Raw genomic sequence first — 70,513 nt, 5'->3', positions numbered from 1 at the left:
CAGATTTCCATAGCATTTATCTCCTTCCCGGCCTGTGGTCAAATGTTCTGAATGAAGTTTCCAGGGGCCTTCGTCCTCAGCAGCCACCTGTTTTTCCTGGACTGCTGAGAGTCAGCCTCCCTGAGCCCAGGGCCTTTCTGTCTTCCACCTGTCCCCCTGGGGGACCCCCAGGCCAGGGGGCAGTCTGCACACCCTCCCCTGAGCTTCTGTTGTTTCTTCTTTGTCACCGAGCGCCAACGAGTCGTCAGCTGTTGTCTTTTAGCCTCCCTGAAAGAAAGAAAACCTGCAACAGATGTGGGAAAAATGAACTCCCTCACCACTTTGCAGCCATCCCAATGCAGTGATGAGCATCAGCGGACGGACTGCTGCTTTCTCCACCCGAAGAGCCAGGGACTGGCCTTCCTGTCCAGAATCCTCTCTCCTCTCAGGCTGCCCTTCCTCCCCGAGCCGCTTCTAATGTCCACATCCTATAAAGATATCCATCCTATTAGATTAGTCCCATTGAACACCAGTCAGATTAGATTATTGACTTCATTCTGCCTTAATTACCTGTCTAAAGACACTATTGCCAAATATGGTCCTGCTCTGACATGCTGGGGGTGAAGACTTCAACATATGACTTGGGGCAGTGGGGACACAATCCAACCCGGGACAGCAGGCTCCAGGGAAGAAGTCCAGCTGCCAGGGAGTGGGAGTTCAGGCCCATGTCTGCTCTTCGTGGAACTGGGCCCTGGTTGGAGGTGGAGTCAAGCTTCAGAACCAAGAAGCCTGTCTCCAGCATGATTTTGACAAGGCGCTGACTAGTTCTCTTCTCCCCCTGCCCCGAAGGTGCTCCAGCCCCCGGTTCACTTGGCCACACTCACCATGTGTGAAGAGGAGACCACTGCGCTCGTGTGTGACAATGGCTCTGGCCTGTGCAAGGCTGGCTTTGCTGGAGATGATGCCCCCCGGGCTGTCTTCCCCTCCATCGTGGGCCGCCCTCGCCACCAGGTATGTGCTCGTCTGGACCCAAGGCTTTGAGCCTCTAGGAGTAAACGCTGCATGGTGGAGACTACCTGACATCTGTGTGTGCGCGCGCGCGTGTGTGTATGTGTGTGTGTGAGCTTTGTGAGTGCATGTGTTGGGGGTGGGGGGGACTCGCTTCCAGTTAACTAACAGAGCAAGACCCTTCAAATAGAAATATCCAGGACTAAACCCAACATAGCCCAGGCATGCAGGGATGGTATTATGTTTGGTTCCAGTCTTTGGAAGAAACTTGTAAAAAATACCTGCAAGTAAATAAGAACTTTGCCTTTAAGAAATGTACACTCTGTGAACTAACTTGAGATCACAGGCTACAACAGAGGCAAAGTGTTTCACCAGGAGGAGAACAAAGGAGGGAGAGATTAAATATGAGTGGAGGGACCAGGGAAGAGAGGCTTTGCAGAAAAGGGAAAACTGAGGATACGGAGGATCTCCTCATATGCAGAGAAGAGCAGGAGCCAAGATGTGGGGACGTCAGAATGTAAGCAGAGGGTATCTGAGGAGAGCAAGTGTGAGCCCTGTGTGTGTGAAGTGAGGGAAGAAGCGCATGGAGGGCCCTGCTCTCTCGGAAAATGACGTTGTCTTAGGAGAGAGAAGAGAGACGAGCCCACAGGAAACCCTCCCCCTTCTCTCCACGCCACCTCCACATTCATCAGTACCTGCCGTGCCCATGTCTCATTCTGTCCTGTCTCCAGGAAGAAAGATATCTTTCCCATCTGTATCCTTCTTCACAGCCCCTCCAGTGCCTAGATCCCCCTAAGTGGAGCCCTCAGCCAATCTGCTTCTTCCTTGTCTTTTGCATTACAGGGTGTAATGGTGGGAATGGGCCAGAAAGACAGCTACGTCGGGGACGAGGCTCAGAGCAAGCGAGGGATCCTAACTCTCAAGTACCCCATTGAACACGGCATCATCACCAACTGGGATGACATGGAGAAGGTATTGGTGGACTCCCCCCTTTTGGTATAATAATACACCGTCATGACCCTCGGCTCCCACAGGCCTCTGTCCCGTCAAGTGCCTCAAGATGTGTCTCATATCCTTCCTTCCTTCTTCGTCCATCCCCCTGGTCACTCCCTGTGGGGCTGCCAATGGCTCTCGTTGGACGGCTGCAATGGCTTCCTGATTTCTTTGTCTCTAGCCTCGCCATCCAGTGAATTCCCTGCACTGCTGCAAAGCTAGTCTTCCTAAAAACAGACCAGATCGTGTCCCTCATCTTCTCGAGAAGCTTCGGTAGCTCCTCATTAACTGACAGTAGCTTCCTAACTCCCTGTCTGGGGTCTGAGGACGTGTCCTACCTAATGCCCAGCTTCATCCTTTCAAACAGCTTTCGCTCTAGCAGGTGCTCAATGCTGCTGCTGCCTCTATGGGGGCAAATGGCTTCTCTCCCTTTCATTTTTTCCTGTCATGACCTCAGGGAGCTGCATTAATGCCATGTCGTTATGATGATTCTCTAATGAAAGTTCTAAGTAGGACTCTCTAGGGGTTTCTAGAAGTGTGTGTGTGTGTGTGTGTGTGTGCGCGCGCGCGCACGTGCAAGAAAATGCAGGGGTAAGGGGGGGATTTTTAAAAGGTAGTTTGTGGATGAGCACTGGGTGTTGTATGGAAACCAATTTGACAATAAATTTCATATATAAATAAAAAAAAATAAATAAAAGGTAGTTTGTGATCAACAAAATCACGTGTGGGAAATGCTAATAGAGCCTTCCTAATATTCTTTTGATATGTTCTGCTGACATTTGTCTGAGAATCCTTGTTTTTGCAAGGAGTGCCTTTTGAAGTGCCATAGAATGCTTATTGAACATACTGCAACCAGAAAGGAGGATGTTGCTGTGAAATCTGTAATACACTCTACCCTTGTCTAAATCCCAGATTTAGTTATTTGGGGTGTGAAGCTTTTACGCTGTGCAGTGGCTAATAACACAGACCCTGGAGTCCGTGGCAGGGAGGTCTGGCAGTGGGTTCTTCCTTCTGAGCCTCAGTTTCTCCATTTGTGTAGATAAAAATACTTACTTCATTACGGTTGCTTTGGAGACTGAATTAGGTACTCAGTATGATCTCAAGGCATGGAACACTGTACTCAGTAAATGGCATCTATTACTCATAGTATCTAACAGAATCTAATTCAAAAACATAATAGACAAAATATTTTAGTATAAAAATATTTTAGCAGTAATTATTTTAGTAGTAATAATGTGTGACCTCGTTAAAGAAATTCCTAAACATATATTATACACCTCAAAGAAAAATAGAATAGGGGAAAGCTGTCAAATCTTCCCAAATTCATTTATAGGCTCATTGCCTTTCTAATAAAAAACTCACAATTTTTAAAATTGTATATATATATTTTTTAATTTTTTTTAACGTTTATTTATTTTTGAGACAGAGAGAGACAGAGCATGTCGGGGGAGGGTCAGAGAGAGGGAGACACAGAATCTGAAACAGGCTCCAGGCTCTGAGCTGTCGGCACAGAGCCCGACGTGGGGCTCAAACTCACAGACGGCGAGATCGTGACCTGAGCCGAAGTCGGACGCTTAGCCAACTGAGCCACCCCGGCGCCCCTAAAATTGTATATATTTAAGGTGTACAAGCTGATGGCTTGATACACATTTATGTATGTAAGAGCCACCACATTCCAACTAATCAATGTACCTATCACCTCACATAGTGACTTTTTTTTCCTTGTACTGAGAACACTTAGGATTTACACTCTTAGCAAATTTCATATACACAGGACAGTATTGTTACCTATAGTCACCATGCTATACATTAAATCTCCAGAATTTATTCATCCTGCATTAAGGCTTTGTACCCCTTGACCAACATCTCCCTGTCTCCCCACCCCCAGCTCTTGGTAACTACCATCCTACTTTCTGCTGCCATGAGTTTGAGTAAAAAAAAAAAAAAAAAAAAAAAAAAATCACAATTTTTTAATTCTGCAGGGTAATCATAAATAACGTACGTTTGGAGAAATAAATAAGGCAAAATTTATGAGAACACAATGAGTAAGGAAAACTATGAGAAGCTTGCCATGTTCACATATTAAAATATAATATAGTATACAAATTAAAATAGTTTGGTACTAGCACAAAGGTAAAGAGGAAATACATGATAAATGAAACTTTGAACACCAAAGGGAGAACAGGGTTGGTCAACAAATTATTCCAGAACAACTGATGAGTTATTTGGGGGATGGGAAGTCTTTATGGCCCCTACCATACACCATTTCACCAAACACATATAAACTGAATATAAAAGTTAAATATAAAAATTCAAATGGTAAAGAAATACAGCATAATAAGCATGAGCATTTATCAAATTTCTGGCGAAAGAAGTCATAGAGGGAAAAAATGACAAATGTGATTTTCAAAAAATCATGACTTCTAGTATGTGAAAAACATAACCAAATGTAAAAGGCAAACAGTAAGTTGCAAAAAAATTCACAAGAGCAATGAAGATTAATATAAACAGCCAATGTAAATTGATGACTAAAAATACAAAGTCTCCACTGGGCAAATAAATAAAGGACACGAACAGATAATCCACCAAACAGAAATTATAAAAAGTTGCAAATCTGAAAACACTTAAACTCATTTGAAACAAATGTAAATTGTCAAAGTAAAACAATGAGGTATTATGTTTCCCTACCAAATTATTTCCTATAATAAGAGTGAGAACCCTGGATGCAGGTAGGGGGAAAATGGGCTTTCTTATTCTGGAGGAAAGAGTAATTTAGCCTCTTTGTTGGTAAAAAGAAATGAAAAGGTCTTCTGGGGCGCCAGAGTGGCTCAGTTGGTTAAGCATCTGACTCTTGATTTCGGCTCAGGCCATGATCTTATGGTTTGTGAGTTCGAGTCCCGTGTTGGGCTCTGTGCTGCAGAGTCTGCTAGGATTCTCATTCTCTCTCTCTCTCTCTCTCTCTCTCTCTCTCTCTCTCTCTCCCCCTCTCTCTCTCTCTCTCTCTGCCCTTCCCCCATCTCTTTCATAAATACATTTTTTTTAAAAGGTCTTCCAATCACCATGCTAATAGCCTAGTAATTCCACTTTTAAAATTCTTTTCTTTGGAAATGCCCTGAATAGAAAAAGGAAAATACAATATGTACAAGATAGCTATGATAGGATTATTTATAAACAAAAATCAAAGATACCATGAATAGTAATACAATTAAATATATGATAGCATATGATGAAATGTTGTATAAGCATTAAAAATAAATGTTCAATTAATTAAAAAGAAATGTTTACTATGAAAAAAGAAATTATTTATGTTACACTCACCAAACAGTGGCAGGAAACAAGATTGAATGTAAAAACATAAAAATAGTGTAACAATAAATAAATACAAGTATATGAAATAAATAAGTCGTGATAGTAATAAATTTGAAAATGCTCAAAGGTGAAAGATTAGTAAGAAGAAAAAGCCAAAGTGTTAACTATTATTAGATGATGGAAATGTGGGAGGGTTTTACTCCTCTTAGAAATAGTTCTATAATTTTAAAATTATCAGCATCTCTAAGTTTTAAAGTACTTTGTAAAAGGTCTAAAAAGTTAAGTGAAAATGAAGTGCAGGTATTGGGCCTCAACAGCCATGATTCGGATTCCTGGACCCGGGGTCCAGCCTGGGAACCTGCACCGACAGCAGTCACCCCAGCTCATTCTGTGATAAAGCGTCTGGGGCCCACATTTGAAGAAATACTGACATCACTCAATTAAGACTCATTGCCATTCATATCTCTGTTGTGAAACTTACATAGACAGGGCCTTGGCTTCTGCCATGTCTTCTGCCTCAGATGCCCTTCTCAGCCTCTGGAGACCTTCCTTTGCCTGCAGGGCCAACCCAAATCCCCCAGATAATGAACTGCCTCCTCTTTTACTCAAAATGTGGATATATCTTTCTATTTTGTCTTCTTGGGTGTTTTACTCCTCTCTGGGCCTTGAAACCAAGATCAAGGGACCATGTCTGATTTCATATCTGTCCTCACTACAGTTAGCACCATCCTAGCACAAAGCCGGGAGTCCACAAATATATGGGTGCAATGGAAGCAAATGACCCTATGCCCCGCCTCTGAGGAAATCAGAGCCCTATGTCCCTGCCACTCTGCTGAATCCCTCTGAGATGTAGAGTCCTATTTGGTTGTCTTGGATCATTGGACACGGTGAGAAGAAATAGCTTCCTCTAAAGCAGTGATTCTCCACAGGAGCAATTTTGCCTCCTGGGAGACGTTTGGCAATGATTGGAAACATTTTTGCTTGTCATAGCTGGAGAGGTGCTACTGGCATCTAGTGGGTGGAGGCCAGGAATGCCGAACATCCTGTGATGCATAGGTCAGCCTCTCACATCGTGGAATTATCCAACCTGAAATGTCAAAGTGCTGAGGTTGGGAAACCCTGCTCTAAAGCACCAGCCTGGCCAGTAATAGACAGTGACAGCATATCTGTCAGGTTCCCATAGAGAGGTGTGGGCAGGGGGAGGGAACCAGGAAGAGTTGTTGAGGCACCCAAGTACTAGGAACAGAGGAAAGCTCTTACACCCTAAGCCTGAAAGGTGGGTTAGGGGCAGTGTCACTAGAGCTGGAAGAGGAGCCACCCAATAGGAGCCGGGCTCACAGTGAGCCACACCATTGCTTGGAGAAACACCCTGACCTCTCTCCCTCTTCCCACTCTCCAGCCTCTTGCTGATGTCTTCCATCCGCCAAGCATAGCCAGAAGCCAGGAGGCAAGGAATACTGAGAGATGCAATGGGTCTGGCCCCCCAGGGAAGAAAGTCAGGGGGACAGAAGAAGAGTAAAGAGGAGGGAATTTCCTATGGAAATAATCAAGACGCTAAGTATATTGGCCCCAGATCTGAGTCCTGTCTAGGGCCCTGTTGAAAAGGAATGTAAACTCCAAAGGTTAAGCAGAAATTCCCAGGACTGACAGTCTTCTCTTCAGACCCATCCCATGCTGTGGACATTGTGTCATGCTCCCCCAGCATGTACATGCCAGCGGAATTTTATAGGAGACTCCTCAGCTCATTTGACTTTTGTCTCAACCAGATCTGGCACCACTCCTTCTACAATGAGCTGCGGGTAGCACCTGAGGAACACCCCACCCTGCTCACAGAGGCCCCCCTAAATCCCAAGGCCAACAGGGAGAAGATGACCCAGGTAAGAGGCCAAGAAGTCTTAAGCATGACACAAGAAAGCAGCATGGATCCCTTCTCCCTTTCACACATCAGTGCAGCAAAAATTTTTGAGGACATGCTATGTGTGTAGTCTATGTCAGGCCCTATGGGAGGTGGGGTGGCGTAAATAGGCACAGCCCTTGCCCTAAATAAGGTTACAAACCATCCCGTGAGCCAAGAGGTGCTGTGATTTCTGCCAGATCATCCTTCATTCTTCGTTGTCCTTTCAGATCATGTTTGAGACCTTCAATGTCCCTGCCATGTATGTCGCCATTCAAGCTGTGCTCTCTCTCTATGCTTCTGGCCGCACAACAGGTGAGCAGCCTGTAATCTGATCCCTTCCTGACTTGATGTGGGGGGGGGGGGGGGCAGGTGCTGTAGAGAAAGCTGGGCTCCTGCAGAAGTTCCTGCTCAGAAGAATCAAAGGGACAGTCAAAGTCCAGGGAAAACCCTGCTTAGGGATAACAGAAGGGAAGCCCATGTGGAATGCATTCAGGTCTACCCAGTAGAGCTGGCAAGAATTTATATGAACAAAGCATGACAAGTACATCCAGCGAGGGCTGTTTCCCTCACAGCAGTCAGTCCCTGAGCTTACATACACTTTCTAGCAGTATTGGAATGTTTCTGCTCATGCGCCTGTGATGGTGGACATGTATGTGCCCTTGGTATAGAAGGGTGCTCAGGGAAACAGAAGGAACTTCAAGATAGAGCAATTTGTAATGGGGACTCGATAACTTCAATGAACATTGTTCAACATTCATTCATTCAAGTATTCATTGATTCAATGAATGATTGATTGATTGATTGATTCATTCATTCATTCATTCTTCAGACATTTCCCATTACTCCCTACCAGGTGCCAAAGACTGCACCAGGCCATGGGCATACAGTGACAAATGAGACAGCCCTGCCATCCCAGAGCTAATGGTCTAGTGGGGGAGAGGCAAAATGAAAAGATTGTTTCACTGCTGATGACAAGGACAGTGATGGGGAATGTATGATGGTTCTATAATTCACTTATTTGTTTTACCATTTCTCTACTGCTGGACTTTTAGGTTGTCTCAAGTTTTTATTTTTTATTATAAAATATGCTGTGATCAGCATCCTTGTACAAGTGCAAACTACCGGTCTCTGGATGTTTATTTCGTATTGGGCCCTTACTGAGCCATCTTATTAGCTCTGGCCATGTCTCAGTTGATTCTCTTGGGTCTTCTAGGTATACAGCCTCATCATCTGTAAATAATGACAATTCTGTTTCTTTTTGATAATACCTCTTGTTTCTATTTTCTGTCATATTGCATTGGCTAGAACATCCTCGACTGTATTAAATAATAATGATTCAATAATAATATTAGTGTTTCTCCACAGATTATGATATGGATTGAGATTTATTATCGTGTTGAAAAGCTCATTTCCCTCCATGGTTTAATAAGTTTCATCAGTCAAGAATGTTATTTTTTTTTAACTGGATGGTTTTTATGGTCCCTTCCAGATCTAACATTCTCCATGCATGTGCATATGTGTTAGTTTAATGCCAGAAGGATGTGCAAATTATCCAGTCTCCTTAAAGAATGTGCAATTGAGATGCACATTGACAAGTATGCATTACTATGAAAGTGTTTTAAGGAATACAAGAAGGGAAGGTGTTTTACTTGCCTTCCAGAAAGCTACCTTCTCATTTTGGAGAATGAATTGATGTACACAAAAAATATTATTGATCCTTATGGTGGGTGAATTTTCTTAGCTGCTAAAGAAAAGTATGGTAATTGAGGATCATTTGGCAACTGGTCCCAGAAAGATGAAAGACAAGAAGTTTTCATGGGTCCTATCCCTCTGTCCATAGGCATCGTGCTGGATTCGGGGGATGGCGTCACCCACAATGTCCCCATCTATGAGGGCTACGCACTGCCCCATGCCATCATGCGTCTTGACCTGGCTGGCCGTGACCTCACTGACTACCTCATGAAGATTCTCACAGAAAGAGGCTATTCCTTTGTGACCACAGGTATCCAGCCCCTTCCCTGATTCTCACTTGAGCTCAGAATGAAATCTGATCTAGGACCAGGTGTTCTTTGATGAGAAGTCTGTGGCCCCCTGCCCTCAAATTCTCCTGGGATAGATGAGGAGGCCCCTAGGCTGGGGCTGGGCCTCTGGACAAGACCAGGTAGTCAAGGCGGGCTTATTTATGGAGGAAGGTTCCCAACCAAGATGCCCTTGGGAGGGCGACAAACCCTCCTAAGTGCCCTTTCAGAGCATTCCCTGCTTCCCCAGGGACCTGCTACCTCTGTCCACATCCACACCAGGATCAGAGATGGTTTTTACAGTGCTAAATGGTAGCAAAAATCTGATGATGTATTTGTTTCTTAGGGGCATTTGTGGTTTGTCTGAGGACACATGGAATAAATAAGGTCTGAATTTCTAAGGGGAAGTTGTGATGACTCAGTGGCCACCCTGGACAAGAGGAGATCTTAGGCAGGGCCCTTCCTAGATTGTGTAAGATCACAGCAGATTCTCCTACATCTAGCCGGAAATGTGTCCTGTAAGGCCCTCGGGAAGGCCTGTAGCTTTGTCAGGGCAGAGTAAAGATGGCAAGGAGAAAAGCCCATGCGAAGTTTTGCCTGGGAATCAAGATTTTGAACTTGCACTTTAGGAAGAGGAATGAAAAATTAACATTTATCCTAAGAATGAATTCAGAGTAGAGGAGGAGGTTTTCCCGGAGATCAAAATAGGACAAACTAACAGAACAGAGTATCTGCTTTCTGTCATTTCTCCTCTTACTAGCTGAGCGAGAAATTGTGCGAGACATCAAGGAGAAGTTGTGCTATGTCGCCCTGGACTTTGAGAACGAGATGGCCACAGCAGCCTCCTCTTCCTCCCTGGAGAAGAGCTATGAGCTGCCAGATGGGCAGGTCATTACCATTGGCAATGAGCGCTTCCGCTGCCCTGAGACCCTCTTCCAGCCTTCTTTCATAGGTGAGGTGTTGCCCACTGTCCCTGCTAATCGAGAGCAGGGATGGGGGGGCGAGGTAGAGGGGTGGGGGGACGGAGGGAGCAACACCAGGAGCCGTGCACACTTTGTTTATGGTTTATACATAGCCCACATTTTTCCAAGAAGAACCAAAAACACATCAACAATACAACTAGATAAAATCTAATTTTTTTAATGTTTATTTCTTTTTGAGAGAGAGAGAGACAGAGTGCAAGTGGAGGAGGGGCAGAGAGAGAGGGAGACACAGAATCCGAAGCAGGCTCCAGGCCCTGAGCTGTCGGCACAGAGCTCGATGCAGGGTTCAAACTCATGAATCGGGAGATCATGAACTGAGCCAAAGTCGGACGCTCAGCTGACTGAGCCACCCAGGTGCCCCGATAAAATCTGATTTTAAATAAAAGTATAGGAAAATCAAAATAAAGGAAAAGCAGAATACGGAATATAACATAAAACTAAGAATAAGGTTAATACACAAAACACTTCTTGGATGGCCCAACATTTAGGTCACTGGGACCAAAACCCACGGTGGTAAACAGAATGGGTCTGGGGGCAGACCTGGTCTCAAGTCCTGATTCTACCCCTTCAGACCCTGTCACCTTGGATGCGTTACCTTCTTCAAACCTCAGTTTCCTCATCTATAAAGTATAAATAATGATAGTACCTACCAGATAGGGTTACAACAAGGATTAAATAAGAGAATATTTAATACAAGGACAACTACTTTTTTCGAGGAGTGTATAAGAAGAGATGGGCCTGTGAGCAAATGCTGATAGATGGTGTAGGGTTACATACCAACTGCACAAAGTGATAGAAGCCTAGGAAATCAGTGAAGGCTTCTTAGAGAAGGTGAACATTTGAACAGAATCTTGAACAATGAGTATCATTTGATGGTATCTGGGGACGGAAGGAGTGCAGGATGGGAATGGCCTACAAGGAGGATGGAAGGCTACCTATAAAGACATGGAGGTGTGAAAGGTCATGTTCTATTTGGGACATGATGGGAGAAGTAGGGGTGGTGTGTGTGTGTGTGTGTGTGTGTGTGTGTGTGTGTGTTTGCACACAGAGGAAACTGGAAGGAGTTGCCAGACCCCACGAAGAGCATGGTGTTTAATCATACTAGCAATGAAGATCCCTGCAAGTTTTTAGCTGGCAGTGTAGTAGGGTCAGGTTTGTATTTTAGGAAGATTCCTCTAACCTCAGTGTGAAATTCTGTCACATGGGGAAACTACTAGAGGTGGGGGAGACTAGGTAGGTGGGCACAAGCTGGTTGGGCATGCAGGCCTTTCACTGTGGAAAGTCTTGGTGCCAGGCTAAGGTAGCTAGATGTAACCTGTAGATTAGGGGGCTGTCAAAGATGATATGATGGGTATATCCATGCAGTGGAATACTGTTTAGCAATAAAAGAGAATAAAGAACTGACGCAGGCTCTAACATGGATGAACCTTGAAAACATTATATGAAATGTTAACATTAACATAACATTAAGTGAAAGGCGCCAGACACAAAAGGCTATGTATCATATCATTCCATTTATGTGAAATGCCCAAAGCAGGCAAATCTACAGAGACAGAAAATAAATTCGTGGTTATCTAGGGCTGGGCAAGGGGTGACGGGGAAGATGGCAGTGTCTGCTAATGGGGACAGCGTTTCTTTTTGGGGTGTTAAAAATGTTCTGAAATTAGGTTTTGGAAATTAGAGTTTGCACAATCTGTGAGTATACTAAAAGCCACTGAACTCTAAAGGGGTGAAAACTATGATATATGAATTCTAGCTCAATAAGGCTTGAAAAAAGACGACACAGTGGAATGTTCCCTTAGAAATATATCTCGTGTGGGGCTCTTGGGTGGCTCGGTTGGTTAGGCATCTGACTCCTGATTTCAGCTCAGGTCATGTTCTCACACTGTGTGAGTTCAAGCTCCACATCAGGCTCTGTGCTGTCAGAAGCACAGAAGCCTGTGCTTCAGATTCTCTCTCTCTGCCCCTCCTCCTCTAGCATTCTTTCTCTCTCAAGATAAATAAACTTAAAAAAAAAGAAAAAGAAATGTATCTTGGGTGAAAAATGTGACAGGTCAGTCAGAACAGGAAGAACCACTGGCCAGTTAGAGGTCTAATCCTGGGAGGTGATTAAGGGTGTGTACTAAGGTCGCTGCAACAACAGAAGGGTCACTTGAGGAGCTGAAAGTGTGGGTATTTATGACGTGATGGATGTTGACAAGATACTATGACCTGTACTAGGCATGGAGTCTGCCGGGATTCATGAAACCACCTACAATTCCATCATGAAATGTGACATCGATATCCGCAAGGACTTATATGCCAACAATGTCCTCTCCGGGGGCACTACCATGTACCCTGGCATTGCTGACAGGATGCAGAAGGAGATCACAGCCCTGGCCCCCAGCACCATGAAGATCAAGGTGGGTCCTGTCCCAGTTCCCTCCACCCTTTGGGAAAATACAAAGGTCCCAAAGACCTGCCTACTTGGGAGATGCTCCAAGTCTGTCTGCCAGGCCCATAGCTTGGTGGTCTCCTGGGCTCAGCATCGTCCTGGTCTAGGGCAGATTTCATCTCAGGGGATTATGCTCCTTGGGCACTGGTGAGCTGGAGACATGTTTAGCATGGGATCTCAAATGTAATCACGTGATGTCATATGAGAAGGGGGTGAAAGAGCTTGGGATGAGAATATTGCGGGGGTTGAGGATGCAATCAGGAGGAGGGAAATAGAGGGAAAGAAAAGAAGGAAGCACTACTACAGCATCTTTAGACTTTAAAAGGGCTGTGCTGCCCCAGAGGAGGGTCAAAGTTTCGGAGAGAAAGTGTGGCGTGGGTCGGGCTGCTGGCTCACTCACAGACACATCACTTGATTCCTGGGCAGCCTTTGATCTGTTGTCTCCTCTTGGTTCCGGTCCTCCCCATGTGGCCGCTCACCAGGGCGGCTCACCTCACAGGCCTCATCAGAACAGGGGCCCACCTGTCTTCTGCTTCTCCCCAGCCTCTGGTCCCCAACAACCATACAGAGCTTTTAGGGCTTCTAGGAGATTTGCTGCTAGCAGGTTTAGAAAAAGAGTTGGGAATTGAATACAGATAATGAATAGATTAAAAGTTACAAAGTCTCACAGTCAAGGTGGTCTCTGGGAGTAGGCCTGATCTGAGGAAATGTGTTCTAAGAACCTTTTTCACAAAGGAGGGCTGCCCTAGGCCTTCCCCCTTTCTAGCATATGGTGCTCAGCACAGGGAAGCAGAGTAGGTCACCGGGAGCCACTGGAGCCACTGTACTTACTAAGGCCTGCCATACCGGGGCATTGTGCCAGGGCTGGGGCAGGGGCTTTTTACCAGGACCATGTGTCAGGATCCCACACCTCGCCTCGCCCCCAGATTCTGGCTCAACAGATTTGGGGGTCCCATCACCTACATTGATAAACGAACACCAGCGTTTTGATGCATATCCCAATTTGTGAGCCACTGCCCTGAGTGATTCGTAGACATGATCACTGAGAGGGTGACTTAAATAAGACAAGAGGAGGGGAAAGGGCACTTGAAGCAGGAAAAATACGCAGCACAAAGGTTCCCCATGGTGTGTGTATGCAGGGACAAACACCCCCAGCCAAACTGGACAGCAGGATTTGTACAGACGAATTGGGGAGATGAGACAGGCTGCAAGGATGTGGAAGAAGAGATGTGAGACCAAGGACACCAGCCCAGGACAGCCCAGTGTTTTCTCACAACCAGAGTGGCGCAGCAATAAAGTGGCCATGCTGTCCTTGAGGTGTCAGTCCAAAGAGTGACCAAGTGACTTTTGTCTGACTGAATAATAAGATAACTTCTAAAGACTCTTCTTCCTCTCCAATTCCATGATCTCTGCAATTTAGGAAATATGTAGAGAGAGCCTAAGTAGACAAAAAAAAAAAAAAAATCCAGTGTCTGGTTTCTTCTAGCGCTGAATTCTTAGACCCTTTAATAGCAGCCTTTCTGGATCTGCTTTTAGGTGGAGTTCAAAATTGTTTGACAGGACAACCAATTTCTAAAGGCTAAGCTCAGGACTTGCAGGGGCAGGGATGAACCGTGTGTGTATGAACTTGAGAACTTGTCAGATATAAGTGGCTGTTGACAGATGAAACTCAAGACAGGGTGTGAGTGGACCGGCTGGCTCGGGATTGGAAGACTCAGACTGGCTGAGCCGCCCTTGCATCCGAACTCCAGGCAGGAACAGAGCAGCACTTTCCCTGCAGGTGTTTGCACGGGTCATCTATGGCTGAGGCACAAGCAACTGCGAAATCCCAGGGACGTAACACTAAGTGTTTGTTGCTTGTGCATCTGCAGGTCAGCTGGGAGTCGGCCAATCTAAGTCAGGCCCAGCTAGGCAGCCCTGCAGGTCTAGCCAGCTCAGGTCAGGTCCATATCTCATTGTGGGGCCCAGGTGAAGGGCCAGCAGCTTCTCAAGGGAAGCCCTTCCCCTGAAGGTGGCAGAGGCACAAGAGAGCCTGCCCGGCTGCATGCCTGAAGCGCATTTCAAGCTCCCGTTTGTATCACGTCTGCCTAAGTCCCATTGGTCTTAGCAAATACAAGGCCCAGACCAAAGCCACAGGGTGAAGCAACACATCCTTCCCATGGGGGCGGGGTGGGGAGAGGGAGGGACAAAGATCTGAGCAACAGTCTAATCTACCACAAGGTTTACCCTGTTTGTTTCTGACCGTGCAGCTGTCCTTACCTGGGGCAGCCCGCTCTGTAATGAGAGGATTCCCAGACCACCTCGCTCTTCCCTTGGGGACTGACGGTGATTCACCACATTTATTCTTTGCAGATTATTGCTCCCCCAGAGCGGAAGTACTCAGTCTGGATTGGAGGTTCCATCCTGGCTTCTCTCTCCACCTTTCAGCAGATGTGGATCAGCAAGCCTGAGTATGATGAGGCAGGGCCCTCCATTGTCCACAGGAAGTGCTTCTAAAGTCAGAACAGATTCTCTGGGGATCCCCTTAAGACTGCTCTGTTACTAATCATGAAATATTAAAACCTGCAAGCCTTACTTCTCTGCGTGGGGCTTTTTCTCTCCTCCCCCCTGGGCTTTTACATGGTGCTAAGGACTTTTCACACCTTATTTTTAATCCACACAATGATCCTGTGAGATACACATATCCCCATATTATGGATGAGGAAATTGAGGCTCAGAGAAGTCAAGGACTTGCTGAAGACCACAGAACCAAGGTTAAAATCCAAGTGTGTCTAACTCTAAAGCTAGTACTCTCACTCTACTACCTTGTTTCCTTTTCCTTCAACATGAGTAAGAATGAGGGCTAGATGACTCTTGGGGGGGGGGGCGTGTTAAGAAACAAAGGCTTTCAGAGATGTACATCCTTTTACTCAAGGGCAAGACACAGAGAACATGAACACAAAGAGAAACACAAGGATTATAGGGTGTGACATATGAATGGTTCAAACACAACCTTTGAACTTGTGTGGAGGAAGGTCATAGTGGCTTAAGGTCTCTATATAGTCCTTTGTTATTGAGCATTAGGCTGTATCTTGCCCCGAAGGTAACTAAGAAAGGAGCAACATTCTTAGGAAAAATATGTTTTTCTTTCTTTTTCTCCTTTCCTCCTTCCTCTTCTTCTTTTCCCCTTCTCCCTTCTTGCTCTTCCCCTCCCCCCTTTTTCTTCTCCTTCTCTTCCTTCTGCTCCTCCTCCTCCTTCTCTCTCTCTCTCTCATTCTCTTTCTCTTTTGTTACTTGCTCCCCACTCTCTGCCCTCAGTCGATTCTGTTTAATTTCACAAGTATTGACTGAATTTTCAGCATCTGCTATTACTGGGTAAGCCCACATGGAATTTATGTATCCAGCAAAGATGATTCCTGCCCATCAAAGTCTCACTGCATAAAGTGGGAGAAGACATATGCAAGACAATGATTTGAGGTGAAATGGAAGCACCCACAGAGTACTACGAGAAAGTAAGAGATGATAATGATAGCTAACATTGGTTGTGTGCTTACAATACACGAGGCCCTAGGTTAAGAGCTTTATAATGATTTCCTCATTTGATCTTCACCATAACACTATTAGCCGGTACTAGTATCATTCCCATTTTACAGCTAGTTTACAAACTAACTCACCCGCCTAGCTAGTTAATAGCAGAACTAGATCCCCACTTTTGCCTGGCGCACCCTTCACTCTCTCTGCCTACCCAAGTCCCATCCTTGCCACCCCTGAGCAGATCCCACTTGGCTGGGATCCTTCCCAGACACACTTGGAGACAGTGGACCCCAGTGGAGGTGCACAGACCTCATTGTCAGGCACTCTTCCTCCACCATCCCCACACTTGTCCTCTGGGGTGGAGAAGCATGTTTTGCAAAAATTCTTAGTGGACTCATGTTTTAGGACAGGTTTCCCAGAAGCAGACTCTGAAGTAAGGCTACACAGGCAAGCAATTTATTAAGGAAGCGCTCACAGGGGAAACCAGTGAGCAGAATCAGAGAAGCAGAACAAAAATGGAGAGGAAGAGCAGCAGGGGAGCTCTCAAAGTCCCCCAGAGGGTGGCCTCACCCTGATTCCCAGGCAGCTGGGTGTGAAAGCCTGACACAAGTGGGCTTTCACACTAGCCTATCAGTGATGAGTGAAGATGCACTCTGGGGGGGGGGGGGGAGGAGGGGAGGTAAAGTCCCAGGCTTTCCACCTGTGCTGGGAAAGGGCTTCAGTAGTATGAGGGCAGTATTGCAAAGAAAAGCTGCCGGCACTGGCTGTTGGGAGAGAGAGCAAGGGGAGGAGGTCAGAGGGCAGCCATACACACACACACACACACACACACACACACACACAGGGTCCGAGGAAATGTGGAGCACTGACCATCCCTGCTGCAGAGGGGTGCATCAGAATCTCCATGTGGGGAAAGACAGGGAAGCTGACTGGTTGTTCCCCACCCAGTCTTGCCCCACTTCAAGAAGTGCTGTCCTAGAAGTCTTCAGTGGAAGTCAAACTATGGGCTGATAGTGAGGGGGACATGGGTGGGTGACATGGCTTGAGGAGAGATGAAATACATCAGGAAATCAACTAAAGATAAATATAGCAATAATGTCCCAGACACAGAAGGCCAAGCTGAAGGCAGCCATCACTTACCACGTAATGTGTACTGGGTGGTAACTGTGTGGCGGGAGGTAAGTGCTGCTTGTGGATTATCTTTCTTAACCCTCACCCCTGGCTATCTAACCGCTCCCTAAATGCCTCCCTTTATGATTAGGTATATCAGTCAGAGTGCATTCAAGGGAGCAGAGCCACCATGCACATTATAGGAAGAAGGGGTTTATTATAGGAATGAGACTTTACCTGAAGGTGGGAATAGCTGAGGAAGTGAAGTTCTGGAAACAACTGTAGGATGATCAGGAAGGAGACACTAGGGCTTTGAGGACAAGCTGGGATCTCTCTGTGAACTCACCTGTCTGTCACAGTATCTGAAAGGCATCTCCCCAGACGATGGCTAAGGCTCTGCCTTCTGAATCTTATACCTGGGCCTCTTTTGGCCGACTCTAACTCAAAGCCCTGTCAGGAGAGGATTCTAGAAGCATACTTCCTGGCTTAACCAAACTGACTTAGCATCATCTAGCACATTAGAAAATCTTCGATGTAGATGAGACTATAACTGACCAGACATCCAAGCAGCAAAAGAAAGTCAGGGTCACATTGGCATATGTTTACCTTCTTATTTTTTGTGGCTATGTTGTAGCATTTTTGTAATATGGGTCTGTATCTATTTGTCACAATAGCACTTACAAACATTTGAAAACAGTAAATCCTTCAGAGCTGTACTCTAAGGACTAGAAAGAGTGCCTGATAACATAGTAGATGCTTGGCAAAAATTGGGTGAAGAAATGGATGCTGAATGACAAGAGTCCGTGTAGTGTAATCAACCCTTGTTCATACATCCCAGCAGATATGTGACAAACTCTAGGAGCGTAAAGCGGCCTCATTCCTGTAGACAAGTAGGATGTAATTCTGTTCACCAAGACACTGCTGCTTTTTGTGTTCTGGCCATCACCTGAGGGGGGATGGAAACACCCTGTTTGCTCCTTCTAGGAGGGACCGATCACTACCTTTTTGGGTGTCTTCCTTGCTCATGATGATCCCTTTAATTGCCTTCCTTCTTTATGCATGGGGTGGGGCAAAATACTCATGTTCATTCCATGAGAACTTCATTTGGGGCACAGCTGGGCCAATTAGATTCTCTCTCTTGGGAATTTGGAATTAGGACCAAAAAAGATATGAATCCATGATATAATATAATAACGAACACTACAAAATAAAGAGGAATAGAGGGGTCATCACTGATATTGGGACAACTGACAGGCAATTTAGGCCATTTTAGTTTTTTTCTTATAGTGAACACCAAGGAAATTTGAAAGCTTTTTAAAAGCAAGGAACAGATTGAGAGAAAATATTCATAAAGGAGTTTATATCCAGAATGAACAAAGGACAGTAAGTAAAAGACAGATAGCCAATAGAAAAGTGGGCACGGGACTTGACTAGGTCCTCCAAAACAGAAGTTACCGATATAGCCAATAAACATAGGAAAGAGTGTTGCACTTCGTAAATCATCAGGAGAATGCAGGTGAAAACTATATACAGCATATTGGACAAAATGAAAAAGCTGACAATACCAACTGTTGTTAAGAATATAGGATGACCAAAAAAAAAAAAAAAAAAAAAGAATATAGGATGACCACAGCGCTCACCCATGATGGTACGAGTCGATTGGGACAAACACTATAAAAACTATCTACTATTTAGGAATATTTACTAATGCTGAACATACAAATAACCTATCACATAGCAATTCCACTCACAGGTATTACCCAAGAAGACTGCATGCTTAACTTCACCAAAAGACATATTCAAGAATATTCATAGCAACCCTATTCATAATAGCCCAAATCTAGAAACTCATAAATGTCCATCGATAGTAGAATGGAGAAAATACATAGTGGTATAGTGACATATTGGAATACTACACAGAAATGAGAATGAACTACAGCTACATATATAGCATGGATAAATCTCATAGATATTAGGTTGAATAAAAGAAATACTATATGATTCCACTTATCTAAAAAACAGGCAAAACTATTGTCTGCTCTTAGAAGTCAGGCTATGGATTATAGCCTGGGGTGGGTAGTAACTGGCAGGGCAAATGGATTCAGGAGATACTAGCAATGCTCTATTTCTTTATCTGAATCCAAGGAACATTTTCAGTTTGTGAGAAATTCATTAAACTGTACACTTATGATGCATGCGCTTTTCTTTACTACTTATTACACTTTACTATAAAGTCTAAAAAAATTATAACTTTTAGGAACAGGTTAGTTGTCTGTCTGCACCTAAAGTGGCCGACAACATCGTCATTTAACTTTCCCGATATCCCAGATGGCAGTGAGGGCAGGGAAACCTTGGGGGCTCAGAGAGCCTCTCAAACTTGTTTGGATGAATATTTTCCAAGTCTGAGTTTACATAGCTAAAGAAATGTAAGCAATAATTTGACACGGAGGTGCCTGTGAGAGTAGGAGCAGAGGGTGGGACTGACTTTAGCTGTTCCCGTATCTATCAGTGCTCCATTCAGGTTATCCTAAATAAATTTATAATCTATATTTAAAAATAATGTGCTTAATAAATGAACATCACTTCAATCATCTCATATAAACATCAGTATAAGAAAAGGTCCCGTGCTTGCTATGCAAGACAGGTGTCCCAGCCACGAACCCTTCCCCAACTCCTCGCAATCTGATCCCCATTTCCTAAAACCTCCCCCCTCTAAGGTGTTGCCTGAAGGCCGTTTTAACTGTTGGACTCCTGGTTTGGCTCTTGTGGTTTCAACGATGGAAAGTGGAAATACCCTCTGACAACATTTCATAACTTGTTAGTTCTGAGGTCGTTATGACAACGGGGTGGTGGTGGCAGGACAAAGCCAGTCAAGGCCTCACCGGGTGGCAGCAGCTCAGAACTGTCCCTGATCCTCCACAGAGCACAGGTGTCCACCGACGGCAAGACTCCAGGTTTATACACCAGCCAAGTCTCTCTCTACTCTGGCTCTGCTCATCCTTTTACAAATCCCACTCAGATTCCCCACCGCCCCACGCTGGCCTGCAGCTCACCCTCGCCGTGGTTCACACCCACAGAGCCCAATCTACGGTTTAAACGAGTTCCACTCACATCCTGAGCCTCCACCCACTTTATCCTAATGGGATTTTTGGCTGCTGTGCAAATCGACAGAGTGAACGTTTATTTCATTCAAGAGACAAAATACGAGGTGGGATGTAATGAACTAATTTGTTGATTTATTTAGTCATGTGCCAGCATTGTGCTGCGCGTCACCGTGAATGGGAAAAAGTTAACTTGTGTACATCATCAGATTGCGTCATTTTCCTGCTTAAAATAGTCCAATTTCTACCCAAGTTAGAATAAAAAGCAAACACCTGGAAAAGCCTCGTTTAAAATTACAATTACTTTGTCTTTAGTTATGACTTATTTGAAAGTTACACAAAAATACAAAGGTGAGGAGCTTGTTGAGCGTATGTCTCTTTCACAATGTTGCTCTTCCGACAAACAGCGAGACGGCGAGCCTCCCGGCCAACTGCAGTTACTAACGCTCCCGCACCCCCGCACTAGAAGTCTTTTCCACCTAGCGTTGCTTTGCTACAAATTTCGCGAGAACACAGGGCTCCCTTCGGCCCCTCCCCGCGCGGCCAGCTGAACTCCACCCACTTCTTGCCCGGCGATCTCCTGACGTCATAGGCGCGCCGGAGCGCTTGCACAGCGGGGCCGGGGGCGGAAGTGCTATCCGCGGAAGTGATAATTGCGCGAGTCGTGGGTGGGATGACCGCGGGTCAGCTCCTTCGAAGGCTGTTGCGAACACCTTCCAGTTCCATGGCTCAGAGCCGAATCGGTGGCGTGTCCCCCTCCAGGGGCATGCACGCGAAGCGCGGGCCTCGAAAGCTCTCCATCGAAGGAAATATTGGTAAGGGCCGGAAAGTGGCTGCCAAGCCTTTGCCTCCCCCGAGCTGGTGGCCGAAAGGCTGGGAAAGGGAGCTGGGCCAAGACCACCCTGCCCCCGCGATCTGATGTGACGGGGCCTTTCTCTTCCCAAAGAGGCCTCTTTGATTTTTAGGATGTCAGGCCTTAGTACTCTCCCACAGTCACGAAGTCCGTAGATAGCCAGGAGTTCCGCCAGCTTGTTCTGATCGCAATGAATGCGACAAGGAGCAGGGTGTAATTTCTTTTGTTCTCCTAAAATAGGGATGTCGGATTTGGGGGGCGGGGGGTGAAGTGCCATTTAAAATAGGATTTCAGATTTTAGTGTGTGTGTGTGTCCTATGCAATATTTGGGACATGCATTAGAAAAAATTATTATCTATCTACAATTAAAATTTACTGGCGTCCTGTATTTTATCTGGTAGCCCTACCCTGAGAGTTCTTAAAGTTCAGTCATTCAGATACCACTTACAGTAATTTTGCCATGTCTCTCTTCTAGTCCCATATAATTTAACATTTTTCTTAGAAGAAACTCACTTTTTAAACTTAAGACATGTTTTAAAAGTAACTGTTACAAGAGTAGAGACCCGGTATGTTAGATAAAAAGGAACCAAAAAAACCAAATGAAAGCATAACACTTCGGGTTTTTTTTTTTTTTTTTAATGTTTATTTATTATTGAGAGAGAGCATGAGCAGGGGAGGGACAGAGAGAGAGGGAGACATAGAATCCGACGCAGGCTCCAGGCTCTGAGCTGTCAGCACAGAGCCTGACGCGGGGCTCGAATGCACAAACTGTGAGATCATGGCCTGAGCCGAAGTCGGGCGCTTAACTGACTGAGCCACTCAGGCGCCCCTGCTTCAGTTTAACGTTAGTAAGTTCTGACTTGATGCTTTTACCTGCTGAGGTGCTGAATAAGTGTTGAAAATTGAAGACAGCCTAGAAGCCAACTGAGAATTTCTCATTTTATTCATTTGACAAATAACCCTTTGAGCAACTTCCATATGCTAACCCTGTTCATAACCCTGAGGATATAGCACTGAACAGAACAAATAAAAATCTCTGCTCTCACGGAACTCTAGTAGAGGTAAATAATAAACAGTATGAATTAAGTAAACAATATATTAGATAGTAATGAATGTGATGGGAGAAAATTCAGGGGTGAGAGATTGAGGGAGGTTGCAGTTTTAAATAGGTTCGTCAAGACACGCCTCACTGAGAAGGTGACATTGAAGCAACAACCAGAAGAAAGCGATGAAACCATGTGGATAACTGGGAGACTCTTCCAGGCAGAGGGAAGACCAAGTGCAAAGGCCCTAAGGTGGATAGCGTGTTCAGGGAACAAGAAGAAAGCTGTTGTGGCTGGAGTGGAGTAAGCAAGGGGGAGAATGGGAGGAGATGAGGTCCAAAGGTAAGGGGTGGCTGGATTGCATAGGCCTTGTAGTCCGTGTTGGACTTCTGCTTGCCACTGGAAAAGATTTGCTCTGTCATGTGACATGATTTGACTTAAATTATAAGAAGGTGACTTTAGCTGATATGTTGAAAGTAGGGGTCAGGTGGTTATTGCAATGGTGAGTTGCAGTGAGTTCGAGCAGGGTGGTGACCGTGGAGGTGGTAAGAAGCAGTTGGATTCCAGTTACATTTTAAGGCAGGGCAAACTGGATTTAGTAGCAGATGTGGATGGAGTATGAGGTAAAGAGAGGTCCGTGATCACTCCAATCATTTTGGCCTGAGCAACTCGAAAAACGGGAGTTCCAAATTTTCATAAATGGGAGAAGAATGAGAAGAACAGACTGAGCACAGAGGATGGTTTCAAGATTTTACCTTTAGTCGTGTTAGGTTTTTGTATGCTTGGTAGATATCTGAGTGGAGGTGTTGAAGAGGCAGTTTGATATATACGTCTGGAGTTCAGAGTCTCCCTGGACTGGAGGTATAAATGTAGATGGTATTTGAAGCCAGGAGACCTTGTTGTGTTGATGGAGAGGACTAAGCCATGGGGCAGTTAGATGGAAGAAGGAATCAGGCAAAAGAAACTGAGAAGGAATGACCACTGAGGTAGGAGAAAAACCAGAAGAGAATGATATCTTGGAAGCAAAGTGAAGAAGGTGGTTGGGGAGTGGGAATGTTCAACTGTGTAATGCTGTTTAGGTAATGGAGCTTTTTGGTGAACTTGAGAAGAACGGTTTTTAGGGGCAGTGGGGGTGAAAGTCTGATTGGCATAGGTTCAAGGAGAATGGGAGGTGACAATGGATTCAGACAACTACAAGTTTTCCTAGAAAGGGGAGACATGGGGTGGTAGCTGAAATGGGAAGAAGGTTTGAGGGGGTTGTTTCCAGTTTTTTCTTTTTGTAAGAGGTATTGGATCATATTTTTAAGCTGGTGGAAATGGTCTAGTAGAGAGGGCAAAAAAATTCGTGAAGCAGGAGACAGGATATAATTACCGGAGTGATTTTAGTAAGCAAGGAGTGGAATCTCTTGCCGAAGTGGAGAGAGGTTGGCCTAAGCTAGGAGCAGAGTTTATCCCTAGGAACGGTGTGCGTGGCAACATAAGTGAGTACTGACTCAAGTAGGTGTGGTGGGAACTTGGGGAAGGTCTTTTGGTTGTTTCCTCAGTGAACCGGGAAGAAGGGTCAGCTAAGCAGAGTGGGTGTGAGGAGAGAGGAAAGACATGAATTAGTCTAGTGAGCGAGCAAGAGAAATGTAGAGAGTTGCTAGGCAGCATTAAGGACCCACTTGGACTTAGTGGTCATGGGTTTAAAGTGAGATCAGTCACCACATCTGTGTGTGTTTCTGCAGCCAAATCAGAAACATCAAAAAGATTGAGAAGGGAGGGTCCTGATGGTGTTCAAGATGTTCTGCCTTTGGGAAACATGCCTCTTAGGGAAGCTCTGTTCTCAGAGCCCACAGAGGTACCAAAGTACTTCACAAAAGAAGTACTTGGACAGGCCATTAGGTGAAGTTTGATTTTCCTGACCAATTTTCCTGACCTTTGTGTCTTAACCTTTGTAGATGGATATGCTTCTGCCTTGGTTTCTCTTGAACCGAGACTTACCGAATATGTGCTATGAGGGTAGACTCACATGTGATACAATTCCTGTCCTTTAAGAAGCTCATAGCCAGGTGGGAGGAGCAGACTTCTAAACATCATTCCTGTACCATGTGATGAGTGCCATGCTTGCTTGGGCATGGAAACTCAGAATCTCTGGGGTAGGAATTCCCAAGGGGGAGATGAGAAAGGAATGTTCCAGGTACAGGAGGTAACACTTGCCAAGGCAAAGCCTGAAGAAACATGCAGTTTTAATAACAGGGATGTACCTGTGTGGCAGAACAAGAGGGTGGAAGGGTAGACTTGCCAGATGTTGAACAACCTTGTGGACCATGCTAGTAGAGGGACCATGCGGGGGAGGGTGCTGAAGATTTGAGGCCAGTATATGTCACAACCAGATTAATTTTAAAACAGAAATTGGCCAGAATGAACAAATAGGAAGGTCCATAAAACAGGCACTTTCTTTATATGTCTTGTTTGCTGCAGTACCCATAGTGTCTTGTATCATTGCTCTGAGTGAATGAGCAGGAACAGAATTTGTAGCTAGACTGGTTTTGTGGCTGCTGTTGTAGTAGTGGGAGTGTGGGAAGATGCCGGCCTGGACAGAGGGAATGGAAGGACGGAGAAGAATGGAGTCATTTGAGAGAGATTCTTAGAAGTGAGATTGACAGGACTAGGTGGCCACTTCTAGTATAGAAGATGACAGTGAGGCTTTTAGTTTGGACACTGACTGGAAACTGAAGATGGGAATAAAGGAAGAGGAAGTCTGGGGAGGTAAGAGTGATATGTTTAGTTATCAGGTCCCTCTGAGGCATACAGAGATAGATGTTCTGGGGTAGATTAGGACATGTGCCTGAAATCCAGAGGGATGGGACTGAGCTTTCAGGTATGGAAGTTGTTGATGGTGGGGGTAGCTGTTGAAGCCTTGGAAGTGGATGCACTTGCCCAAGGAAAGTGTGACTAATGACCAGTGGACTGGGGGACCCTAATCTGGCTGTTTCTAGTTTTACCTCCCACAACTCTTCCATCACCCCACACAGCCACACAGCCTGGTGACTGTCCTCAGGCGGAATTAGTCACTGCCTCCTCTGTGTGCTCCCATAACATTTTGTACCCACAAATGCTGCAGCACTTGACTTCTGCCGAGACCTTCCCTGGGTTGGCTGCTTAGTGTTTTGCTCATCTTGGCATCACCAGCACTTAACCGCTGCCTGACCCATTGTATTCTTTCAGTGTTGACCACATGTTTGGCTCCTGTGCTTTGACATCCACGTGAAAGGTCGTCACTGGTGCCCACGGAAGGAATACGTCAAACTGCTTTACAATCCTAGTCAGGACTGAGCTTGTTCTCTAATCACAGGTGGCATCCCCAAGTAAATGAGGACCCATCCAGGAAACCTGAATAGAGGAAGGGAAACCCTTGTCCTGACTGAAGTTAGATATGTTTAGAGGGGCTTTTCTAGTAGTCCTGCTGCTCCAAGTCTTGTTGATCTGATCCTGTAAGTGCAGACACCCTGCTCATGTGTCTGGTATGAGCTGTGAAGCCATCTGCCATGTGTGATGGAACGTCAGAAACTTGGTGCCTGAACAATGCCTGAAAATCTCTCACCTCTCCTCCCTCCCACCCCCCATCAACCCTTAGTTTGTTCTCAGTTCTCAACAGTCTCTTATGCTTTCTTAGCCTATCTTCTAAGTGTATTCATGGCTACGGTATATTATTGCCTCCCAAAGCTAGTTATTTTGTAATTACAAACCTCAGTTGAACAAAGGACTACCATATGAAATACTGGCAGTGAGTGATCTCAGACCATTCTCACTTTGCTTTTCAAAGACCCAACCAAAGCAGAAGAAACTTTATCACTTTTACAGTCTAGAGGCTTGTATATAAAGCAGCGGAGAGAGCTTCCCTAATAGCATGTTTCCTGCATTCTAACATCACTAATGCTCATCTTTTGCTTTTATTGCGTGTAAACAACTGGGCAAAGAATCCTAGCGGAAAAGATAAACGTTGTATATTGGAGCCTTTGTTTCTGTGATTCGCCTCGTTCCATCCATCTCCATTCCTAGGACCTGGCTAGGTACTCAGGATGCAAAGGGAACAAGGCCAGTCTGTGTCTTCAAAAAGCAAGTGGAGAGAGTGATGGGTCAACAAATAATTATAATGTAATACCTTGGTACATCAGAGAAGGCAGTAATTAGCTCTGCCTCCAGGTGACGTGGAGCTGGAGAGAGTTCAGGAGGGTTTCACGGAGAAGGAGGGAGTGAAAGGATGAATCCTGTGGTGGGCAAAGTGGGGGAGGAAGGTGTTCCAGACCAGTGAGGGTCTCATGCTGAACAGAGCGGTTTGGATTGTTGGGATTGTTTGCTGGGAGCTGGGAGCAACTTTTTTTTGGTAAACATAGTTTTCCCTAGGAAAAACATTAAAAGGAATGAGGGCAAAAATGTATTATGTTTCTTTTAAGCCTGCTGAGTGATTTTTGTTACGTTTGCCCAGTGTGCTTTTAGGCTCAGAGCCTTTCTGAACCTAGGTACTTTGTTTCATGGGTGGATTATGAACTTTTTGAGGGCAGGATCTCAGCCTAATTCATTTTATAGTACCTACTAGTTAGTAGCGATTCCATAAACATCTCATAAACATCTGGTGAGCGAGTGAGTGAGAGATGAATGTGGCATCGCATGCAGTTCCTGAAGTAAAGGCTTTCAATTTTCTTTGGAAGACTTTTGTGTTTAAGATAGACAGTTTTATATATATTGCCTTTGTTTGCTTTTTGGTAAAAGGTTTCAGAATTGGATTTTTGCCATGTTTTTCATTTTGTTCAGGAGAGGAAAATGCTTGGAGGTGATGGTATGTTTAAGAGGCTCACATGAAATACACCTGTATTAAATTTAAAATAATACATTATTTTGGACATTACACTCTGACTGCTAGGTTTTAGCAGAATGTAGCAATAGCAGGCATCATAGTTTATAGAAAAATTTGTGGAAGAGAAAAAGGAAAAGATGGACATTAGCAAGAGAACTCTTTGGTGCAGCTTGTGGAATGACAGTCTTGGTGCTAATAAAAATCAACATGTTGAACTAATATACTCTAAAGAAAGTACCTTCCCCCCTTTTTCAAGTCATGGCACATATAGTAAAGTTCAGTAATAGCCAAGGCCTGAAGGGAAGGTTTGATTCTGCAATCTGATACCTCCCAAATTTCATGATATTAAAGAGTATATTGAAAGATAACAGTGAACCTGGGATCCAACTATCGTGATAATGATATAATAAGAAGCTGGTGCTCTGCACAGACACCGGACAAAGGGAGGACTTTTTCTTGTTTGCCCAGTGTTGCATAAAGAGGAATGGCTTTTGGTGGACATGAGTGTTCTGCTTGCTAGGAGAAGGCCAATGTAGCAGGAAAGAAGCAGATGTCACCACTCTTATGAAGCCCCTGGAACACATTAAAACATTTGTCTTTTTTTTTTTTTTATTTATTTATTTTTTATTTATATATGAAATTTATTGTCAAATTGGTTTCCATACAACACCCAGTGCTCATCCCAAAAGGTGCCCTCCTCAATACCCATCACCCACCCTCTCCTCCCTCCCACCCCCCATCAACCCTCAGTTTGCTCTCAGTTCTCAACAGTCTCTTATGCTTTGGCCCTCTCCCACTCTAACCTCTTTTTTTTTTTTTTTTCCTTCCCCTCCCCCATGGGTTCCTGTTAAGTTTCTCAGGATCCACATAAGAGTGAAACCATATGGTATCTGTCTTTCTCTGTATGGCTTATTTCACTTAGCATCACACTCTCCAGTTCCATCCACGTTGCTACAAAAGGCCATATTTCATTTTTTCTCATTGCCACGTAGTATTCCATAGTGTATATAAACCACAATTTCTTTATCCATTCATCAGTTGATGGACATTTAGGCTCTTTCCATAATTTGGCTATTGTTGAGAGTGCTGCTATGAACATTGGGGTACAAGTGCCCCTATGCATCAGTACTCCTGTGTCCCTTGGATAAATTCCTAGCAGAGCTATTGCTGGGTCATAGGGTAGGTCTATTTTTAATTTTCTGAGGAACCTCCACACTGCTTTCCAGAGCGGCTGCACCAATTTGCATTCCCACCAACAGTGCAAGAGGGTTCCCGTTTCTCCACATCCTCTCCAGCATCTATAGTCTCCTGATTTGTTCATTTTGGCCACTCTGACTGGCGTGAGGTGATACCTGAGTGTGGTTTTGATTTGTATTTCCCTGATAAGGAGCGACGCTGAACATCTTTTCATGTGCCTATTGGCCATCCGGATGTCTTCTTTAGAGAAGTGTCTATTCATGTTTTCTGCCCATTTCTTCACTGGGTTATTTGCTTTTCGGGTGTGGAGTTTGGTGAGCTCTTTATAGATTTTGGATACTAGCCCTTTGTCCGATATGTCATTTGCAAATAGCTTTTCCCATTCCGTTGGTTGCCTTTTAGTTTTGTTGGTTGTTTCCTTTGCTGTGCAGAAGCTTTTTATCTTCATAAGGTCCCAGTAATTCACTTTTGCTTTTAATTCCCTTGCCTTTGGGGATGTGTCGAGTAAGAGATTGCTACGGCTGAGGTCAGAGAGGTCTTTTCCTGCTTTCTCCTCTAAGGTTTTGATGGTTTCCTGTCTCACATTCAGGTCCTTTATCCATTTTGAGTTTATTTTTGTGAATGGTGTGAGAAAGTGGTCTAGTTTCAACCTTCTGCATGTTGCTGTCCAGTTCTCCCAGCACCATTTGTTAAAGAGACTGTCTTTTTTCCATTAGATGTTCTTTCCTGCTTTGTCAAAGATGAGTTGGCCATACGTTTGTGGGTCTAGTTCTGGGGTTTCTATTCTATTCCATTGGTCTATGTGTCTGTTTTTGTGCCAAAAACATTTGTCTTAAAAAAAAAAAAGCTAACACAACAACCAAAACCCCAGCAGGAAGAAGAAAAACCTGTTATGATTAGGTATTATATCACTAAAAAAAAGTTATGTTGTGTGTGCTTTTAAAATAAATATATAACTGAATTATCTTTTAAAATTATTCCATATTTGTGGCCTATGCCTGGCACAGCTGAGTTCCATTAGAACACGGTTTTAAGAACTACTGCCCTATGGCAAATGACCCCGGCTCTCTGAGCCCTAGAGCAACATGGATGGCACAGCTCTTAGGACCTGCCACCACCATTTACTGTCATTCTTTGCTGAAGCCAGCTTCTGACTACTCAACTGACTTTCCAGAAGCTTTCGAATGGGCACTGGGGTGCAGGGTAGAGCTGTTGCCCTGGTGTAATTATTCCAGTAATTGGAACTGTAGATTTCCCATTACATCAAATTTGTTGCCATTCTGGGTTTTGTGTGCTTAAATGGCCTGAGTCGATTTCTCAGAGTCCTGACTGCCCTTAGATGAACTAATAGTGTCTGATCTCAGAGGTGAAGTTGACATTTTCTAACCCCGAGGGCCCTTCCTGTCCATCTGCAATAGTTTTTTAGATTGTTTTTAACGTTTAAAGCATTTAATTCTAACAGTCACTTAATCCCAGCCATCTCAATTACCTTAATCTTTTCCTGTTAATTAAAATGGCTTTTCACTGATAGGCAGGAACCATGTTCTAGATTTAATCAACAACCTGCAATCTAAATATTGACCATCTATGCCAAATATTTTAAGCTAGAGACTTTTTAGGGCAGGCAGACATCTGATAATATATAAACTCAACCAATTTGTAATTCCTGTCAGTCTCCTAGGTACTTCATGATAAGCCTGTAGGCTTTTATTCAGTAGTCTGGTATGTGGTTTTAGAACCTATATTAAAAAACAAAACAAAACAAAAAAAAACTACCTCTGTTGATTTTGAACAGATTGTAATGGACAGCAACCTCAAATATAAGTATGCATCAGGATCACTTTGGGGCATACTTATAAATGTGGATTCCTGGGTCCCAACCCCAGAGAGTCAGGTCCTGTTAGGAAACCAAAAGTAAGACCCGTGAAGCAATCAAAACAATTGAATGCTAAACATACTTTATTTTTTTTTAATTTTTTTTAATGTTTATTTACTTTTGACAGAGAGAGAGAGCATGAGCATGGGAGGGGCAGAGAGAGAGGGAGACACAGAGTCTGAAGCAGGCTCCGGGCTCTGAACTGTCAGCACAGAGCCTGACGCGGAGCCCAAACTCCTGAGCTGTGAGATCATGACCTGAGCCAAAGTCGGACGCTCAACCGACTGAGCCACCCAGGCGCCCCTAAACATACTTTAAGCAGTTAATAAATATTTCTTATTTGATTCAATTGCCCCATACGGTAGAAATTCCATGTGAACTAGAGACATTCTGAACCCATGGAAGAGGTGGGGCCTTGGCCTTGGTAGGGGAAAGGATTTAGACACAGGCCTGGAAGAGCAGGGGAAGGCATTTATTCACTGAAGTGTGGGAAGAGCAGAGGCTGGGCGGATGTGCAAAGGCACGCATGGGCTGGGTGGAGGTGGAACTGAGAGATGAGCGTGACTGTACAGAACGCACAGGTTCATGATGTTTGTTCTTACCCTGTGTTGTTCAGACAGGAGTTGGAGTGGTGTGTAATCGATGGCACATATTGGATGTGTGGGCTCTTCTGAGACAATCCCTTCACGCCTGATCAGTAACCCTGGGTGGCTGATAGAATTGACTTGAAGGGCACCTCCCTTCCTTCTCTTGGTTCCATTAAATGTTTCACTCAGTCAGAGCATTATGCTGGTTTGTGGTTCCAGTTCCACTCTGTGTGCCCTAGAGGAGCCCCATCTTCTACCTGCAGAAACAGAATTACGATTGCAGTGACAGATTCTTACCCAGAAGGCCAGACCAAGGGTAAAGGATGATTAGCTGATCTAGCTCAGAGGAGTCAGGGTCTGGAAAAGCTTCGTGCAGGAAGTACATCTGAGCAGAATCTTGAAAATTGAGTAGCGGGTTGACCAGGTGAGGGGAGAAGATGCTCCAGGAAATGGGAGCACATTTGCAAAATCACATTTGCAGGGAAGAACATGGCATGATTGGAGTTTGGTCAGCAGGAGCTCAGGGTGCCTGAAGGAAGCTGAGGCCAGAGAGGTATATGCAGGTGTTATGTCTCGTAGACCATGCTAAAGGGTTGGATTTTGTCACAAAAGCAATAGGGAGCTGGTAGAGGGTTTTAAGCAGTGTTAGTTTGTGTTCAGTGTGGCTGCAGTATGGATGATAGATTGAAGAGGGCAATGCCAGAGTCAGAGAGGCAAGAGATGAGAGCCTGATCTTGAGCTTGGAGGTGGGAATGGAGAGAAAAGGAGGGATGGGGAAATTTTAGAAGGCAAGTGCAAAAGGACTTGGTGGCTACTTGAGGTTTGGCAGAGGAGGGACAAGCCCTGACAGTGAGTAGATGCTGCTGCCATACCCGGGTCCAGGATATGGGAAGAAAGTCATTTTGGTGGGGATGATGATGACTTCATGTAGGGAGCAGACTGATTTTGAGGTATTTGTGGGACATCCAAGCGGAGGTGTGTGGAGGGCCCTTAGCGAGTCTGGAGCTCAGGAAGGTATAGGCCAGACATTGGTGTAAATGGAAAAAGATAATTTGTTGTACTAGGTTGGTTTCACCTCCAGAATATTTCTCAAAAGCAACCACAACTTTCCACGTCCTCTGCCATCCCTTGGTTCAGGCTACTATTATATTCTAATTGGTGTGGCTACTTCTGTTAGCGGTCTGTTCTTTTTTTTTTTTTTAATTTTTTTAAATGTTTATTTATTTTTGAGACAGAGAGAGACAAAGCATGAACAGGGGAGGGGCAGAGAGAGAGGGAGACACAGAATCGGAAGCAGGCTCCAGGCTCCGAGCCATCAGCCCAGAGCCCGACGCGGGGCTCGAACTCATGGACTGCGAGATCGTGACCTGAGTCAAAGTCGGACGCTTCACCGACTGAGACACCCAGACGCCGCCCCGTTAGCGGTCTGTTCTTACACAGCTGGCAGAATGATCTTTTAAAAACGAGATGGAATCTGGGGCATCCGGGTGGCTCAGTCGGTTGCGCGTCCAACGTCGGCCCAAGTCACGATCTCACGGTCTGTGAGTTTGAGCTCCACGTTGGGCTCTGTGCTGTCAACTGAGAGTCTGGAGCCTGCTTCAGATTCTGTCTCTCTCTCTCTCTCTCTCTGCCCCTCCCCCGCTCATTCTCCCTCTCCCTCTCTCTCTGAAAAAAAAAAGAAAAATAAAAAATGAGATGGAATCTTTTCATTTCCCTGCTTAAAATACGTTGCCACAGATTTCCCATTGCTCTTAGAATAGATTTGAACTTCTTACCATGCTACGAGGTCTTGCCTGATCTGGTCCAGCCTGCCTACCTGCTCCTCCAAACATCTTGAGCCTTTGCTTGACCATGTCTCTTCTAGGCCACAGGCTTCTCTTCTGTCTTGTCGTACACCAGATCCCCCCATACCCCCCAGCCCTTGCGTATGCGGCTCCCTTTGCCTGAAATACCCTTCCCCCATCCTCGGCCTGACTAACTCCTCACCTTTCAGCTCTTCCCTCAGAGAACATTTTCTTCAGAGGAACCTTCCCTGGTCTCCTGTGCTGTATTAGAGCCGTCCTGCATTTTTCTTTCCTACCACTCCACACCATTTGTTATTGGTTACTTCCGTGTTTGTTTAGTGTCTCCCGTGCAAGCTCTGTGAGGGCAGAATCCATCCTATGTTTTGTTCATCACTGTACCCCAGTGCCAGATAGTCCTGAGCCCATAGTAAGCACTCCGGTAAATACTGATTAGGTTTGTTGAGCGAATGAGGGTCATAATCTTAATTTTCTTTCTTGAAAAACTTGCAGTTTTTACAGTCACAGAATATGATTCACGCATTACAACTTAAGTAGCTGATTTCATCTACTTCTGGTAGTCTTACATTTTTCAAGGTTATTAAATAGTTTGCCTCTGGGAGGTTGAAGCATTAAAACTGCAAGTCATATCTGAAGGGTATTTATCTTCCCTAATGCCTCTATTCCTTATGGCGACTCTGGTTAGCAGGGCCTGACCTATCCATCGGCCGTCGGACAGTCGTATGGCACTGAGTTTTGAAATTGGGAAACCTGGTGCTTGTTGCCTTAAGTTGGGTCTTTGTGGCAGAGTTTAGTAGCAGCTTCTCCTTCAGCCCTCATTTGGGAAGTGTCCCAATACGTGCTGTTTGCGTTGCAGCTGTGGGAAAGTCCACCTTTGTGAAGTTACTCACGGAAACTTACCCAGAGTGGCACATAGCTACAGAACCTGTAGCAACATGGCAGAATGTCCAGGCCGCTGGCACCCAAAAAGTAAGTTTTGAGCTGTGGTGGGTAGTTGGCAGGCATGGGTGAATAAACTCATTGTAATAATCTAATTTGCTCTGAGTTGGTGAAAGAGCCCAGTTTGAGTCTCTGTTTTAAAATACTTTCATTCCAGAAAGCAGACCGCATGTGCCAGAGAGGATATGACTTGTTTGAATATGTTTAGTTTTGATTTTTGTGGTTTTTACATGTCTACATAAGTGACTGCCTCTGTTCTTTGTGGTTTCCCAAAGCATGTCCAGCCATCCTGGCTTTGTCATTCCTACCCTTAAGTGTGTTACTGAAGCTGGCCATCAGGATTATTAATAGTTAATTATAGTGATCTTAACTTATTTATGAAGTCTGAGAAATTGGAAGGGACTTAGCGAGCATCTTGTCACACTCTGAGTCGATGCAGAAGTAATAGCTGACGTTTATAAGGCACACTCTGCCACTTACTATGCCAAGTGCGGTGCATTTCACTTATGCCTCGTGGCCTAGGGCCCAGTGTCACGTCTGCTGCTTTGGGAGAGGCCGTAGGTTTGGTTTCAACACCAGCCACATCAGTGTGAGTAGGGAAGGACCAAGTTAGACGTGAACCTCAGAGGTAGCCGAGGGAATGGCACCACCTTGCCTCAGTCTCCACACACTCCTCCCACAGCCACCGGGAACATTCGCCGAGCAGCTTGTTCTGGGTTTTAACAACTCTAATTGTTAGAAAGTTCTTGTATGAGCCACTTTGCATCCCTGTGACTGTGACTCATTGATTCAAGTTCTGCCTCTTAAGTGTTTTGACTTTCCCACATGACAACGCTTCATATAGTTGAAGGTAATGATTTGTTTGCTCTTTCTCTTCCGTGAGTCTTTCAAGCCAAACACCATTTTCCTCCAGACTCTTCCTCATTCCGAAGTAACTTTGTCTAGGCGATAAGCTCCACTTTGTTAGTTTTCCGGTTAGAATTTACTAAAAGTAGTACTCTAAATGGTAAAATATATCATAGAACTTGTTTCAGGTGCCATTTTTCTGTTATTCGAACTCAGAATTGTATTACCTCTTTAGGCAGGCACTTCATGCTTATTGTGGATATATGTTTTTTAAATTGCCTCTTCCTGTGTGTGGGGGGAGGGGAGAGTATTTATGAAATTAGCTTTCCATTTAGAAAATAAATTACCTATCTTTTTCTGAGTATGCTGCAGGTCACCTGTTACAGGGATTTAAAAAATACGTCCACAAATTGGTGGATGAGCTTTCCTTTGAGAGGTAGACCCAAATTTTCTCCTTGAGTGTGGGCTGGACTTAGGGACTTGCTTCTGATGAATAGAATATAGCAGGAATACAGTGGGACTTTCTAAGGTAGACCATAAAAGACATTGTATTTTCCACTTTGTTCTGTCTTGATCACTTTTGGCTCTGGGGATGCCGGCTGCCATGTCACGAAGCAGCCTTGTCTGTGAAGAGGCCCATGAAGCAAGGGATGATTGAGTTCTCCTGCCAACAGAGTGTGAGTGAGTCTTCTTAGAAGTGGATTGATCCTTCAGCCCCAGTGAAGTCTTCAGATGACTGGCCTCCACCAACATCCTGACGGAAACTTTTCGAGAAACTCCAAGGCAGAACCAGGCAGCTAAGCTGTGCCCCAATTCCTTGCCTGTAGAAACTGAGATAATGAACATTCTTTTTGTTTAAGCCACCACACTTTGGCACCGTTTGTTGTGCAGCAGTAGAAAATTAATACTCACGTAGTCCCATTATCCAGAGGGAAATAGTTAACATTTTTGTTCTTTTAGATTTCTTTCTAAAGAGGAGAAAAATGTATATATTTATATACACCTATGTTAATATGTTAATACACCTATGTTAATGTATTAAAACATATATACATTTCCTTTTTTTTAAGCAAAAATTGTAATTGTTACCTGCATGGTTTTGATATACAAGGTCTTCCTTTCATAGTCATTTTAACGATCGCAGTTTACTGCATAATATCATAATTAAAATACTTAATACATAATATTACATGTATTAATTTCTTCCTGTTATAAGCAGTGTTACAATGATGAATATCCTTGTAGCTACATCTTTTTTTCTTTTTAATAGCTAAATTTTGTGCACTTTGTGTTTTCTTAGGATAATCTACAATTGGAATTTTGATGTCCAGAAATTACACATCTTGTTGACACTTGTTATATATACTTTACAGAATTTTCCTACAGAAAAGTTGTACTACTCTCCCCATACTTTTGGCGACACTGGGTGTTACTGTTTTTCATCCTTTCTAATATGAGGGACAAGAAAATGGTGTGTTACTTTGTTTTACATTTCTTTGATTACCAATGAATTCAACATCTTTTTTATGTTATCAGTCATTTGTTACTATTCTTTAGTGAATTGTCTATTCAGACCTCTTGCTTTTTCTTTTTCCTATTGAGATCTTCACGTTTTTGTAATGGCTTCATAAGAACTCACTGTATGTTAAGTATCTCAACTCTGTCCTATATTGCTGATACTTTCCCCAGTTTGTCATTTTTCTTCTATCTTTATATATGATGTGTTTTGCCATATAATGCTTTTAAGTTTTTATGTAATAAAATCTTCTTGTAATTACTGCCTTTGATGTTAAAGTTTAAAAAGGCCTCAATCTGAGATTATAAAAATCTGTGCCTATGTTTCTATCTCTTGCTTTTATGGTTTTATTTTGCTCTCTGTGTGACTTTAAAAGTTATAGGAGGCTAATTTTCCCCAAGTTGTTATTTACTTTTCATAATAGTATTCTTGTTTAGTTTATTCCTGAGTGGTTATATATTTTCTTATTGTTGTGACTGGGATCTGTTTTCCCATCATCTTTTTCAAAGTTATTACTGTTTTGAAGGAAAGCAGTTAACCGTATTTGTCTCATGTGACTTAATTTTTGTAACATTATTGTTTTTTTTTTTTTTTTTTTTGCTTTATCTGCTTGAGGTTTAAGAAAATAATAGTTTTCTCTAAAAACTGATCATTTGTAAGAGTTAAGAGTTCTCCGATATCCATACTTCTGTTTTCTTTTATTGGGTAGAAGTTCCAGAACAATACTAACTGTAACAGCACTGACAGTTAGTTAGCCTTATCTTGTTTTGTCTTTAATGAAACTACATCTGACGCATCAGTGTTCAGTTCTGTGATTGTTAATTGTTTCAGTAGATCATGTGCGGCAAGTGCCCTTCTAATTACTAGGATAGTAACATTTTCCTCAGGATCAGATGTTGAATTTTCATCAAAAGCCCTTTTAGTACCTAGTGAGATAATCATGGGGTTTTTCTTTTTTTAATCTCTTAGTAGTAGTCAATAGATTTGATAGTGGTGCCGTTTGTACATTCTAGAATGAACCCTTTTGATCATGGTATACTGTCCCATTAATTTGCTACTAGGTTGTTTGAAATTTTGCATGTATATTTATATATTTAATTGGTATTGCTATTTTTTTTTTAAATTTTTTAACGTTTATTTATTTTTGAGACAGAGACAGAGCATGAACGGGGAGGGTCAGAGAGAGGGAGACACAGAATCTGAAACAGGCTCCAGGCTCCAAGCTGTCCGCACAGAGCCCGACGCGGGGCTCGAATTCACGGACCGCGAGACCATGACCCGAGCCGAAGTCGGCCGCTTAACCGACTGAGCCACCCAGGTGCCCCGGTATTGCTGTTTTTTAACAGGTTTTACCATCAGGGTTATGAATGAATTGAGAAGTTTTATACTGTTTTAGCATAGGAATTATCTATTCTTTGAAGGTACAATAGAAATCATTTTTTAAATAATATGGATCCAGTGCTGTTTGGGGGGTAGAGTTACTGGACAACTGTTTCTTTCTCAATTACTATTCAGAGTTTGTGTTGTTTTAGGTATTTTTCTTTCAAATAGGATTTTTAGTTTTTACCCAGTGTTAGGGTTCGCCTTCCTGGGTATTTTCTCTCTTCTGTCACCTTATTTTATGCTTTCATCTTTTTTTTTTTCCTTTTTGCTATATTTAATATTCTCTTTCATTTTTCTCCCCTTTATTCACATGAGAAACATACCGTTTTTATCCTAACAGTGGAAACGTTTAAATTAAAAATGTACATGTGCTGCTGAGCCTGGTGGCTTTGTCGGTTAAGCATCTGACTTCAGCTCCAGTCAAGATCTGATGGCTCATGAGTTCGAGCCCTGTATCTGGCTCTCTGCTGTCAGTGCAGAACCTGCTTTGGATCCTCTGTCTCCCTCTCTCTCTGTCCCCCCCCCCCCAATATATAAACATAAAAATGTACATGTTTAAACCTATCTTTTAATGTTAGTGGAGTCTCTGTGAAAGGGAAAAACAAACCAAAACAAAACTTTTTTTTTTATTATCTTCTTCAGTATATTAAAATTATCTGAAATTTTGTAGATCCTGAATGCTTTTCCATTGTGAAATGTCTCTTTTAACAATAGAAATTTGGCACTCAGTTTTATAGCCATTTAAATAATAGTTCCTTAGTTACATTTCACTCTGTTCTACCGGTTGATCACTGACCACTGTTTTCTCATTACCACATCTTCCCATTTTGTAATTTTTCAGTTGGTTGGAATATATTTTAGAGAATTTTTTTCAGAAGGGGTATGTGGGTGGTATAATTTCTGAGTGATTGCTTGTCTAAAAAATGTCTGTTTTTTTGCTCTGGAATATAAAAGGTAGTTTCTGTTGTAGAGAAGTATTTTATATGGTTTTGATCCTTTTTTAAAAAATTTTTTTAATGTTTATTTTTGAGAGAGAGAGAGAGACATAGACTGCGAACAGGGGAGGGGTAGAGAAAGGGGGAGACACAGACCCAAAGCAGGCTCCAGGCTCTGTCTGAGCTGTGAGCACAGAGCCTGATGCGGGGCTCGAACTTACCAACCACAAGATCATGACCTGAGCCAGAGCTGGATGCTTAACTGACTGAACCACCCAGGTGTCCCTGATCCCCCCCTTTTTTTTTAAATAAGTAATTTGTGTGATTCCCCTTGTTAGGTTTTTGTTTTAGTTTTATGAATTGTCAACATTTTGGCAGGATAGGTCCAGCTATGGGTTCGTGTGTGTGTGTGTGTGTGTGTGTGTTTATGCTTATGAAAGCTATATATGTAAATATATATGAAATCTCTTATGGTACTCAGTGAATTTCTCTGGTGGAAAGTCTCACGTCCCAGAGCTTTTCTTTAATTTTTTAGTTTTAGCTTTTCTATCTGATCAGTTCCTTCTTACTATAACTCCTAGTTGTTCCATGGTTTTAAACTGTCCTCAAATACCTAGAGATCCTACATATTTCTATTAGATAGCGATTCTCAGTGATGATGAAATCTGATGAGAGACGCACACCTTATGAGTAGGGGTCTTCCTCTGTTCATCTCTTTGTTGGGGGTGGCTTTTCCCCTCCCTGTGTTGGACTCTTGTCTCATAAGAAGGAAAATCATCTCCCTAGATAGCTTTGTCTCAGCTACAGGTACTATGGAGTTGTGGATCATTTTAGCTCTTGTTTGGAAAGTTGTTTGATACAAAATCATATTAATTACTGTAAGGTGGAACACAGGTGACATTACATCCTGATCTATCTTTCCAGAGGAAAGACAAGGAGAGGCCAAAAAAAGCCCTGCCACGATACAACAGTGCACACTGGATCTCTTCCTTCTACCCCGCGTGTCTTCATTTCTGTCATCCTTTTCTGGTTGGTTTTTTTTTTTTCTCTTAGTTTAAGGACAATTTCTTGAGCCGATTCACTAATTAGGTTTACTGCAGCATACAGTGTGCTAGTTACCATCTTCATTGAGTGCTTTGTTATGGCAATTTCGTTTTTCTCCTCTAAGAATGTTCTTTTCATATTGTTCCTTTTTTTTTTTTTTTTTTTTTTTTTTAATGACAGCCTGTTCTTATCAATGTGGCAGTCCCTTAACTCTCATTGAGATTTTTCTGGCAACAGCTCTGTCTCGTAAGGGGCTGCTTGTCCTGAGCACACACATTGGCTTTCTCCTTTTGAATTGCTGAATATTTCCGTATCCAGTTATTTCCCTCTCTTTGTTTCTATGTTTGAAGGATGTCTGCATTTGTTCTGTAGCTGAGGTGGGTTCTTTCAGAAATCGTGTAGACCCTGTACAGTTTTTTGTTTTGGAATGGCCTCCCTTTGGTAGCCCAAAGCCTGCCGGTGGAATAGCTCCCACCTGGTCCGCCTAGTACATCTGTACTCACAGCAGCTCGCTCCACTCAGTGGTCTTCTGCGCAGTCTGGTAACTGTGCCACACCCCAAGGGCTCCCTACAGTGTCTAGTGACACCATCAGAGACTCAAGTGGATTCTAATTCATCCCCCTGCTTCTACTTCCAGCTTGTAACCAGGAGCCGTCTGTGAGGCTGTTGTGTGTTTGCGGATTGGAGGATTGAAAGGAGGGAAAACATGTTGTGATCCATTCTGCTTTACCTGCATTGCTCCCAGTGAAGCCTTTCAGAGAGCTGGGAGCCTTCTGTGTAATCTAGGGTTGATCCTTAGCCAAACTGGACCACTTATGGTTGTCTAACCTTTTACACCTCCTGTATCTTTCTCTCCACCCAAATGCTTTTTAATTTTTTTTAATGTTTATTATTGAGAGACAGAGAGAGACAGAGCATGAGCATGGGAGGGGCAGAGAGAGGGAAACACAGAATCCGAAGCAGGCTCCAGACGCTGAGCTGTCAGCACAGAGCCTGATACGGGGCTTGAACACACAAACCACGAGATCATGACCTGAGCTGAAGTCAGACGCTTAACCGACTAAGCCACCCAGGCACCCCCCGAAATGCTCTCTTAATCCCCATTTCCATCTGTGGAAATTCCATGTATCATTGACCTCCAAGCTTATCTTTATATAGAGAAACATTAGAATGAAGTTAGAGGAAGCCAGGTTTGAGTCCCGGTTCTGCACTTACTCACCTTGAGACCTTGGACAAGTAAGTTACTTAATTAACCTTTCTGAGTGGACTTGCCTTTCAGGAAAATGAGCATAACAATAGTTCTGTCTTCATGAAGCTGTTTTGAAGATTAAATGACATAACAACATAGTGAACACTGAAAATAAATCTTAGTTTTGTTTTCCGAACCCCTTACAGCATCGAGCCCATGTAGCGCCTCATCCATGCAGGCCCTCAGGTAATGGCGGTTGAATGAATGCAGAGCCAAAGGGCTTTGTGCTGAGTCAGTGGCAGAGCCCAGGAAAGAATCAGGGCTCTCGAGTATCTGACCCATGTTCCCACCTGCACGTGCCGAGTAGGTGGGTCTTTAAATATGTTTCATAAAGTCTCTAGAATGGAGGAGGAAGGTTTTGCTTGGCTGTTTTAATCCCTTCATTGAGAGGGAAAGAGAGAGAGAGAGAATTCTCTTTGGTTGGTTAGTTGGATTTTTGAATAATCCGCTGCTTCCTTGTCTGGGTTGGAGTTGTAGAAAGAAATAGCCAGGGATGGAAGCTCAGAAGAGAGGCAACATAGTGTTACAATGGAAAGATTTGATTCCAAGTAGTTGTTGGAGAACTCTTCGTCAGACAGACTCCACAAACGAGTCAGTGAATATGCTCATTCTGCATGTGGTTCTTCTTCTGCTCTTCTCTGGTATGCTGAAGGTGGCATGTCCTCTCCCTCTCAAATTCTCTCCTAATCAGGTAGGAAAATCTCTTCCTTGATTATGTGGCTTTGAATAAACTGGGGGATATGATTATATTTTTTTAGAAGGAAACTTCTGTAATTGTTTCCCTCACTGATATTAAACCATGGGTGTGGGGAGCAAACACCATGAAGTAAATGTACCTTCTAGGAAATTCTCCTCTTTTGTAATTTCCCTTTAGGCCTACACTGCTCAAAATCTTGGAAACTTGCTGGATATGATGTACCAGGAACCAGCACGATGGTCCTACACATTCCAGACATGTTCTTTTATGAGCCGCCTAAAAGTACAGCTGGAGCCCTTTCCTGAGAAACAATTACAGTCCAAGAAGGCGGTACAGATCTTTGAGAGGTCCGTGTACAGTGACAGGTAAGACCCCGAGCCCTCCACTGGGCACAGGCCCCGTGCTCAGCACCGCATGTTTTCTCTTGCTCAGACCCTGCTCCGCTGTGGTTTTGAAAAGTATACTTGGAAAAATGCTGCTTTTTTCTTTTTAAAATTTTTAAGTTTATTTATTTATTTTGAGAGAGAGAACACAAGCAGTTGGGGGGGGAGGGTAGAGAGAGAGAAAGAGAATCCCAAGCAGGCTCCATGCCCAGTGCGGAGCCCAACGCGGGGCTCAGTCTCACAATGGTGAGATCATGACCTGAGCTGAAATCAAGAGTCGGACACATAAGTGACTGAGCCACCCAGGAGCCCTGAAAAATGCTACATTTTCATTGCCCATTTACTTCTGAAGATGTAAGAAATAGTTACCCATTTACTTCCAGATTAGACAAACCAATTCTACTTCTTGGTGTTCCATAAAGCCTCATGTAGGAAAAAACTACGGGTACACTTGTAAATGTCATGTAATTTTTAATATCTCGAAACACTGCAAGATATGTCATGCAAGATATGCAAAACAGTGCAAGGTACGGGCTACATATTCCTTCTCTACCCAAGAGAGAGCCTACTAAGGGGCACCTGGGTGGTTCAATCAGTTGAGTGTCCAACTTTGACTCAGGTCAAGATCTCACGGTTCATGGGTTCGAGCCCCACGTTGGGCTCTATACTGACGGCTCAGAGCCTGGAGCTTGCTTTGGTTCTGTGTCTCCCTCTCTGCCCTCCCCCGTTTGTGCTTTCTCTCTCTCAAAAATATTAAAATTAAAAAGAGAGAGAGAGCCTACCCTTTATAAAAGCTAAATATGTGAATTATAGGTAGTTGGGCTGTAGATTTTGGTTCTTTTCATTTGTTGGGTATACTACTGCATATTTTTCTCTCCCCTTTCCTAAGCCATGCCTCTTGGACTGGGAAGATGACTTACATACAACAACCCCGGTTGCTTGGAAACATACTCACCATGGGTTTTTTTTTTATTTCCAGCCCTTTAGTGAAGTAGGCATATGAGAGACCCCCTCAGAAAAAAGAATACTTGGTTTAGAAGGTATAAGATCTTAACATTTACTTGTAAAGGAAGAGATGAGAACTGATTTTGCTATAGACAGCTATACATTCTAGATGTTTTCTTCAGAGGGGGGCATTTTTGAGATAGAAAAGATAATTCATTTAATCCTAATGGTAACTTAGGCCTTTTCCCCTTTTTTAATTTTCTGTTTTAGAGAGCGTGTGCTAGCAGGGGATAGGAGTAGAGGGAGAGGGAGGGAGAATCTTTTTTTTTTTTTTTTTTTTTTTTCCAACGTTTATTTATTTTTGGGACAGAGAGAGACAGAGCATGAACGGGGGAGGGGCAGAGAGAGAGGGAGACACAGAATTGGAAACAGGCTCCAGGCTCTGAGCCATCAGCCCAGAGCCCGACGCGGGGCTCGAACTCCCGGACCGCGAGATCGTGACCTGGCTGAAGTCGGACGCTTAACCGACTGCGCCACCAGGTGCCCCAAGGGAGGGAGAATCTTAAGCAGGCTCCACAATCAGTGTGAAGCCTGACACGGGGCTTGATCCCACAACCCTGGGATTATGACCTGAGCTTAAATCAAGAGTCAAACGGACACTCAACCGACTGAGCCACCCAGGCACCCCCAGACCCTTTCCCCAAAGAACTCGTTCACTTGAGGCACCTGGGTGGCTCAGTAGGTTGGGCATCCCACTCTTGGTTTCGGCTCAGGTCTTGATCTCACAGTTCATGGGTTCAAGTCCCACCACATAAGGGCTCTATGCTGGCAACGCAGAGCCTGCTTGGGATTTTTCTCGCTCTCCCTCTCTCTCTGCCCTTCCCCTGCTCACGTGCATGCTCTTTCTCTCTCTCAAATAAACATTTTGAAAACATTCATTCATTCATTTGCTCAAGCACAGATTTATTAAATCCCTGTATGTTCAGACACCAGGCTGGATCCTGGGACTCAGCAGTGAGCAAAGGAGACCCAGTCCCTTCCTTCAGGGTAATCCTACTCTAACGGGACTCTGAGACTGCACACGTGCACACGTGTGTGATGTGTGTCTCAAAGGAGGAACACAAATTGTTTGGGAGAGGGGACGACTGGGAGGAAGAAACCTAAATCTTTTTGGTTTGAGTTAAAAGAAACAAAAGCATGTGTTTTTAGAACAGGGGCCCTGATGCCTGGGTCCTTACGCTTGTTCTTTGCGGCACCTACATGCAGTAGTTCCCTCCCTTAGCCCAACCTTCTCCCTCTCTCCCCATCAACACCAGCTGGGAGAAAGAAGTGCTCATCCTCAAGAAAGATGAGGATCCCTCGTAAGGCTTATAACAGATACGTTTTTTCTCTTTATAAGATTTTAGTTTCTAAATTGTGACGAAGCTGAAAATATTTTTGAGAAATTGAGTTACAGAAGTCATCTTGTTGTTGCCTTCGGCTAGACCATAGCTAAACCATTCCAGACTGGGAGAGTTGACTTCTGGAGCTCCCAGATTAATTTCTTTACAGCCTAGCAAAGAAGTAGGTATAGTAACAACTACGATGTCTTGAATACTATGCACCAGTCACTCCAGCAAGCACCTTGTCCTACAAACAGTCAACACAACAATTCCGAGTTGGGTTCTACTGTTACCTCTTTGTATAGAGGAAGAAATGGGCTCAGGGAGTTTGATGGCTTGCCCATGGTAACCAGCATATGAATTTGGGGGCCAGGCTCACACTCAGGAATGTGACACTGCAGCCCATTCTTTTAATCGCAACACTTGCGGCCTTGTGGTGTATACTTCCCTGGGCCATTCGTACGCAAGGATTCTGAATTTCATTTTCCCAGAAGTGGCCAGTTGCTAAGCGTTGCCTTAGAAACTGGTGTTCACTGTTTAGGATGTAAATTGTGTTTTGTATCAAGATGCCTGACGTTTGAAAGCAGAATTGACCCTTCTGAAGCAGTGGGTTTCTTGTTAGCTCTGATCTCCTATTTACCAGATGCTCCTTTTGTTGTGGAAGTAAGCAAGGCTCAAGCTAGCTTGATTTTTAGATTTAGCTTTCTTGTACCTGGATTAGAAGCTCAGCAACAGAGGAAACACGTAAAGAAGAGCTCATGTGTGCTTGGGGGAAGGTCTGCTCTCTTGGTAATACTGTAGTAAGTGAGAAATGCATTTCCTGCTGCATGGGTGACCCCACTTCAGTACGTTTCCTTCTCCGCTTGTTAGCTGTATGAGAGGATGGCTCAGCAGCCTTGGAGACTCAGAAGCCCTCACAAGCCCTAGGTTGGTTTTTTGTTTGAAGGCTTGCTACAATAATAATAGAGAAATCTCAAAAGTTTCAGTTTTCATGCACCATACGCTGTATGTTCTGACTGGCTTCCAGCAGGGAAAATTGCTAGCAACCAATGATATTCTTTTCCGGTGCCCCTTTTCTCCCAGTGGATCAGTCCTGTTGGAGAGCTGTGATTTTGGCTTCTAGAGTCTAGATGCTCTTTCCCATCTTGCCGTTGGACAAGGAAGGAGATCTAGGTTAAGAATTCAGATTTCTTAAAGATTGATGAGGAGCTAGAAAGGTTAAGTGGTTTGAACAGATGTGGAACAAGTTGGTTATTGATTTTTCTCCTTCTCTCCCTTTTGCCTTTTATTCTCTTTCCCATTCTTCTCCCCTGCCCCAATCCTACTTACATTTCCAACCAGGTATATCTTTGCAAAGAATCTTTTTGAAAATGGTTCCCTCAGTGACATCGAATGGCATATCTATCAGGACTGGCATTCTTTTCTCCTGCAGGAGTTTGCCAGCCGGGTCAAATTACATGGCTTCATCTACCTCCAGGCTACTCCCCAGGTAATGCAGAACTTCAAGCCTTAAGCTTCCCAGCCATATGAAACCTGAGAGGTGACATTCTCCAACCCCTGATTTTCTGGTTGGAGAAATTAGATTGTGGGTATTATCTGGAGCATGGTGGGTAGAGGGTAAACACCCTCCCATTCTGGCATCGAGTACCCCATTTCCCACAGGCTTCTGCAGTAGAGGGCTAAAGCAAATGACTGAAAGGGACTCTCTCAATGTAGTAACAACACAGAGAAAATTGGGAATTGTCTTTATCACCCAGGGTTTGCAGATTGGCTCCTCTGACCAGGTTACCTGTACTCCGTTGCCTCAACTTTCCCTTCTCTCCAACTGGGTCATCCATCAGAGTCTGGGGTGGTCTTGATGGTTTCCTGAATAGGATGCTGGGATGCAGTGGAGAGTTTCCTCACCTCACCCTGATACTACTGTAATTTATAGCTGCCTTTTTGTTGTTGTTGTTGTTGTTGTTGTTGTTTTGTTTTTAAATTTTTTTAAATGTTTATTTATTATTGAGAGATAGACATAGAGTGTGAGCAGGGGAGGGTTAGAGAAGGGCAGGGAGACACAGAATCTGAAGCAGGCTTCAGGCTCTGAGCTGTCAGCACAGAGCCCGACGCGGGGCTCGAACTCACAAACTGCGAGATCATGACCTGAGCCGAAGTCGGTCGCCCAACCGACTGAGCCACCCAGGCGCCCCTATAGCTGTCTTTTGAACCTTGAGGATGGACTACAGAAGTTACATTTTATGACTCTCTGACTTGGACCCTGGAGCCAGCCTAGTATGCAATAGGGTGATATCATAGAAGGAGCACCAGGAAGGAGAGTCTTTGACTGGCAGTGACCCTGGACACCTTTCCCCTGGAGGGGTCCTTGTCTTTTAAATCCAGTGGCCGAGACTAGTGGTCTCCAAGGGCTCTTCTGGAGTGGGATTCTGAGTCAAGGCTGGAGGTATTTTTTGAGAGGTGTGTTGCTCTCAGCTTTTGAGACATATGTAATGTGTAGTCAAATACCAGATATACTGCATAATCTTAGGAGGAAAGCTCCTTTCTGATTAGAGGCCGTGCTTTTTATTTATTTTATTTTATTTTTTTTAGAGGCCATGCTTTTTAGAGATGGGACTGAACCTTGTGGACAGGGGCAGGCCTGAGAGCAGACTGAGCAGTCAGAAGATAGGCAGGAGAGCCCATCACACAGGCTTGCAGGAGCTGGAGAAAAGGCCAGCAAGAGTCTTCCTCACTTGCTTGTGCCCTTTGGAATGACTGAGAAGTGATGGTGACAGTGGTGGTGGTGGTGATGGTGGCCGCGGTGGTGGCGGCGGTGGTGGGGGTATGACTGACACACCTTCGTGGAGAGACTAACTGAGCTCCTTCAGCAGGGGTGGAATGAGGGGGGTTGTTGAAAAAAAAATGAGGGGCTTTGAAGGTTTCTTGCAACTTAATGGTAGAAAAAGCAGAAAAGCTTTAAGACTGGTTGTGGATTTTGATGGTCTTTTGATGGTTTTAGAGCCAGAGACCCAGGAATGCTGATATCCTTCTCCAAAGTCACCCCTGACCCCCTCCTGTGAGATTCAGAGGTGACCATATCCGAGGGAAGAGAACAGACGTGAACACGTCTGCATGTGAAAAGCCATGCGAGTGCCCAATACTGTAGTACAAAGCCCTGGGAAAGAAATACTGAGTTTAGAGCATGTGAGATGGACCTCAGTAGGGCATTTTGCTCCTTTCTACCTGCTCTTCCTTAAATTCTAAAACACAAGCAAGCCAACCTAAAAAACAGTCAAAAGAGAAATGTCTGTTCCTCGGTGTCCCACCCAGCCCCATGGAATCAGGAAGAGAGTGCAGCCCTGCCGGGGACTGTCGGCAGCATGGAGCTAGTATGCCGGAAATGCCTGGTGCCTGTGGCACCCAGGCTTGGGCTTGGGAAGTAGAGTGGCCAGACCCACTAGCGGTCACAGTTCAGTGTCCAAGCAGCCTCTCTTCCTGCGGTGGTTGGTCAAGGGGGCAGATCAGCAAGAAGGTCCCCGCTTGCTGTGTGCAGCTACACCGCCCTTCTTACATTCAGGTGTGTCCTTTTGTGAGGACTGATACCAAGAGACACAGGTCTAAAGAACTGTTTGCATATGACTTTTGAAGAAAAGAATTTGTTGAGGGGCATCTTGGCGGCTCAGTCAGTTAAGCATCTGATTCTTGGTCTCAGCTCAGTTCTTGATCCTACTGTCATGGGTTCAAGCCCTACATTGGGCTCCGTGCTGGGTGTGAAGCCTACTTAAAAAAAAAATTGATGTAGCCGTACCAGTAAAATAAGAATTTTGCCAAATGTTCGAAGTAGGAGTTTACCTGTTCATCACGCTCCTTGGAATTTATACCATAAATATGCTCCCAAATGGGCACAATGGCTCATGTGCAAGACAGCTGTGTTTGTAAATAACAGATTATTGGAAACAACCCAAGTGGTCCCCAAGTGGTCATCAGTAGGGATCAGTTGAATGTATTGTGCTCTATCCATACATTGGAAAACTCTAAAGCCATAAAAAAGATGGGAAAATACTAATCGTTAAGTGAAGAAAAGCCAGCACAGGGGATGTAGTGGGACACCTTTTACAAGTATGGTGTTTTTTTAAAAAGTGGTGGTAAGAATGTGTATATGCATAAAATATTTCTGAAAGTATACAAAATTAACATTGGTTGCTGTGGTATCGAGAACTGGGCAGCTAGAAGTTGGGGGTGTAAAGCTGTGTGATGGGGAAGGGAGGAGAACAAGGGGAAACGTCTTGAAGCCATCAGCAGTAAGGGTGGGGTGTATAGGCAGAAAGAGGAAGAAGAAAGCAGGTTCATGGTGAAAGAAAGTAGAAATGGAGAAGGTGAAAGCAGGAGAAAAAGGTTAACAGAGCCAGGGAGACGAGGGCAGAAATGGACTCCGCGAACGGCGGCAGGCAACAGCGTTTTCACTGACCACTGGCTGTGCCAGCCCGGCGCTCGGCCCTGAACAAGACAGACTCTGGCTCCCAGCCGCTGTGCTCTCAGAGCTCCCTGTACACGCCTCCCTCTGTCTCCTGAGACAGCTGAAATGCCACCGGCGGCCTGTGTTTCCCCAGGGCCTGGCACAGCGCCGGCTCTCCAAGTGGTGCTCGGGAGCTGGTACTAGAAGTAAAGGGGGGGGGGGGGGCCTGCCTCCTCCAGGGAACCACCTCTCTGACTCCGGGGCACAGCTGCTCCCTCCCTGATCTGAACTGCTACACTGAAGAAAGATCCAAAGCTCACAGTTTAGCACTTGATTCATTGTTTTGCATGTTGGTTTACCTATTGTCTAAGTAAATTATAAAATCCCAAGGACAAGGACTTCATCTAAGTTTGGGATGATAGTTGATTAGGGGAAAAGATTGGCGAGAAGGAATGGGTGCTAGAAGTATTAACGTGTCAGATCTGTCTCTGTTAATCAGTTTGAAAAGTTGGACATAAGCTCATAAATGAAATTTGTTTACATGATTTCGTCCCCTTAGAGGAAGGGCTGAGTGAGAGGGAAACAGCAAGGACTCTGTGCGTCTTTGGGAGTACCGTGTGCTTCATTTGCAGCTAAAGTTTACATTTGGGATAAAGTTTTTTAAGTGTTTGAAAGAAGGTAGCCCTAGATCAGTGGGCTACTCCACCTGTTCTTCCCAGGACAGGTGACATTGAATGATGAAATGTTTGCCATGTGGAAAGAGGAAGGAAAGCAATCAGGCAAAACAAAGATTTGGAGCAAAAGTCTCAAGGTGGTAAAGAGCTCGGCCTGTCCTGCGGGTCCGATCTGGCTACTGGCACTGAGTCCAGGGAGGTGCTAAGGATGAAGGTGGAGAGGTAGGGGGGACGGCCAGCATCTGGGATGGCCTTGTGCGACAGGTAAAGGAGAAGAAGACATTCTCCGAGCCAGTGTGCTTCAGACTTTTCTACCAGGTGAAGGCAGAGTGGAATCATGCACTCTCTGGAAAGGGGGAGGGAAGGAGAGTTAGTCTTAAGCCTCACTTTTTTTTTACTTCTTTGTTTTATCTTCGACCTGGGCAGAGTTTGCATTCTGCTGCAGACTCAGTGAGTGAAAGGATATGAAAGTCGTGTTTCAGATTTTCCATTTTGTAAATATGCTCCTCATGCTTCCTTGAACCTGGGGCTCTGTGGCTGTAGGTAGTACCGAGCCCGGGAAGTGTTCGCAGCAAGGAGCGCACCGCCACTCTCCTGCAGCACTCAGGAAGGGTGGGTGGAGGGGTCTCACTGGGAGGAGAGAGCAGCTTTGGCCAGGAACTTGACATGCCTTACCTTGGTGAGTCCTCACCAACTCCCCATGGGGTGAGTGGAGGGGAGGAGAGGGAAGCCCACAGAGCTTGCACCACTAGTACAAGGCGAAGACAGGAATCGAATTGTGGGTTTTCTGACTTTAAGGCCTGTGCTGTTCCCATGCAGTTCACCGCCTCCATGGTGAAGTGGCCAGAAGGCTCTTGCCACCATCTGAGTGAGAGGTGATAAGGACCTGACTAGGACAGAGGTGAGAGAGATTAAAGAGAATTTAGGGACTTCCTGGATGGGATTGGGAAGAAGAAAAAAAAAAGGGTTGATGAAGTTTGCCATTAACCCTGTGATTGAATAAGAAAAGCAGACAGTAGAAGCAAAGTCATGGCTTACCGTTCTCAGGACAGACATCGTGAGTTGAGTCAGAGAGCCCCTGAGGACTGCATCGTCACAGCCAGGATAACACATGAGCTCAGCAGGGCCTGGGGATTGTCTTTTAGGTTTGCTGGAAGAGACTACACCACAGGGCCAGGGAAGAGGAGAAAGGAATTGAGCTGGCGTATCTCGAGCAGCTTCACAGTCAACACGAAGCCTGGCTTGTTCACAAGACAACCAGGTAAGCAGAGAAGAGGGCAGCACCACACAGACACCTGCCTCCCTACAAGCCAGTTGCCCAAGCATGAGTTCAGCACGCAGCCCCATAAGAAGGTTGAGAATGTACCGAGTGGCTGGAAATGCCAAGCATTATCCAACTCAGAAACTTAAATGTGAGATGTAATCTATATGCTAAGAGACTTTTTATTAGATTCTGTTTCTCACCTTTTTTGTTTTTTAACATTACCCTAGATTGAACATTGTGATTGAGGATAGTGATATAGTTAGCTCAGGGTGAAGGTCTGAAAATTTCTGGAGAAATTGTCCTTCTTACTAAGTTGACAGTCCTAGTTTTGGCCTTTCCTTCCTTTGGGCTCGGCATGCTGTCCACTGGAAAGGTGTAGGGCTCTGACCTTCCGTATCCATTTCAAGACTAAAGAGAAATTTCAGCCTTCCTCTTTCTGGCCAACTTTATTAAACTCGTTTTCCAATTGCTATTTACATGCCATTTCATTGAGAAGCCATGTGACTTTAGATCTCTTCTATGGATTACTAAGACTTGGTGAGTATGTGAAGGTTGGCTCAGCTTTCTTTTTTCTGTCCCCTAAAACGTTCATGCTTCTTACAAGGCTCCACTTTGAGGCTCTGCTGAACATTCCAGTGCTGGTATTGGATGTCAATGATGATTTTTCTGAAGAAGAAACCAAACAAGAAGAACTCTTGAAAAAGGTGGGGAGGATCTTAACTCCTGCATCTTGTGATTTTCCTTTATTGCGCTTTTGTCTTTGCTTCAGACTTCAGAATGATGGTCTTATGCTTTGTGCTTCAAATTGCATTTCACACTCCAAAGCCCATGGGACCTTGTACATGTCACAAATATAATCCCTATTCTCTAAAGTATTTTGGGCTAATAATTGTTAAATAATTGACTTCCCAGCTAACTTCCTCCTCAAAGGTATTTTAGAACTGGGGAAATACAATTTATGGATTCTATTCCCAGCTCTGCCACTTGATACTGTATGACCCTGAGCAGGTCCCATTTCTCCCCCATGCCTATTTTCCCTTCCTCACAAAACCTCGTGGGCTCGGCTACATATGCAGTGTGGGTGGACTGTTGTAGAGTGCTAAAAATGGGAAATATAACTTTTGGTTTTTCTCTTTCGCACAGGTAAACACCTTTGTAAATAATCTGTAACCAGTCCCGGGATGTTCTGGTTCTCTGAGTTTCTAAAGCTGGAAAAAAATCCCAAGTCATGCACCTTTCCATCGCCTTTTGCCCCTAGAGTGCTCTGACACTCAGGTGCATGGTTTGGGTTAGCCTTCGACTCTGCAGTTACTGTCTTTTATGTCTCAAAGGCTTCTAAAATAAAGTGGAAGTTTTGCTTATTCTGTTAATCCAGTTGTTGGTTTATCCCTGTGCATATTTCTTGGTGCCCGCTCTGAATCTCCCTCTAGATGAGCCATTTTCACCTGAGAACAGCCATAGCTTTTCTCTTGAATCCTTCACCACCTAGACTTCCCTGTGTGCTCACTTGTTCCCTCTGATGCGCCTGGGCTGGGATTGTTCCCAGAACTCCCATCCAAGCCCTGCCCTGGGCACGAAGGAGGGAAGTACAGAGGTTCGGGAGAGTGTGGACACTCAGTGCAGGCCCCCAGCACTAGGGAATGGAACCCGAACTCCAGGATGCTCCTGTCTCTTCCCATCCAGCACTTTTGCTTGGGGGTGTGGGGTGCTCTGACCTTTGGGCTAGAGCTGAAGAACCTGGGCCAAAGGAAGATGGAGGGAGGGAGAAAACAAATCATGAGCCCAAAAGTCCCAGCATCTTGCATTTAGGATTCAGTCATCCTGGCACTCTGGCCTGCCCTAAATATACCCAGTGAGTTTCAGGTGATCTTAATGGAGTGACTGTGCTGGAAAAAGAATTTTTTGTGCTGCACTTCAAGCTCCAAGGACAATTTATTGTCAAGAGAAAAATGCATGGCTCCGTAGAATCGAAATGCTCCATTGCAAGAAGCCTGCAGCTCCATGAATCCCTGCACTGAGCCCTTAACAGTCGTGCAGGCACACAGGAAAACGAATAAGCTCAGAAGTCAGCGTCCCAGGAGACAGAAACCTGTGTTTCTCTTTATGCTTGGGGAAACGAGCATGAGATTGGCTTCTGACAAATGTGTGCTGTCGTGAAATGGAAGCACAGCATTTCTTTATCATACTTAAATTTTTAACACTTTTATTGAGATACAATTCACGTACCGTACAATTCACCTAATTAAAGTGCACAATTCAGTGGTTTTTAGTATGGTCGATAGGGTTGAGCAACCATCATCATAGTCAATTCCAGAATGTCTTCAGCACCCCGAGAAAAATTGCCAACCAACTAGCAGTCACTCCCTGTTCCCCATCGCCCTTACTTCTTCCACCCCAGTGCAGCTCTAGGAAGTCACTTTCTGTCTCTAGATATGACTCTTCTGGAGATTTCATGTAAGTGGAATCACATAATATGTAGCCTCTTGTGACTGGTTTCTTTCAAGGTTCTCCACGTTCAGCCATGTTGTAACATGCATCAGTACATCGTTCTTTTTTGTGACGAAATATTTCATTGTATGGATATACTACATTTTGTTTATCCATTCATCTATTGATAGACATGTGGATTCCATTTTGGGGCTGTTACGAATAATGCTATGAAAATTCATATACAGATTTTTAGATTTTAAATTTTCTTGGATATACATCTAGGAGTGGAATTACCAGGTCAAATGGTAACTCTGGAGGAACTGTTAAACTCTTCCAAAGTGGCTGCACCATTTTACATTCTCTGCAGTGATAAATTAGGGCCCCAGTCTTTCCCGGTCCTTGCCAAAACTTGCTGTCATTTCGATTATAGCCGTCCTAGTATCCTATCCTGGTTTTGATTTACATTCCCTGATGGCTAATGATGTTGAGCGTCTTTTCATGTTACTATTTGTTATTTGTATTTCTTCCTTGGAAAAATACCCAAATCCTTTGTGCTTTCTTCAGTTATTTGGCTTTTTATTATTGAGTTGTAAGAGACTTTGGATATTCTGGGTACAAGTTTTTACCAGAGACATGATTTATAAATATTTTCTACCATTCCCTCGGGTGTATTTTGATAGTGTGCTTTGAAGCACAAAAGTTTTGAATTTCGACCAAGTCTAGTTTGCCACTTGGGCTTTTGGTGTCACGTCTAAGAAAGTTTTGAACAACCCAAGGTGACAAACATTTGCTCCTAAGGTTTCTTCCAGGAGTTGTATAGTTTTGGCTCTTCCATTAGGTCTGTGGTTCATTTTGAGTTAATTTGTGTGTGTGGTGTAAGGATTGACTTCGTTCTTTTGTATGCGCATATCCAATTGTCCCACCATTTGTTGAAAAGATGATTCTCTTTTCCCACTGAATTCTCTTGTTAGTGTTGTCGACCCACTTGTTCTTGTGTTTGTTTGCCGCTTCAGGCTTTGGACAAGACCAGGGATGAACATTGAATGGTAGGTACGTTTTAGAAACTCAGTGCTTTTGGTTCTTTAGCTTTGAGGGGCCCGAATGTTTAATTCCCATTTACATTTTCAGGAACCACTAATGTAAAGCCAGAATAAGAGCACTGGGACCCCACCCTTCATTCGTTTAATCAGTCATCAAATATTTGTGAGTATCTCCTGTATGCTAGAGACCAAGGAGATAACAGCACAGCGGAGGCAGGCTGCCCTTACCTTGCAGAATTCGCCATCGGATGGTGAGGGTGAAAGAGCAGACAAGTAATTGCTTATGTGGTGAGCGGTTCAAAAGGAAACATACGGGTGTTCTGTGGGGGCCCATGACAGAAGGAGCCAACATAAGCTGGGACAGCCCCCCCCTAAGAAAGTGGCAACTGTTCCGAATTTTGAAGAATTAATGGGGCAGGGTATTCAGGCAGAGAAAAAGTCACGTGCCAATGTCTTTGTGTGAGAATGAGGCATTAGGCCCAGCTTCTCAAAACCACATAAGGCTAGTGGGTTTAGAATTTAGGAATACACTCCTATCCTTCACCTTCTTCACTTAGAAAAAGCCTGAAAATCTAGAAATTCAGCACTTCTTTCCCTGCATAAACTTTGCCCTTCAGAATGTGAATGTTCCGGGGGTGCCTGGGTGACTCAGTTAAGTGTCCCGACTCGATTCTGGCTCTGGTCATATTAACACGGTTCATGGGATCAAGCCCTGCATTGGGCTCTGTGTGCTGACAGCACGGAGCCTGCTTGGGATTGTCTCTCTCCCTCCCTGTCTGCCCCTCCCCCCTTTCAAAATAAATAAAGAAACTTAAAAAAAAAGAATGTGAATATTCTGTAAGATAGCACCGTGGACAGTCTACCTGGGTAAAATAATTTGCCGTTTTCCAAATTGGTAGTGAGATGGTCTAGAGAGACTGTTTTAATGAGGACCTTAGCATTCGAGGAGGGACAGGTCTGGGAGGAGTGTTTAAACACGGAGACCCAGCACAGCACAGTCACACCAGGCCGGTGACTGTCCCACTCCCATTTAGGCTGTGCTCCAACGTCAAATAACTTAGATTAGCACATAAAAATAGAGTTCATTCTCACTTGTGATGTGGTAAAACCTGCTCTTCCCGAACCAGAATATTACCTTGATGGGTTTGTAATGTGAATTGAGATTGTGAAAGTTCTCAAACTCTCCGGCTTTTAGCGTGAAAGGAGAAGGTGGTGGTTTCAGGGGAAAGGCTGTTTATTTTATGAAAATGCTAGAATCACAGGACGTTGAAGCAAGGGAAGAACATGTGCTTTAAAACTGAAAGACTGCTTACCCTTCAGCCTTCACTTTTAAGGAGTGGGCAGTTTAAATCTGGACCACTTTCTCCTTGGAACTTTCTCCTTGGTCTCTTCTGTGTTCCGCTATTTGGTCCCTCCCTTTCTGTGTCCTTAGCTGACTCCTCATTTCCTCCTCTCCTCTCAAGTGTTGGCGTCCCCAAGGCACCCTTGGTTCATTTCTGTCTTTACCCACTGTGCTGAGTGATCTTGTATTCCTTTTTTTTTTTTTGCTGCCATATCAAGTTACCACAAATTTGGCTTAAAGTAGCACAAGTTTATCTTCTAGTTCTGTAGGTCAGAACTCTGACGTGGATTCTCTGGAGGACAATCTGTTTCCTTACCTTTTCTGTCTTCTAGAGGCTTCCCACATTCCCTGGCTTGTGTCCCCTTCTTCCATCTTCAAGGCCAGCAACTACGTCTCTGACCCTTCTCCTGTGGTCACATCTCTCTCTGACCACAGTCAGGAAAGGTTCTCTGCTTTAAGGCAGAGTACTCTCCCCATCTCAAGATCTTTAGCCTTAACTACATCTGCCAGGTCCCTTTTGCTATTAAGGCAACATATTTACAGGTGCCGGGGATTAGGGTGTGGATGTCTTTGGAGGGCTGTTAACTCACCCTTGCGGAGATCTCAAACACCATCATAGCTCCTACTGTTATCATGGGGTGAGTACTTCTCAAGAACTTGGAAATGTGGAAAAATGTGAATCATTTGCAATAGCAAAGGGAATAGTGCAAAGAACTGTATCCCCATTACGCAGACCCAGTCAGCCTCAGATCACCAGAAACAAGCCTGTAGTTTGACAAAACCAGATTTTTTAATTCATTGTGATGAAAGGGACCTCACCAGAGTAACTATGGGTGTCTTACCAAACGGGAAAAGAGAGAATTAAAGGATCTGGGGGAAGGATAGAGTTTAAGTAAAAATGTAAATGAAGCAGTGCTTTGATAGGCTCAGAGAAAAGCAGATCTCCGTATACGGGAGTCAACGCCTGGTCTGAACTGCACTGCAGGCCCAGGTTCATTTCCTTCAAAAGTACAAAGTGAATGTTGTGTTCAGAAGCCCCTTATCTGAAGCTCCGAACCTGAATTACAAATCAAGACCGTTTCTCTGTGTCAAAGTGACTTAGATCCTCCCAGCAACAGGAGGGTGTTTCATTTTTACTGATAAAATTTCAAACGGCAAACTTTCTGACGGTCCATCATTTCAGAGAACAAGGTGAGCTCAGTGACTCAGAAAGCAGTAGCCATGCAAAGAAGGGGGTGGTTGTGACACTAGCAGCAGCGTGCCCTTGGGAGGAGTAGCGTTTCACGGCAGCTTTGTAGCTGGCCTTACCTGTGCCGTCTTCCCCGCCTGAGATGGTAGCACGCCTTTTGTTTTCTTAGTCTGAGCTAATTTTTACTTTCTCACCCACCTCAGTTATTTATTCAGGGCCAGTTTTGTGTCAGCTGTAGCCAACCCACCACTCAGATTGTTTTGAAGCAAACCCCAGACTGGAGGGTGACGTTTGAAGCTAGATCCGTGTGGACTTCTGGGTGTCATTACCTGGATCTCCCTTCTGCTCAGTGTGTGCAAAACAGAGTTCTCACCCCACCCTGCCCCTTCCCCCTCCCCGGGGACAACAAAGCCTGTTTCTTCACGAGGTTGACCACATTAGAAGCCTTGGAGTCATCCTTGCCCTCCAGCTCTCTTCCAACCCCTTTCTCACCAAATTCTGAAATCTCTCAATCTCTGAAATCTCTCAAGTCTTCCTGCACCTCATTGTCTGCTCTCTAGTTGAAGGTGTAGTGGGCATTGCAGTTGACTCCCCCAAATGCATTCACCCCGCCTCCTTTTTCCTAGCGGTCACATGGCTCCCTTCCTCGCATGGCCATGTCGGGAGTGGCTACGATGCTCACTCCTTACCCTGCCCGCCCATTGCTACTACCAGCGACCATCTGTTCCCCAGGCCACCTCACCTTATTCCCGGTCCTTATCTGCAGTTTCACTTCCCACAGCTCGGTTACCAGCAGTCAGCCATTGTTCTGGAAGCAGATGACCCTCCTTCTGACGTCTTGAGGGAAAGTCCGTAGTAGCCTATTGCTGTGTCATAATGCCTGTCATTCACCTCACTTCGTCTCATCACGTGGGCATTCTGTCATCTCACAGCATCACAAGAAGAAGCGTAGAGTACCGCACAATAAGATACTTTGAGAGAGGAGGGGCATTCACAAAACTCCTGTTACAGTATGTTGTTATAATTGTTCTAATTTGTTAATTATTATTGTCGATGTCTTACTGTGCTACTTTATAAATCGAGCTTTATCACAGGTATGTATGTGTAGGAATAAATAGAGTATGTTTAGGGTTTAGTACTATCTGTGGTTTCAGGCTTCCCCTGGGCATCTTGGAACGTGTCCCTCTCAGATAAGGGGGAGACTACCATACAGAAAAGCTGTAGCTGCTGTGTAAAAGCATAGCTTCAAGTCAGGTCTTCTGCCAGCCCCTGCCACCAGACAGCCGCCCCCCAGCCCTTCCTGTGTGGAAGTATTAGAGCTGCCATGTTTTTGTAACTTTACCTCCCACCACTCATACCGTAAACCCCACAGGACTACCCGTGGGTCCAGACAACATCTTGTGTTTCCCACATAACGCAATGCTTCTCCCTCTTCTTCTGCTCTTTTTTACCGAAAGGGATACTGATTCCGCCAGTCCCAAGTCTACTCCTGTCTCTGTGAGGCTCTTCCCTCGCACCACCCAGAAGGAACCGGTATTTGTGCTCTTGGACACACTGCTGATTCATCTATGTCCAACCGTGTGCCAGACCTGAATGAAAGTTGTCTGGAGACCAATGGGCTTTGCCATTTTTGACACAGACCATGTCTTGGTCACTTAGCACAGTGCCTGGCATTTCTCTATTTACTGCTATTTGGTGATACAGACTTGCCTGATACAGACTCACTAAATAAGTGAATGATGTAAGTGGAGACATGTTGTGCCCTTTCTGGGGCCATTGGATTTGTGAGCTCCATAGTATGGTCACCAAATTATGAAGTGCCTTCTGTGTGCTAAGCACTACAAGGATATGCAAAAAAAAATTCTGAGCCCAGATCCCATGCTCAAGTTGTCAAGGGAGCTGATTATTGCTGAATGCCTACTGTGTGCCAGATGCCCTAGTGAACCCTTCTTAAATGTTGTATCATCCTCTCATTAATCTTATGAGGGAGGCTTAAGATCCCAGTTTTTACCAGTAAGGAAACTGAAGCTCAGGGAAGTTCAGGAACTCACCCAGAGTCCCGCTGTAAGTGGTGAAGCCAGGACTCAAACCCAGGTCCTTCCTGACTCCGGAGTCTGTTCTGTTTTCACAACAGACTGCTGGTTAAGGGAGACAAGACGAGACTTGCATGCATTTCCTTGGCTGCCTTTTCAGATGTACCAGTCCACTTTTGTTGCCCAGGCAGGAAGAACTGCTAGCTTGCTAACACTGCTGGGTGGAGGCCCCCAGGTGCATCCTAAATATGCCTTTGGCCCAGTGGGTCCTGAGCAGGCAGACGTGCTTCCAGTGGCCCAGATCTCCTCTTCCTGGCAACTGCACCTTCAAGGTGGCGAGCCCCTTCAGGCACCAGGCACTGAGATGCATTTGGAAATTTGGTGAAGGTTCTGGAATGCCTTTACAAATGCCTTTCTACCCTACATCCTCTTCCAACCTGGATGTTCCATCAGACGATTCTCCTAAAACAGCTTTAATCATATTTAATATTCTCCTGTAAAAAGATTGGCATCTAAATGCAAAGTGTATCCTGGATTGGATCCTGGGATAGAAGAAGGACATTAGCGGAAAAAGCCGTGGAATCCAAATCAAGCCTGGAGTTTAGTAAATAATAATATACCAGTATCAGCTTCTTAGTTTTGACAAATGTAGCATACAGTGCAAGATGTTATTAGCATCAGGGGCGATAGGAAACTTTCTGTACTATCTTTGCAACTTTCCTGTAAATCTAAAATTATTCCTGGGCCCCTGGCTGGCTCAATCAGTAGAGCCTGTGGCTCTCGATCTTGGGGTGGTGAGTTCCAGCCCCACACTGGGCGTGAAGCTTACTTAAAAAAAAAAAAAAAAAAAAAAAAAAAAAAAATATATATATAAATATATATATATATATATATATATATATATATATATAATTACTCTAAAGTTGGGGCACATGACTGGCTCAGTCAGTACAGCATGACTCTTGATCTCTGGGTTATGAGTTCAAGCGCCACATTGGGCGTTTAGCTTACTTAATAATTATTCCAAGGGGCGCCTGTGGCTCAGTCGGTTAAGCGTCCGACTTTGGTCACTTTTGAGGTCATGATCTCATGGTTCGTGGGTTCAAGCCCTGCATCAGGCTCTGCACTAGATCCTCTTGGATCCAGTGGAGGCTCTGCACTGGATCCTTGTGGAGCCTGCTTGGATTCTCCGTCTCCCTCTCTCTCTGCCCTTCCCCTGCTCGCACTCTCCCTCTCTCTCTCAAAAGTAAATAAACTTTTAAAAATAAATAAATAATAAATAATTGCTCCAAAATAAAAGTTCATTTAAAAAATGTTGGTGCCTCTTACAAGGTGATGACCAGGCTACTTGACTGGGTTTTGGGGGTTCTCCAACCTTATCTTCCCCTTCTTTCATCCTGTGAAAGAATCCTCTGTTTGGCTGAATGGTTTTACTCACTGTCCTCCAGACAAAGTCTGTGCTCCCCTCTCCCCTGCGTTTGCCCTAGCCATGTACCCTGCTGGACTGATCACCTGCCAAGGAATTGTCACAGTCCTTAACTGCAAACAGAAGCAAGCTAGTGTGAACCTACTGAGGCTCAAGCTTCAGGCCTGTCATTTGCAAGGTCCCAGAGTGTGCACCATGGCTGTTAGGAGAAAGTGATCCCCCTGTAACCGCCTCTGCCACACAAAGATCCTCACAGCCCTGAGACTCTGGGAGGTATATGTTAGTTGTAGTCTCGGCCACGTGTCCTTGACATGCCAGGTAGCTGCAAGGGAGTCAGATAGTATCTGACTTTTCATCTTCACTGTGTGAGGCCATCTTTACCTCCAACCACAGTGGGAAAGTCCCCAAACACAGGAAGGGGATTCATTCACTGGTTCTCCACAAAGTGGCAGATGTTCACTACAGGTGGTTTTTTTAGAGCCAAAGCTTCCATGAGGCACAGCAGGCTCAGGTGACACTTGGGAAATCAGCTTGGTTTGGCCTGGAGGCTGCCTGGTACAGACTGTGCTCCTGCATCTGACTCACTAGACCAGGGTCGAGGGGACTTCATCTCCCGAGGGCACTTGACCTAAAACCTTTACAATAAAAAGGGCCCATGTACATGTCTTTAGCAATGGAAAAGGGCCGTACCGGGGAGGTGACAGCCACCTGAAGCTGGGGGTGTTCCCCAAGGCAAGAGAGCACTGTCATGGGAGAAGGTCTGTGTGCTCTGTACCCACGGTGGCACCATCACTCCTCCGGCCACTGCAGCTAGAAAACTGGGAGCGTCTGACTCCTCCCTCTCACTCATCCCCAACATCCAGGCAATCATCTGGGGCTAGCTACTGCCCCCTAATATTTCTCAGGTCTGTCTCATCAGCAAGCACCTTCTTCAGGAAGCCCTTGCTAACCTCCTACCTGGCTGGGAGGGGGAAGGTCAGGGGTCCGGCCTCTGTGCTCCTGTTGAGCACAAAGCTCATTAACTTTCATGTATCTTATGGTTGCCCTTGCCACATAGCATTAAAATGGTCTATTTCCTCATCTCTTTGTTCGAGCACAGAATGCGCCTATCCCTCTTTGTACCTCCAGTGCCTGGCACACAGGACTGCACAGCTCGATAAACATTAGACAGATGGAAAGAAGGAAGAAGGGGAGAAGACAAGAAGTAGGCTGAGCTTGAGAAGGGCCCCTTGGACTAAGCAATGAAATGTCCCCCACACTCTTACCCCTTAATGCTGCCTGCAGCCTGCTTGCCCCAGCCAGACTCAGAGCTGCCTCTCTGGTGTGAAGGGTACAAGTAGAAGACAGGCAGTGAGCCCTCTGAGCTTGCTCTCAGACTCCCCTGTGCCAGATGATCCTGGGGACACTGGGGACCATGCAGGGCCTCATTAGGAGGGACCTGTGGAAGACAAAAGAGGCCTCAGGCCCTGGGTGGGTTAATCAGCAGCATTAGCCCCATACTGCCCTCCTCAGACTTCTACATGAGAAAGGTATAAACCTAAGTCACTGCTGTTTGGGGTTTTATCATTGTATACAGCTGAACTAATAATCCCGTGGCTCTAAGCTTGCTGGAACATTCTCTCTTGCCTCCTTCGGGGCCCTGCTTGCAAGGCAGGTGTGTGTCAGGAGGCTTGCAATTGGAAGCCCCGGAGAATGTTACCTGGCACTGGTGGCCCCCTGCAGCGGATAGACGGTTCCTGGGTCCCCAGTGCCAGCACGTGCAAGGAATGAGGAAATGGGGTGGGCAAGTCGTCCGGCCTGTCTACTCCTTGGGTTCCTTGCTCTGAAAACAAGAAAGGTGATCTTCAAGGTTCGTATAGCCTCAAGTTCAAAATATTTGTCTTATGAATGAAAAAGCACGGAAGAGATGGGGGGTTTAGGTGTAGGCATTATACCTGGGCTCCAATCCTGGCTCGGCCACTAACCAGCCGTGCATCTTGGACAAGTTCCTGCACCTCTCTGAGCCTCTGTTTTCCTGAAGTCTGAAAGTGAAACTATCTTTGCGCCTGCTTTGCAGGGGTGTTTCAGGATAAGAAATACTGTAGACAAACGTCTGGGCACAGAGCGGCCACTCAGTAAGTGGGGCTGCTAGGTCTTTGTGGGTGGAAAGTCCTTCAGAGAGTCTAGCTGAGCTGAGCCCTGTGGGGTGAGGTGAGGAACATGATGGCAGGCAGGTAAGCAGCATGGGCAAAGGAAGGGATAGGCATAATGTGATGGTGAAGAGTGGGTACAGCGTGGTCCCAAACGGGGAGAGACGACGCTTCCTTTCAAGTGTGACGCAAGACAGTCTACAACAGGTGCCACTTCCAGCAAAGGGAACTGCATGGGTCACATGGCCTATGAGCTGGGCACTACACGAAAGCAGGATTTGTAGAGCAGAAGCTGGAAGACAGTGGAGTTAACACCATGGACCAAGGCAGAGAGCTGAGAGCGTGTCCTGTGTGTCCTGGGGGCGGGGAGGGCAACAGTGGATGAGGAATTGCTCAAATGCTTTAGACGGAGCACTTGGGCCCCTCTTGTCTGCAGGACAATGACAAGACAGGCCAGCGAGGCTCCACTGCTCACGCTGTCTCCTACCTGCTTCCTCTCAGCACCTCTGCGTAGGCTGTGTCTGTGGGGCCGGAGCCAGAAGGCCTGGGTCTGGAAGGAGCCTCTGCGGTCCCCTGGGAGACCTGCAAAGGGGCTGGTACAGCACTTGTGTTCAGAAGGTGAAAGACTTGGAGAGCAGGCAAGCAGGCATTCACTGCAGCTTCCTTCCCGCCTGGCGGCTGGCTGCGTGCCCTGAACTTGACCTCAGATGACCTGTGTGTTCCCTTCCTGGAAACGGTTCCATTGCCAGAAGCAGTTGAGCTTTGGCTTTGGCTTTCTTTCTCCTTCAGAGCAGGGACTCTGGCTTAGCTGAGATTGGCTCGGCTACTGTAAAAGTCTCCCCATTAGCTGAGCAGGACCTTGCTTTCTTGTCCATCACCTACCACGGGGGTGGCTGCTACTCTCCACCTGTCCTCTTACCCCTTGTCAGCCTTCAGGGTTCTCAGTTTAGCTTTGGCGACTTTTAAGAGTGGAGATAACTGCATAGATAAGGTGACTTTAAGAGTGCAAGATCACTGCAAAGATAAGGACATAAAGACCAAGTGGGGGAGTGTGAAATGTTCTCCCCAGGCTGCTCAGCTAGTTAGCTGCGGAGCTGGGACAGCCCAGGAGTTCAAACTCTCAGACGATGCTCTCTTTCTGGGCTATGAGTTGCCTAACTCCACACTCCTCAAATCCATTAAGGCCGGAGGTGTGGACCTTCGCTAATGTGCAAGTCTGGATTAATGTCAGTGTCTTGAAATCCTCGTGTGACAACGTGAATTTTGTTTCAGGCATTGTCCTTGGTAACTAACAAATACCATGCTTGGTTGTTTTGTGGATTGGGCTGGCATGAAAAATAATTCCAAAAATGCTTGAATTTGCCCAGTGTCGCTGATTAGTGTTGCTTTAGGAAAGGAAATCCAGTATTAGCCCCAGTAAGGGGAAGAAACTGCAACACTTTCTCTCTAGTCAAATGCATAAGGTATATACATAGCATACTTACCAAAGAAAGGGACTAATTTCCAATCAGCATACAAGCTAGAATGTTATTAATCCCATATAGGTTGCTTTGGTCCAAAGCCTTCACACTTACCTTTGGAGCCAGTTTATGGGTCCCCGTAGAGAGCCAGGCTCTGTTTACCGTTCAACAGCATTATGTTGAACATCTGGGTCCCAGGCACTGGGCAGGGTGCTGGGAATACACTGGGTAGCAAATAGGCACACGTGTACTTTAAGAGTGACCTCTTCACTTAAAGAAATGTCTTCTCTAGGTTTGAATGCCATCTTAATCATCAGGTTTGGTTCTGAAAGATATTTTTGACTGCTTTCTAAAATTAAGCTCCTCTCCAAAGGATAGAGAATGAATTCACTGATTGAAATTACCCAGAAAAAAAAATGTAGCTTAGACAAAGGCAATCTCAAAAGAGGAATTCCCAAGACATTTTAAGCAATGGCCACGCAACCTCCCAAGGAGACGGTTAAATAAGAAACGTGTATTGGGAAGCGGCATTTATTTAAAATGCAAAGGCACATTTTCATGAGAACAAGGTTTTGGCTTCTGGAAGCCAGCCACCTCTCAAAGCAAGATGACCAAACGGTCTGAACCAACTCAGATCTATTGGTTGCTGTCTACTGGCCATGAGCCCTTAGGCTAGGACTGTCCCGGGCATCCACATCTGACAGCACCTGCCTGCGGAATCTCCAAATCAAGGCAAATTACAAGACTGACAGAGCTTAGAAACAAACCCGCTTATTTACACGGGTTCCCCTGTTGCCGAGGGTATTTCATTGATCAAAGATAAGTGTTATCATTTGAGTTTCCAGGTTCTCACAAAGAGCTCATTCTATATGTTTTCTATTTTATACAGACCTTTCTCATTTACCCTCTCCCTCGAGGCCACACCCCGACTCTTGTGGTAGGCATTAAAAATTCCCATTGTACGGACAGACAAACTAAGGTTGGGTTAAATGGCTTGCCAAAAGCATACAGCTACAGCGGGCCACTGATGGGGCTTGAGACCAGGTCTTGCAGTTCCTCCTCCATCAGACACAGAGGCCTAAACTCCTGCAGAAACGTGTGATGGCTTGTGCAAGCAGTGGGTCCCAGCCTGGCCAAACATTAGACCTCACCCGGGTGTGGCTAGATGTTGCCAAGGACATGAGGCTTGGAGTCCCCACCCAGGTCCATTCAAGGGGAATCTCTGGGTGTGGGGCCTGGGCACCAGTATTCCTAGAGTTCTCCAGGTGGCTGCAATGGGCAAAACTGAAATCATTCTGTTAGTAATCCGGATCTGCTTCCTTCTTTCTCAAGGACCTGCTTTCCAGTTGTCTTTTTTTCAATAATAATGTTCTATTTCTCAAGTATAGGAATAATACTTATTTGTAGAAATTTTAGAAGAAAGGTAGGACGAAGAAAAAAATCGCCAAGAGATCCATTGTTAATATTTTGATGTATTCTCCTCTAATCTTTGTACATATCTACTTACAAATTTTGGTAATATATACTAATATTTTCTTTTGATTTCATATGGTAAATAGTTTCCAATGTTGCCAAATAGTTTTCAAAAATACTATTTTAATGTGAAAGCAGACAAGATTTTTAAATATACTGTCCCCAACATTAATAGTGATTAACATTGGACTAAATAAACACTTAAGAAAATAAAATAAAATTAGTAAAATCATTATAATGGCTGCATAATAATTTAATGGGCTCATCTCCTATAAATCAATCAATCTTTAATATAGGACACTTAGATTGTTTCTAGTTCTCTGTTGTTATAAGTAAGTCTTCTGTGAAGATCCTTGTACCTACATTTCTGTGCACCACTTTCTTAGAAGTGAAATTAATGAGCTGGAGGGTATAAACCTTATGAAATTTGTTGATAAACATTGCTGAATTGCTTCCCAAAAGGGTACATGAATTGCTGGTCCCCTCGGTGTAAAGAGAATTGGGAAAGAGAATTGTTACAGTCTTTGCAAAATTAAGTATTTTCATTCTGTGATCCGTCAGTTTGCTATGATTATTAATGAGGCTGGACTTTTTATATCTTTATTGGTCATTTGTATTTCTTCTTTTGTGAATGTTCGTGTCCTTTGCCTTCCCCTGCCTTTTGGGTGTTTATCTTTTTTCTTACATATGAAGCATACTAAGTATATAACACTTTTCCATTCATTTGTTTTGTAAATGTTTTCCCTAAATTTATCATTTAATTTGGGTTGTTGACATACACAAGAGCTTATTGATTTTATGCTCAGAAATACCTTTAGACTGTTTGATCAGATAAATAGTTACCAACAGTTTCTTCTACAAGTCTCAATGAATAAAAGCCTGCTTACATAGGAGCAGTTTTTCTGGTTAAGCACGATTTTATTGGTCTGGACTAAGAAAACCAGTCCATCTCCTACAGGAACCTGACTTGAAATTATCAAAACTATAACACTTTCTGGTTTACATTCTTTGAACTACCCCACTGGATACATGATAATGTAAAAAACATGTTGGTTGTTCCCATCTTTGTAGGGCAAAACATTTAAATTTTTTTAATGTTTATTTATTTGAGAGAGAGAGAGCCAGAGACAGAGCACAAGCAGGGGAGGGGTAGAGAGAAAGGGAGACACAGAATCTGAAGCAGGCTCCAGGCTCTGAGCTGTTGGCACAGAGCCGGACGTGGGGGTCGAACCCGCAAACTGCGAGATCATGACCTGTAGTTGGAGGTTTAACCTACTGAGCCACCCAGGTGCCTCAGTAGGTCAAAATATTTAAAAGCAAACAGTATGCATAGCCTCTCGCAAAAGACTGCCCCACCCACAAATTAACAAAGTCAGCTTTCTCTCTGATTTCAGAAATAGGGCAGGTTTTAGGAGGGTACCCCTGGGCCCTAGGTGGAGACTTTCTTTCAACCCAAGCCTCTCCTAGTCTCACGCCTTGGGGACAGACTCTAAACCTGAGCAGGGTTGCTCTGCAATGTAGTATCTGGTAGGTACTTATACTAAAAAATTTTATGTTGCTTCTCTGACCTTCAAATTTAACTTGGATGCCCTGTATTTTTGTTTGCTAAATCTGACATCCCTGATCCTGAGGTTTCCTTTCAGTGGTGATGTTGGGGTCTGCGTCCCAGGCGTGCCCACAGGAAGCGGTACACAGACGTCGCACAACTGGTAGATCACATAAAGGTGTTTACCTGCCTCCCTCCAAAGAGGCTCTCATGGCCAAGGGGCAGCCTCTTCCCTGGGCCCCAGGGATACTTTCTAAGAAACCCACTGCATTGACTTTTCTATACCAATCAGCATGTACTTAGAAACCTAAGCTCTTCACCCGGGCCTTGTGGGCTGCTCCCAGGCTTGCTGCACATCATGGTTCCTCTTCCTCCTTTTCCTAGCAGCTGTGAGGTTCTTCTTGGGCTGGTGGATCCAGGCAGGCCCAGGTAAGTGCCCATCATTGCCTCACTCAGGTGTCCTTAGCCCACTACACGCTTTTGTTTGAGTGGCCAATCTGTTCCCTGTGGCCTCTTTCTGCCTTGACACCTATTTTCTGTCTTACGGACTCTTGCTTCACTATAAATAATTAGATTGCTTTCCAAAAGTTGGATGCTCAAATTCATGTTTTATTGTGGTTTGAAGTGGCCAAATGACAGGTGGATGTGGGTCATGGCCTAGTCATGCCTCCATTAGGACAACCCTAAAGAATGGCAAGAAGAGGGAGGCATCAGCTCATACCCCCTCCCTGGCTTAGCAGATAAATAGTACAGTGTTGGCAATCCAGAATACTTCCCCAGGAACAGTGCCAGAGTGACCTCGAGTGACTCAGTCCGTTAGTGCAGGTGTTCCCAAGATCGCCTCTCCCGCTCCATGGGGCACGGCTGCGTCCTTTTTACCTCTGGCCCATTTATCTCCAAAGGCTTCTAACGCAGAGCTTCTCAATTTTGAGGGTGCCTAGGAATCACCTGGAAGTCTTGTTAGAATACAGACACTGAATGAGCAGCTCTGGGGCCTACTGAGAGTCTGCCCTCTTGACAAACTCATCGCACCACTGCTGTAGGTCCACGGATCACACTTTGAGTGGCAAGCGTCTGAAGCTTTTCCTGATTGGCTGCAGGATGGCCCAGGCGCCTGGTCTTTTCAATTCCAGGGCTTTGGCGAAACCTCCAGGCCCAGGAGGTCGGAATCCAAGGCAATGTGATCCACGTCTGTGAGAAAGGCAACCGCAGGGAGAGGGCAAGGAGGTAAGCGGGAGTGAGAGCCGGGGAGCCGCGGGAAGCCTGAGAGAGGGGACAAGTTCTGGACAGTTTAGAGTGGAGGTGGCAGGCCCTAGGGCTGCTTGAATATGTAGGGAAGGAGGTGTTTGGAGAGCTGTCGTCTCCAGCTGGGGAGGCTGAAGAAGGTCTCCTGCTCCGTGCCAAGCCGGGTGCCTGGGCACCTACACATCATTGCCTCCATTCTCTTAGGTAATACATAATATCCTTACTGATTATTGTATAAATTTTAACTTTGGTTGCCATGGCTGTTTATAGTTAAAATATTGTAAGACCCTTTCCCTGTGAAGGGGGCAGAGGAATCAGGGGATGGGATGGCTTAGAAGGAGGAGACCATCTGAGCGTCTGCTACATACAAGGTCCGAGATCGGACATTGCCACAGTGTGGCTCATTTGATGCTCTGCAAAGGAACCTGCAAAGGAGCTAGCATAAGTCCCATTTTTACAGATGAGAAGGAGGCTGGGTGAGGGAAATCACCTTGCCCACAGTCACAAACCAGAACCTAGAGGAGTGGAAATGGAGCCCAGGCACCCGGAGGGAGCATCTCAGTGTTTGGGAAAAGGGAAGGTGTTGTGTGTGTGTGTGGGGGGAGGGTGCACAATGGCCAAGTGGAATGATGGGGGCTCTGAGGATTGGTCCCCTTGCACTGCACAGTTCCCGCAAATGGGGCTTGACCCTCGCCCACAAAGGATATGGGGAAGGGGCAGCCTCGAGAATGAAAGGGGTGATCTCCAGTTCAGGTCTCAGATAGGACAGCGAGCAGGCTCCTGTCCAGCAGAGATGGAATGGGAACAACATATGGAAACAAGATAATGGGACAAACAGGGTGATGATGAAGAAGCCTTTTAGGGATGCTCAGCTCTTTTTAGGAAGCCTTTGCATCACTCTGGCTGGATTCTTAAGATTTGTAGCTCAGGAATTTCATGATTTTTATACTGCACATATTTTCTGTGGTCTCATCTCCCCAACTCTACATGGTTTTGTTTGTTTGTTTTTGTTTTTTAGTAAGTCCTTTTAAAAAGGCTGACCTTGTTGGAGGATTTGATGTTTAAGTTTAACCAGGAGGTAGATAATAAGATCTTGGTCCAGCCAATTTCCCCCACCCCTGAACCTCAAGTCCCCATATATGCTGCTTCTTGGGTCTCTGGGCATGTCCCACATGTGCCTCAAATGGACATGTCCTTGCTGACTTCATTCAGCCACCTGCTCTTCCTCTGGGCCCCTCGGTGCTACCATCCACCCTGTTGCTCTTCCAGAAACCTCCTCTGTGTGCCCTCATATAATTGATCCCCATCCTGTTGACGTGAGTCACTAAATCTGTCTCCAATACATCTCTGCATCCCCAGCCCACAACCCTAATGGAGACCACCATGATTTTTTTTTCTCACCTGGGTTTCTGCAACAGCCTTCCAGCTGGTTTCTCTGCCTCCATGCTGAGACTCTAATAGATCCCCCATACCGCAGCCAGCACTGAGCAAGATGTGGTCCCTGTCCACAGCACAGTAGATGGGACAAATCTACTAAAGCTACTAATGATGTGATTGGCAGGTTCAGTCTCGAGAGACCATCAAAGGCTTCCTGGGGTGTCACCTGAGTTTAGCCAGGAAGGATGAGTGGGAGTGAAATGGCAAGAAGGCAGGAAATGCTTCTGCCGAAGCTGTGCTGTTTCAGAACTTTCCTTTAGCTGTCAGGCCCCTGGTGACACATATACCCCAAGTCCTTTCCTCTGCTGGATTCTGTCTCAATTTACAAATTAATGTCTACTGAGTTTGCCCCACTGCCACTCATCCCTTCCACCAGGCTTCCCTCGGGTCAGATTTCTTCCACCCCGGTCTAAATTTCTGAATCTAGTTCTCTAGTGGGAGGAATGACAACCAATCGAATGGGAATTTCAAGTATATGTCCCCAGGAGGCAGAAGCCTCCATGCCTGCCCTCATGAAATGGGCAGAACTGATCGCATTTACACCTACCTTAGAGACCCCACATCCCCGTCACATGCACACACTATTCCCTGTGTGTTAGTTATGAGTGCTGCTAACCAAATACTTTTGCTTCTGCTTACAGGCACATGGCAGCATTGTAACTACTGCACTTCCCCAACCCCTCATGACTTGCTTTGGCCCGTGAAATGAGAGCAGAAGTGACTTGTATTACTTCCGGATGAACACTTGGAGAATTAGTGCTTGATTTGCCCCATCCTCGCTTCCTGCCTTCAGGGTCGAGGAGGCAGCATGTCCAGTTCCAGCTGCCTGCGTCCCTGGGTGGCTGTGGGAAACAGAGCTCCTCTTGACCCACAATGGACACATTTCATGATCGAGGAATAAACTTTTATGTCAAACCACTGTGACCCGGGGATTATTTGTTATTACATCAAAGCCAAACTGACCCTGACTGATACATCCCATCAAATCAAGGTCTGGGTTGGGGAGCACCGAGGTCATTATCCCTGTTGGGTATTCAACAACCTGAGTCTCAGAGCCAAAGTTCCCACCCTTCTGCCCAGCCCCCTTAAGTTGGAAGATTTCCAGGTTATTTCATCTCTTTCCCATCATGATGAGGATCCATGCATTCTCCTTGTGAGTTATTTAGTCTATTTGATTCCACCTAAATTCAAAATGAAGTCACAGAAATAAAACGTGAAAGCATTTGCTGAGCTACTCAAAAACCTAGTCTAGATATCCTACACATGTCACACTGACCCATGCATGTCCAAAGCAATCCAGTAATGCATCTCCCTTTCCCCAAGAGCAAAATGCCAGCGTCTGCCCCATATCAGCCCTGGCACCAGTAGGCTAATTTCAGAGGCACTCGATCGTGGGCCCAGTTCTGCCACTTAGTAGTGAATGACCTTGGACAAATTACCTCTCTGAGTCCCAGTTCCCTTATCTGTAAAATGGTGATAATAATAATAAAAGCTGTGTCACAGAAAGAAAAGGAAAGTAACATTTGCA

At 44.9% G+C, this 70,513-nt stretch overlaps 2 protein-coding genes and 1 long non-coding RNA gene across 7 annotated transcripts in view; 2 read left to right on the top strand and 1 right to left on the bottom strand.

Annotated features, from left to right (window-relative positions):
- The window catches only part of ACTG2 (actin gamma 2, smooth muscle), a 22,552-nt gene extending 7,357 nt beyond the window's left edge, over positions 1 to 15,195 (top strand). Inside the window, exons 2-9 of the mRNA XM_040458507.1 lie at positions 829 to 990; positions 1,831 to 1,959; positions 7,056 to 7,166; positions 7,414 to 7,498; positions 9,027 to 9,188; positions 9,965 to 10,156; positions 12,408 to 12,589; positions 14,974 to 15,195. Coding sequence (XP_040314441.1) covers positions 865 to 990; positions 1,831 to 1,959; positions 7,056 to 7,166; positions 7,414 to 7,498; positions 9,027 to 9,188; positions 9,965 to 10,156; positions 12,408 to 12,589; positions 14,974 to 15,117 — 1,131 coding nt within the window. The 5' untranslated portion in view covers positions 829 to 864 and the 3' untranslated portion in view covers positions 15,118 to 15,195. The remainder of the gene's footprint in view (positions 1 to 828; positions 991 to 1,830; positions 1,960 to 7,055; positions 7,167 to 7,413; positions 7,499 to 9,026; positions 9,189 to 9,964; positions 10,157 to 12,407; positions 12,590 to 14,973) is intronic.
- Positions 15,196 to 20,920: 5,725 nt separating this feature from the next.
- Positions 20,921 to 69,900, top strand: DGUOK (deoxyguanosine kinase). 5 transcript variants are annotated; one of them, XM_040458502.1, is made up of 9 exons: positions 20,934 to 21,160; positions 33,400 to 33,512; positions 41,330 to 41,517; positions 45,204 to 45,351; positions 50,117 to 50,232; positions 50,840 to 50,939; positions 51,379 to 57,246; positions 67,437 to 67,530; positions 69,627 to 69,900. In XM_040458502.1, the coding sequence occupies exons 1-7, from the start codon at positions 21,019 to 21,021 to the stop codon at positions 51,403 to 51,405; spliced, it is 834 nt and encodes a 277-aa protein (XP_040314436.1). In that variant the 5' UTR covers positions 20,934 to 21,018; the 3' UTR covers positions 51,406 to 57,246; positions 67,437 to 67,530; positions 69,627 to 69,900. The 5 variants fall into 5 exon arrangements, with proteins under 5 accessions (XP_040314438.1, XP_040314439.1, XP_040314436.1 ...); XM_040458503.1 differs by having other exon boundaries at positions 51,379 to 57,330; XM_040458506.1 differs by lacking the exon at positions 33,400 to 33,512 and having other exon boundaries at positions 21,057 to 21,160.
- On the bottom strand, positions 46,919 to 50,124 carry LOC121019245 (uncharacterized). The gene is made up of 3 exons (XR_005785508.1): positions 50,010 to 50,124; positions 49,647 to 49,857; positions 46,919 to 47,016 (listed from the first exon to the last, which is right to left on the bottom strand). It is a non-coding gene; the product is annotated as an uncharacterized LOC121019245 (long non-coding RNA).
- Positions 69,901 to 70,513: the final 613 nt, after the last annotated feature.

Source organism: Herpailurus yagouaroundi, unplaced genomic scaffold (genome assembly GCF_014898765.1).
Source record: "Herpailurus yagouaroundi ecotype Mexico unplaced genomic scaffold, PumYag 221, whole genome shotgun sequence".
NCBI classification, from domain to species: Eukaryota; Metazoa; Chordata; class Mammalia; order Carnivora; family Felidae; genus Herpailurus; species Herpailurus yagouaroundi.
This window is presented reverse-complemented; position numbering and strand designations above follow the sequence as displayed.

What these genes read in the sequence shown, in the direction of transcription:
- DGUOK (XM_040458502.1), top strand. Translation starts at nt 21,019, where the DNA reads ATGACCGCGGGTCAGCTCCTTCGAAGGCTGTTGCGAACACCTTCCAGT. An exon ending in CTCCATCGAAGGAAATATTG is followed by an intron (nt 21,161 to 33,399) that starts GTAAGGGCCGGA and finishes TTTGCGTTGCAG; the next exon opens with CTGTGGGAAAGTCCACCTTT. An exon ending in AGGCCGCTGGCACCCAAAAA is followed by an intron (nt 33,513 to 41,329) that starts GTAAGTTTTGAG and finishes ATTTCCCTTTAG; the next exon opens with GCCTACACTGCTCAAAATCT.